Here is a 64506-nt window from a genome sequence, read left to right as displayed (position 1 = left end):
GGTTAAACAAAGGATAAAAATAATTTTGGTTTAGTTTAGGATCTAGAATCTCTCTGACCTGGTCACCTGGCTGCAGCCCCGCCAGGTAGGCACTGCTCCCCTCCTCCACAGACAGGATGTAGCTAGGACCACTTCCTCCCAGCTGGAAGCCAAACTCCTCTGGCCAGCCCTGATTGGATGTCGGCATTGCAATGACTAGATGAGAGAAGAAGAATGACGAAGAGGAGAGGAAGATGAAGAAACCCACAGGGAGTCTGATGAGAAAGATGTTCTGGATTGAGATGCGAATGAGAAGCAGTATGGTGCTCTCAGTGGGGGGTTGAACCCTTGTCGAACCCTTGGGGTCACTGACCTTGTTCACAACTCCAAAGGCATCTCAGAGTATTTGACCTTGAGGAGCATGAAGTGCTCTCTTCCAAAGTTAATCCATTTTACTGTACATGAAAATTCCCTGACTCTCTATCTGACGGAGGGCTCTGATGGAGGGCACTCTATTGCCTGCATGAGAGAGACTCAAGCATAACATTTCTGCCATAACCAAACACAGAAAACACATTTAAATCTAGGAGTGCAGGTTATCCTGCTTGTTGTGGTAATACACTCCAATCCCTCACGCTTAATTTGTGAACCTTCATAACATTCTATAAACTATTACATTTTTTAGAGCCTTAAAACAGGATCAGCATGTATTAACCTCCACGAGTTTGCTTCCAAAAACGGCCCTGATACGACAGGTCACACATGCCAAATATAGAACTATACAAATATCTATTCTGTCTGAACATTTAACATGAACCTTAAAACAGAGCCAGCGTCTGCTGTTCAACCTCCAAAGCCTTGAAACAGTAATGTGTTTCAATAAGTGAATGACATTCAAACAGACAGACTTACAGTCATCTTTAGATGGATAGCAAAGAACAGCAGGCTTGTTCTGGTTCCTGAAAGAGTATCTGCCTTTCTTGTTCTGTAGAAATTTCTTCATCTTGTATCAAACTGCAGGTGGCCTGTCTGTGAGCTAGTATCCAACCTGGCTGTACAGTAAAAAAGCCTCTTGGACCATACCAACAGCCCCCATTCAAACAAGAGGGGTTGTCAATTCAAAATACCCCATCTTAGAGTCCTCCACAGAGTCCTCCACAGAGTCATCCACAGAGTCCTCTACAGAGTCATCCACACTGCCACCGCAACAGAAGAAATTGGTGACAGTACATGAAGACTTGTCACAGAGTTACTCCAGAATCTCCTCCCAGAGTGTGTCCTTGCAGTCCTGCAGGCCGTTTGCACAGTGTTAATGATAAAACTGGGACGCCCTCGCTCTACTCCGCTCCTTAATAAAACCTCTCTCCAAAAAGGGACCCCATTTTCTTCTATAAATACTCCTCTGTCTTTTTTCCTGCTCTCTCTCTCACTGCTAGGTGACGTCCTCCAAGGGACGGAAACTGGCCCAGAATCACTGTGTGTGTCATACAGAAAGGGGTTGATGAACACTAATTGGAGTGTGTGCCTGGGCGCTCTTATGTGTGTGTGTGTGCGTGTGTGTGTGTGTGTGTGTGTGTGTATGTGTGTGTTCCTCAATGCTCAGTCCCATTGAGAAGGAGCAGTGGCAATTTAAGACTTTGCTCTGGATTAGTGGAATTATGGGCTGAATTTTTAAATCCCACTCCACCCCTATCAGGACAGGGACATATGCCCCCCTTTATTAGGGTTAGGGATGTGGAGATATCCACACAGACTCACAGTGGTGCGTATGAATGCCCCTGATCTGGGTTACTTTAAAACAGTGCTGCAGCAACTTGTCCCTGAGGCAATTTACAGTAAGATAGTATTGGGCAACACAGAAGCAATCAGCAGGCTGGTTACTAGTCACATGGCCATCAGTCAATGGTAATTGAGAACTGCCAGTGAGTTGTGGTATATTTGTCAGTGTATGTGCAGAAAAAGGTTAATCACAGGTTAATCACACACACAATATGGATAATGGAATTACAGATCACAGTAGGACATAAAAATAAACCTACTAATAAAAGCAGGTGGTTAATGAGAAGGATTTATTGTAGAGAGAGACGTTTATCGGAGATGATTTAATTTATGGAGCAGGACTACTGTGACAGTAGTTTAGCATTTTTCTTAAAAAGGAAATCAGTAATAATATTGTAATAACATAGTCATATCAAATGGATATAGTAACAGTAATAACATATGGTTTATAATGGCCTAAATACTGCTAAGACTGCTATGACAGCTAAGACTGCTATGACAGCTAAGACTGCTAAAACAGCAATGTAAAGTACTTATTTTCCAACACAGAAAACAGCAAAGGTGAAAAAAGTAGCTCATAGTTGAGTAAAAGTAACAGCTTAGTCCTAGTAATACATACTGGGCCAGGTGAATTATTCAACAGCCATGCTTGTATCTCCAAACAAACACTGTTCCCTTCAATCAAACTCTCATCTTACACCTTGCCCAACCTAAGATGGCCACTTGACTTATATATGGGAATATGGGAGAGCAAGAGAGACCGAGTGACATTATACAGGTCATTGAGCCTGAGGTAAGATGACTGAGCCTGGTCGGTGGGTACCTGACTGTTTTGGCAAGACATCAACCTGTTTAAAGCAGAGACAGACTAGAACTAAATGAAAGCAATATTCATTCCCAGAGGCAAAAATATCAAGTCATTTAGATACTGAAACAAATGACTAGAACTGCTAAAGCTGATAGGACCCATCATCATGTAACTACCGCCTGAATTGAAGCATGTGACTCAGTGTGAAAGTGAATATAATGTGGAGGTTCCCAACAGTAAACAAACTGTGGTGTTTACATCTACAGCCAACAAATTCATGAATATTCAGTCTGCTGATGCTGGAAAAACTTCAATGCAATCCTATTGAATGAAGATACTTATTGTAACTGCCCAGAACGGTTTCAAAGCACGTTCATTTCAGCTCCCATTATGATTTTATAAATAAGATGCAGTCTTACCTTTCAACACCCTGAGACGATGAAGAAATACATAGCCTACAGAGCAAGTGCCTCTGAGTAACACTCCTCTCACTAACTGTATGTGTAACTTGAGAGCAGGGCCTGTTTGAAAACGCAGGCAAAACTTAGGAACCAGATCCAACAGCCTGTGTCATGATGCCTTTGTGTTGTCTGCAACTGAGGAGCAGGTACACAATATTGAAATGGGGTAAAACTGTGAACATTTCTACTTATCCATTCATTTTCAATCTTTGCAAAAAGTTAATGTTAAGTCAAACAAATATATAGCAATTTAGTCTATCTGAATGAATTTAATTAGCTTGACTGTGAATGATTAACAACAAACCTTGTCATGCATGAGATAAAACATCAATAATAAATTACTTATAATATATCCATTTATCCATGTTTACAATTTGTCCGGTAACAGTCCATCATGATGTCGACAAAGGAGCAGTGAAGTGATGCTATAGTTTTTTGACCAGCAACATCAGTGTTACAAAAACAAACAAAAAACACTTAGCAACAGGCTACAGATTTGTCAATGTGTTTTTTTTTTTGGGGGGGGGGGGGGGGGGGTGGATTACGTTCGTTTTCCCTATCACCTATGGGTTTTATTTTTACCTTGTTTGTTTCAACCCCATCCAGTTGGTGGCAGCAATACACCTTTTTAGGTTGTAGTCTGCCATAAAACACACAGAAGAAGAACAAGAACAAAAAAGAAGAACAAGAACAAAAAGAAGAACAAGAACATGCTAACATCCACAGAAGAAGAAGAAGAAGCAAAACAAAGAACAACAACAAGAACAAGAAGAACAAAAAGAAGAAGAACAAGAACATGCTAACATCCACAGAAGAAGAAGAAGCAAAACAAAGAACAACAACAAGAACAAGAAGAACAAAAAGAAGAAGAACAAAAACAACAAAAAGAAGAAGAAGAAGATGAACATGCAATAGAGGTGAAGCCACCCACACCGTGCATGAGAATAGTCAACAGAAGTGAAGCCACCCACACCGTGCATGAGAATAGTCAACAGAAGTGAAGCCACCCACACCGTGCATGAGAATGGTCAACAGAAGTGAAGCCACCCACACCGTGCATGAGAATGGTCAACAGAAGTGAAGCCACCCACACCGCCACCCACACCGTGCATGAGAATGGTCAACAGAAGTGAAACCACCCACACCGCCACCCACACTGTGCATGAGAATGGTCAACAGAGGTGAAGCCACCCACACCGTGCATGAGAATGGTCAACAGAGGTGAAGCCACCCACACCGTGCATGAGAATGGTCAACAGAAGTGAAACCACCCACACCGCCACCCACACCGTGCATGAGAATGGTCAACAGAAGTGAAACCACCCACACCGCCACCCACACTGTGCATGAGAATGGTCAACAGAGGTGAAGCCACCCACACCGTGCATGAGAATGGTCAACAGAGGTGAAGCCACCCACACCGTGCATGAGAATGGTCAACAGAAGTGAAACCACCCACACCGCCACCCACACCGTGCATGAGAATGGTCAACAGAAGTGAAACCACCCACATCGTGCATGAGAATGGTCAACAGAAGTGAAACCACCCACACCGCCACCCACACCGTGCATGAGAATGGTCAACAGAAGTGAGTGGAGTTTACTGCAGCACTAGTTAAGGCACACATTTAAATTATGAATTGTACATCCCACAAATAAGGTAAGTAACAACATGGCTCAATTAAGTCATGTTACGATAAGTAGCTAACTTACTCTCAGCTAGGCTAGCTAGCTATGTCAGTGAAATGTGGAAGGAAGCATCCTGATGTTGCTAACCTGCACCCTTTACAATTACATTAGCCTAGGTAAATTTGTAATGATTATTGTTATGCTAAGCTATTATCTCATAATGTAAGGAGACTAAATTATAAGTTAGCATATCTAGCTAGTTACTGTATTTGTAGTCAGTCAGTGCTTGACAGCCAGGTAGCTACGCTAAGTTTCCTACATGATGTTCCTGACATCTTTCCAACTCAGACAGGTTAACAAATATATTTCCTCACACTATTTGCTATCTATGTGGTGGTCGTGTTGATGTGCACATTGTAATGTGCAATACAATCCCACCATGAATTAAATGAAGAACTCTCTTTCTCTGTAGCTACAGTAACAAAGAAGCGACATGCAGGCCAGCTCCAGGCATACCCATGTGACAAGAGGATGTTCCACCCTGGAGTCTGCTGTCCACCCTGTCAGCTGGTCACATTTTCTCAAAACACTGTAGTACGTAGTACAGGTTGGTCCTTCAGCTTTTAGTCACAGATCTAAGGCTGAATACTGTACCTCTGAATGTCTACTATAGGCATAGTACAGTCTAAACTACACTTCTCAGAACAGCATAAAACATATTAAGATTGTTACAAGATCATGTATAACTGCCACTATTATTGTCTTCAAACTGTATTGAATATCCAATGTTTTCCCTTTGTGTTGTCCAAGAGTCTGCAACAGGTGTGTGACCACCACTGTCTCTGGGTCAACAACTGCATCAGAGCTCAGAATAGTTCTCTACCTGCTGTGTGTATCATGACAGCAGACATGGTACTACTGACGGAGAACATGTTCCTGCACGCTGTGGTGCGGTCAGGCATCCTACGAGGCCGTTATGTAGATGATGATGGGCAGTAACGGCAGGCAGGGATGCTCTTTGTCATACAGGTAAAAGACTGGATATACAGATACGCATGCACACAAGGATGTTGGTGCCTGATGTTTCCATGCTTTCCTGCTCTCAGTATTTCCACAGCAAGTCTGATTTTAAAATGTCATGAATGAAATCCTTTCTAGTTCCATTAACGTGCCACAGAAACCCCCACACACTTTGGTACGGCTTACAGATAGAATACAAATTATTTTTATTCAGTTTTATATCCTAAGTTAAACGCACTTCCCACATATATACAGTGCATTCGGAAAGTATTCAGACCCCTTGACTTTTTCCACATTTTGTTAGGTTACAGCCTTATTCTAAAATGGATTAAATAGTTTTTTCCCCTCATCAATCTACACACAATACCCCTTAAAGACGAAGTGAAAAAAGGTTTTTAGAAATGTTTGCAAATGTATTAAAAATAAAAAACTGAAATACCTTATTTACATAAGTATACAGCCCCTTTGCTATGAGACTTGAAATTGAGCTCTGGTGCATCCTGTTTCCATTGATGTTTCTACAACTTGATTGGAGACCTCCTGTGGTAAATGTAATTGTTTGGTTTTGATTTGGAAAAGCATACACCTGTCTGTATAAGGTCTCTCAGTTGACAGTGTAAGTAAGACCAAAAACCTAGCCATGAGGTTGAAGGAATTGTCTGTAGTGCTCAGAGACAGGATTGTGTCGAAGGCACAAATCTGGGGAAGGGTACCAAAACATGTCTGTAGCATAGAAGGTCCCTAAGAACACAGTGGCTTCCATCAATCTTAATGAAGTTTTTAACCACCAAGACGCTTCATAGAGCTGGCCGCCCGGCCAAACTGAGCAATCGGGGGAGAAGGGCCTTGGTCAGGGGGGTGACCAAGACTCCGATGGTCACTCTGACAGAGTTCCTCTGTGGAGATGGGAGAACGTTCCAGAAGAACAACCATCTCTGCATCTCAAACAGGCCTTTATGGAAAAGTGGCCAGACGGAAGCCACTCCTCAGTAAAAGGCACATGGCAGCCCACTTGGAGTTTGCCAAAAGACACCTAAAGGACTCTCAGACCATGAGAAACAAGATTATTTGGCCCGAATGCCAAGCGTCAAGTGTCTGAAGGAAACCTGGCACCATCCCTACGGTGAAGTATGGTGGTGGCAGCAAGGGATGTTTTTCAGCGGCAGCGACTGGGAGACTAGTCAGGATAGAGGGAAAGATGAACGGAGCAAAGTACAGAGATCCTTTATGAAAACCTGCTCCAGAGCGCTCAGGACCTCAGACTGGGGTGAAGGTTCACCTTCCAACAGGACAACGACCCTAAGCACACAGCCAAGACAATGCAGGTGTGGTTTCAGAACAAGTCTCTAACTGTCCTTGAGTGGCCCAGCTAGAACTCGGACTTGAACCCAATCTAACGTCTCAGGAGAGACCTGGAAATAGCTGTGCAGCAAATCTCCTCATCCAACCTGACATAGCTTGAGAGGATCTGCAGAGAAGAATGGGAGAAACTCCCCAAATACAGGTGTGCTAAGCTTGTAGCGTCATACCGAAGAAGACTCCAGGCTGTAATCGCTGCCAATGGTACTTCAACAAAGTACTGAGTAAAGGGTCTGAATACTTTCCTAATGTGATATAAAAAAATACAAAAATTATACATTTGCAAAAATGTCTAAACCTGTTTTTGCTTTGTCATTATGGGGTATTGTGTGTAGATTGATGATGGAAAAAAATATTTAATCAATTTTAGAATAAGGCTGTAACGTAACAAATTGTGTAAAAAGTCAAGGGGTCTGAATACTTTCCGAATGCACTATATTTCCTCTGTCTCTCCCCAGCACCTGTTCCTGATTTTCCTTAGGATCGTCTTCTTGCTGGGTTTCCTGGTTGTCGTGTTCAAGCTCTTGGCGGGCTATGCCATGTTCTACACCTTCCTAGCTCTGGTCAACCAGACCTCCAACGAGTGGTACAAGGGACGAAGGAATGTCTGCCAGCACTGCCACCCCTCACCTGACCACTTCTGTGGTCCCCCAGCCTCTGACCAGTCCAAAAGGTGGTTCTATAGTAACGGGGTGCTTAGAAACCTGGGGTACTTTTGGTCATGTAGTGTATGTGGACACATGCTCGTCAAACATCTCATTCCAAAATCATAGGAATTAATATGGAGTTGGTCCCCCCTTTGCTGCTATAACAGCCTCCACTCTTCTGGGAAGGCTTTCCACTAGATGTTGGAACATTGCTGCCGGGACTTGCTTCCATTCAGCCACAAGAGCATTAGTGACGTCACTAATGTTGGGCGATTAGGTCTGGCTCGCATTCCAACTCATTCGGCATTCCAACTCATTCCAAAGGTGTTCAATGGGGTTGAGGTCAGGGCTCTGTGCAGGCCAGTGAAGTTCTGCCACACCAATCTCAACAAACCATTTCTGTATGGACCTCAATTCATCACTCCAGAGAACATGTTTCCACTGCTCCAGAGTCCAATGGCGGTGAGCGTTACACCACTCCAGCCAACACTTGGCTTTGTGCATGGTGATCTTAGGCTTGTGTGCAGCTGCTTGGCCATGGAAACCCATTTCATGAAGCTCCCGACAAGCAGTTATTGTGCTGACGTAGCTTTCAGAGCTATTTTGGAACTTGGAAGTGAGTGTTGCAACTGAGGACAGACTATTTTTATGTGATACTTGCTTCAGCACTTGGCGGTCCCGTTCTGTGAGTTTGTGTGGCCTACTACTTGCAGTTGACGGGCAGCTCTAGCAGGGCAGAAATGTGACGAACTGACTTGTTGAAAAGGTGGCATCCTATGACGGTGCCATGTTGAAAGTCACTGAGCTCTTCAGTAAGGCCCTTCTACTGACAATGTTTGTCTATGGATATTGCATGGCTGTGTGCTTGATTTTATACACCTATCAGCAACAGGTGTGGCTGAAATACCCAATCCACTATTTTGAAGGGGTGTCCACATAGTTTTGTGTATATATAGTGTATTTTTCCTTCTTCGTTGTGTGCAGAAAAAAGACAATTGAGTTTGACAGAGGCTGAAATAGGTCTACTACACTACTGAATGTATGTATGTATTATTATTATTTCTAAATATATTGTTGTAGTGTATGTGTTTTGGGGAATTTCTAAATGTCAATAAAGCTTCTCTTGACACTTTTTCCCAGGCTGGTGTCTGTCCCTTGGGATGAATGCATTACAGATGGTGTAAGCCTATCGTTGTATTAGAGGAAGCAAGGATGCATAAATCAGATGTGAAATTGTAGAAATGGGCTGGGGTTAGCCAAAATTATGATTGTGTGGCTGGGTTAACTAGTGACGACCCCATGGACGTTCCTGCCACTTTAAACCGGTGCGTAAATGTGTTACAGTATGGACTTGATGTAATGCTCGAAGTTCAGGAAACGCTTCGCTTAACTTTCAATTGCAAGATCACATGAAATAGTACTCGTTTTAATTGAATGTCATATTTTTGTCGGGGGAGATTGTTCTCGTACATTTTGCGTTATATGTATACAAATCTGTACTTTAATCCACCATCAAAACGAAATCTCAATTTATTTATGACGTTACATGTTGCAGGCTGCGATTCCAACACTGGTCGTCTAATCAAACATTTAAGAATGTTACCATCACGCCAAACTGTAGTAGTGACAAAATTTACCATCAGGTGTATTCTTGTTCTTACATTTACCTCACCATTATTGGTTATCATTAACTAATGTTTGTGGAAGTGACTCAAAATTACACTGAACAAAAATATAAATGCAACATGTAAAGTGTAAGTCCTAAGTTTCATGAGCTGTTATGAAAGATCACAGATATTTTCCAGATGCACAAAACTTAATTCTCTAAAAATGTGCACAAATTTGTTTACATCCCTGTTAGTGAGCATTTTTCCTTTGTCAAGATAATCCATCCACCGGACAGGTGTGGTATATCAAGAAGCTGATTAAAGAGCATGATCATTACACAGTGGCACCTTGTGCTGGGGACAATAAAAGGCCACTCTAAAATGTACCGTTTTGTCACACAATGCCACAAATGTCTGGTATGTCCACCAGAGCTGATGCAAAATAATTTAATATTCTGAAAATGTCCCAGTTCTTCAATGGTCTGCATACTCACCAGACATGTCACCCATTGAGCATGTTTGGGATGCTCTGGATCGACGTGTACGACAGTGTGTTCCATTTCCCGCCAATATCCAGCAACTTCGCACAGCCATTAAAGAGGAGTGGGACAACATTCCACAGGCCACAATCAACAGCCTGATCAACTCTATTTGAAGGAGATGTGTCTCACTGCATGAGACAAATCGTGGTCACACCAGATACTGACTGGTTAGTTTTTAAGGTATCTGTAACTAACAGATGGGGCGGCAGGTAGCCTAGTGGTTAGAGCGTTGGGCCAGTAACCGAAAGGTTGCTAGATTGAATCCCAGGGCTGACAAGGTAAAAATCTGTCGTTCTGCCCCTGAACAAGGCATTTAACCCACTGTTCCAAGGCCGTCATTGTAAATAAGAATTTGCTCTTAACTGACTTGCTTAGTTGAATAAAAAATAAATAAAAGATACATATCAGTCATGTGAAATCCATAGATTAGGGCCTAATTTATTTATTTAAATTAACTGATTTCCTTATGAACTCAGTAAAATATTTGAAATTGTTGCATGTTGCGTTTATATTTTTGTTCAGTATAGATTCAAGTTATTTTAACTACAGTGTGCTATAGATATTCTGAATATATATTCAAGATTTACAGCAGATGTAGCTGACTCTTCCTGGAGCGCTACTGGGTGTGCAAGCCTTTGTTCCAGCCCTGCTGCATTATACCGCATAGATTCAGCAGCAAAAAAAAGGAAACAAATCGCAAGGCTGGAACAAAAACCTGCCCTACACATCCATTAGTTCTCCAGGGCGAGTTAGCCACTCCTGATTTCCAGTGTTGATAAAACATTTTTTCAAATGAGTTGTTCGGGAAATGGCAGAGGTCTGTGCTGTGTGAAGAGGGAAAAGGGCAAGGCCTGTACCTTTGCTCAATATCCCTCTGTAGCAATGATCTCAAGCACAGTCATGGGAAATGTGGATGCACTCCCTCATCTGTGTGCTAACATTTGCAATCACATGTCACTAAATATTGATCTAAGGCAGAGAGCTATGCAGAAATACAGAATACTGGACTGCACTGACAATGAATCAGGAATGATATATCTAATGTTGTCCACTGTCATGTTCCCTGTACCAATGCTGAGTTGTTTATTCCAGTTTACATTACCCATTCATCGGAGGGTGTATACTTAAAAACTGGCTTATACTCTCATATTGTATCCTGATTGTAAATGTTAAGATATAACTACATTTTATTTGTTCCCATTCGATTTGAAGGTTATGGGTTTGCACAATAATCACCTGTCTTGTTAAGTGTGTTTATTGAAATGTAAGTCTTAGTAACTCAGTGTCTATAATACATTAAACACATTGTCTGTACTGCCAATACAATAATCAAACTATTATCCTCTGTCCTTGACAACAGTATTCACCTTGACCCAAGTCAAACCAAAAAATAAACACATACTTTTTCCAAAATCAAAGCCTACCCTGTGGATTGCGCTGGACCCTGGTGTTATTAACACTACAGCTCTTCAAGTCACCTCGACCTTTCATCGACCTGGACCGTTCCTCATATAACCCTGCCCTGGCTGACAGAGCCTGTCCACATACGTGAGTTTGTCTCGCTCCATTGTCTGGGGTGAGGGTAGCCGGCTGAAGGGTTTGGCCTGTCACCCGTGTGTTTCTGTGAGAGGGGAAGGGTAGTTGAGGGAAGGGTGAAGTTAGTGAGAGAGGAGAAGTCACGAGACGCAGGATGGTGAGGTGCTGGAAACGCTCAGAAACTGGCAGGTTGGAGGACTCACAATGTGTGGTAGGAGTGGGATTCATCTGTACCTCAGTGGTGCTTTAAATGATCTGTGGCAAAATTAGGATTTTTTTATTGGACTCAAGTTTGTTTTTTACATATTGCTCTTGGAAAGGTCATTTTCATAGAAACACAAAGTTGTGATATTATTTGTGCTGTACTCAGAGTATAGGTGGGTCATTTCAACTGTAGAAAATGTGTTGTTGAAGTCAACAATATTGTTGAATCCATAAACAGACACCCACCCAGACAAGAATGACTATGTAGATTGTGATAAGCTGTCGTTGTGAATGGTCTCATCCTCAACGGTCCAGCAGTGTCCTACCGGTTCCCACACAAGGCATTCTGGGTGACCCTCGGTGCCACTCTCCTCCTTGTCATCATCGCCCTCAGCGTCATGGGGCATCTATGGCTCAGACATCCGGACGAAGAGGTAGGAGAGACAACTCACATCTGATTCACCTGTCAGAACGCAGTGCTTTGTATCTGGCATTTAAACTATGAGTTGCTGTAGCCCAATCAAGCATAGAAGCACACATGACTGTAGTTGATGGACAAAATATTCGCTCACACTTGTACAATCACAATGTTGATAGTGAGTTTACACTGAGTAAACCTATCCCTCTACTGTAGTCTTTACAGGTTGTTAGAATCACAGTTCCGGATCAGACTGGAACCCTGATCAACCAATCAGCATTGGTGGGCAAGCACAACAACCTGGTGACCTCACAGGCCAACCACACGTCCACCGTGCTCTTTGATGTCAAACATGTAGGAAGACTTTTCTGAGTTGAAAGTTTATTGAACTGAGACCAGCTCCGACCTTTCTATTGGTGTGGCTGTTTCTCAGTATTCAACAACACTTCACTGAACTGACTCATGTTTGTGCAGGGTTTGATATGTTACAAGACTGAGAACCGGGATACTTGCTTCCTGTGTAAGATGGAGAGATCTGATTCTGAAAATGTGCACTCCCTCCTCCAGCAATCAACGCAACATGTATAGATGGTCACTCTTTCAATTTATAACAGCGTATGAAACATACTACTTTGGATTTCACATCATATGAGTCTCAGAGGAACTATGCCGTTTTGGGACTTAAATTGGCATGGCAACAACTAAAGGGTATGCAGAAACAGCTTACTGTGTCAGCCACTCTCCAAACCAACTTTTGTTTTATTGGAGCTGAGGTGAGTCACACTGTTGCTGCTAATGTGTGAAGTGGCAGTAGGGGTGGATCATAGGAAGGGACTCATAGCTTAGTGCCACTTCTGCCTCCCTCTCCATACCCAGCCAGACCCTATTGGATTTAGGGGTGTTGATTTTGGCATCCCTCTCCTCTCCCAGTCCAGAGGGGGGCTTTACATGCTTATAGTGTAGTGAGCCTCTCCAGGACTGAATTCCTCAGGGCATCTGATCCTCCTAGCCCCCTCTCTCCCCTGGATCCCCTTACAGGTTGGGACAGCAGTGAGCCTCTCCAGGACTGAATTACTCAGGGCATCTGATCCTCCTAGCCCCCTCTCTCCCCTGGATCCCCTTACAGGTTGGGACAGCAGTGAGCCTCTCCAGGACTGAATTCCTCAGGGCATCTGATCCTCCTAGCCCCCTCTCTCCCCTGGATCCCCTTACAGGTTGGGACAGCAGTGAGGCTCAGACCTGCACAATGGCCACTCTGTTTGGGGAGTACTTTTTTATTTTTTTTACCTTTATTTAACTAGGCAAGTCAGTTAAGAACAAATTCTTATTTTCAATGACGGCCTAGGAACAGTTAACTGCCTGTTCAGGGGCAGAACGACAGATTTGTACCTTGTCAGCTCAGGGGTTTGAACTTGTAACCTTCCAGTTACTAGTCCAACACTCTAACCACTAGGCTACCCTGGTTTGTTAAGGCTTCGCTGTACTGGAGAAAGAGGAGAAACTATGGTTGGTTAGCGAGGGAAGGGCCAATCTGGCAGAGGACAACTTTTAATGAGGTATGCTTTTTGGTTATGTGTGGTCAATGGTCATTACAGAATGGATGGGGTGCGTTTCTGCTGTGGAACTGTGAATCTACAGGGCCATGATGACATCCAGCTGTGTCCTTGCTGCCTATTCATTAGTTATTTTACTTCATGAGATGATTACTTGCTCATATCAAATTGAATAATGGTTATCTAATTTAGGCCTAGGCTAATTCATCTATTCACAAGAGCTCGTGTATGATGAAGCTACTCATGTCATTACCTCATAGTGAAGGGCCACTGTGCAGCTGGACTCAATCATTCATTGGTTGTATAGACTTTAGTTACTTACATAGAATAGCTCTCTCAAAAGATAAATATGTCAAAATCCTAAGTGTTTCATGCTTTTCTCATGTTATCGGAGTCGTTTGAGATGTGACTCGCATGGTATCAAGTATCTCATAAAACTAGACTTTAGCATCAGACCCACCCACTGATTGTGGTCATTCAGTGTCTGATTTACTGGATAGACTTAATGCTGGGCCTTTCTGGGGTCAATCTCTTCGTTCTGCAGCACAATGCTCTTCAGAGTGGAGGGAAACAGGTTGTTAGAAGGTTTGCTCAGGCATAACGGCATGTTAAGTGGTCCCTATCGGACTCATCAATAGTGTACATGGTGCAATTACTAAATGTTCTTTGTGCCAAATGAGAGAGACCAGAGCTGAGACAATAACCTGGCAGACCACTGAAGTGATCTAATAAAGATACTGCACTATAATTACAACTTGAGTTTGTCTGCAACAGCTATTTTGAACCATTCTGTCATTATATGTTAAATTACACCATTTTTATTTGTCGTTTGAATAACCACTGAGTTCAATCATAACACCTCTGGTGTACATGTTGCTTATTCTCATCATTCCTAATAATCCTGAAATAATGTGCTCCAACAATTACAAATGTGATCATCTGCTGCCAGGAGAGCCAGCTGGTGTTGTTGGGGAATGAGACCCAGAGACAGAGTTTCTGGGGGTGATGGGGGGCAGTCTGGAGGAGCCTCTATAGGCCCTGTGTCAAAACAGCTCCATCCACTGGACCAGGAAACAAAACGGTGAGACCAGGGAGTGGGACTACCCTTCTTCACATCATTAGCTACATGCTAAATACACATTCACTTGCCTTGGCATTTACAATGACATAAGCATTAAAGATGAAACTGTGAGGTATTTTATTTTAAAGTGTGTCAAATGTTATATTCAATTCTGAGAAGTCAAAGCAAAGACCTGAGCTTTTGTTAAAGAAGTGTCTGTGTGCTGGCAGATGTTTCCAGAATAGAGCAGCTCCCTGTCTGTGTGCTGGCAGATGTTTCCAGAATAGAGCAGCTCCCTGTCTGTGTGCTGGCAGATGTTTCCAGAATATAGCAGCTCCCTGTCTGTGTGCTGGCAGATGTTTCCAGAATATAGCAGCTCCCTGTCTGTGTGCTGGCAGATGTTTCCAGAATAGAGCAGCTCCCCGTCTGTGTGCTGGCAGATGTTTCCAGAATAGAGCAGCTCCCTGTCTGTGTGCTGGCAGATGTTTCCAGAATATAGCAGCTCCCTGTCTGTGTGCTGGCAGATGTTTCCAGAATATAGCAGCTCCCTGTCTGTGTGCTGGCAGATGTTTCCAGAATATAGCAGCTCCCTGTCTGTGTGCTGGCAGATGTTTCCAGAATATAGCAGCTCCCTGTCTGTGTGCTGGCAGATGTTTCCAGAATATAGCAGCTCCCTGTCTGTGTGCTGGCAGATGTTTCCAGAATAGAGCAACTCCCTGTCTGTGTGCTGGCAGATGTTTCCAGAACAGTGTGAGAAACATAATCCTGAAAAACAGTGGTGTGTGACCTTTACAAAGTTACAGCAGTAAATAAGAAGAACAACCTTTAGGCTGAACTCACTGCTACCTAACTACAGCAGGTAGATGACCAATACAGTATCTAACTCTCTCTATAGCAGAGAGCACCGATAGCCAACTATTTCAGAGGATGAATTTGCTACTCTGAATCACCAAGTGAGTAAAACTCAATGGATATACGGTTCCATTAGCAGGCAGTAGTTATGACTTGCATACTTTGGGGTTGTTGGTCTTTTCACCCAAACTGCCTGTTCAGTAACAGACCTTCTCTCTCTCGCTCTGTGAAGGTCCAGGTAAACAGCGTCTAGTCTACTTCTGCATAGACATCTGCTTCCCCAGTAACATCTGTGTGTCTGTGCTTCTACTACCTGCCGGAGTGACCTGCCATCATCCGGTCTCAGGCAGCACATACCAGCTCTGATCATGGAAACAAACTGCTACTTCTCATCCCTGCTAAGAAACCAGAGTGTCGCCGGCTCCAAGAAACACTGAATACAACCGGGGAACAGGAGCCGGCTTTCACTCTCAATAGTGCAGCCCCTGCCACCTTAGTACCTCCTATGCCTCCGCTCCAGTCCTTTCCCTTCTGAGAGATAAGCGACGGTAACAAGCTGTGAAGTTTATCTGCAGACTACCCTCGTCACCTTTCCTAAATGTTTCATACGTTTCCTTGTGGCAGACTTGTCCGTTTTTTTGTCCTTGTTATTTCCTGTACAGTAACCCACAGCAGATGAGTCATCATGTATGTAACCATTCTGGTTTGCTGGAATGTCTTAAAATGACTTGATCCCTTCAATAAACCAAGTTGTGTACAGATTCTCTTTTTTAGGGTACTAAAAAGAAAGAAAGTGGAAAGATGCTAACACTTCGCACAAAAAAAAAAAACAAGAGTATCAAGACAAAAGCACCAGAGTGTGGCACACCAGTTAGTCTCGTTACTGGAATTCATCATATCCTGTACGATCACACATGGGATACAGCCCTCTTATATCCTGAACAGTCACTGGTGGGATGCAGCCCTGTTATATCCTGAACAGTCACTGGTGGGATACAGCCCTCTTATATCCTGAACAGTCACTGGTGGGATACAGCCCTGTTATATCCTGAACAGTCACTGGTGGGATGCAGCCCTGTTATATCCTGAACAGTCACTGGTGGGATGCAGCCCTCTTATATCCTGAACAGTCACTGGTGGGATGCAGCCCTGTTATATCCTGTACAGACACTGGTGGGATACAGCCCTCTTATATCCTGAACAGTCACTGGTGGGATGCAGCCCTGTTATATCCTGAACAGTCACTGGTGGGATGCAGCCCTCTTATATCCTGTACAGACACTGGTGGGATACAGCCCTCTTATATCCTGTACAGACACTGGTGGGATGCAGCCCTGTTATATCCTGAACAGTCACTGGTGGGATGCAGCCCTGTTATATCCTGTACAGTCACTGGTGGGATACAGCCCTGTTATATCCTGTACAGTCACTGGTGGGATGCAGCCCTGTTATATCCGAGAACAGTCACTGGTGGGATGCAGCCCTCTTATATCCTGAACAGTCACTGGTGGGATACAGCCCTCTTATATCCTGAACAGTCACTGGTGGGATGCAGCCCTGTTATATCCTGAACAGTCACTGGTGGGATGCAGCCCTCTTATATCCTGTACAGACACTGGTGGGATACAGCCCTCTTATATCCTGTACAGACATTGGTGGGATGCAGCCCTGTTATATCCTGAACAGTCACTGGTGGGATGCATCCCTCATATCCTGAACAGTCACTGGTGGGATGCAGCCCTCTTACATCCTGAACAGTCACTGGTGGGATGCAGCCCTCTTATATCCTGAACAGACACTGGTGGGATACAGCCCTCTTATATCCTGAACAGTCACTGGTGGGATACAGCCCTCTTATATCCTGAACAGTCACTGGTGGGATGCAGCCCTGTTATATCCTGTACAGACACTGGTGGGATACAGCCCTCTTATATCCTGAACAGTCACTGGTGGGATGCAGCCCTCTTATATCCTGAACAGTCACTGGTGGGATGCTGCCCTGTTATATCCTGAACAGTCACTGGTGGGATACAGCCCTCTTATATCCTGTACAGACACTGGTGGGATGCAGCCCTCTTATATCCTGAACAGTCACTGGTGGGATGCAGCCCTGTTATATCCTGAACAGTCACTGGCGGGATGCAGCCCTCATATCCTGAACAGTCACTGGCGGGATGCAGCCCTCTTATATCCTGAACAGTCACTGGTGGGATGCAGCCCTGTTATATCCTGAACAGTCACTGGTGGGATGCAGCCCTGTTATATCCTGAACAGTCACTGGTGGGATACAGCCCTCTTATATCCTGAACAGTCACTGGTGGGATGCAGCACTGTTATATCCTGAACAGTCACAGGTGGGATGCAGCCCTCTAATATCCTGTACAGACACTGGTGGGATACAGCCTTCTTATATCCTGTACAGACACTGGTGGGATGCAGCCCTGTTATATCCTGAACAGTCACTGGTGGGATGCAGCCCTGTTATATCCTGTACAGTCACTGGTGGGATACAGCCCTGTTATATCCTGTACAGTCACTGGTGGGATGCAGCCCTGTTATATCCTGAACAGTCACTGGTGGGATGCAGCCCTGTTATATCCTGTACAGTCACTGGTGGGATACAGCCCTGTTATATCCTGTACAGTCACTGGTGGGATGCAGCCCTGTTATATCCTGTACAGTCACTGGTGGGATACAGCCCTCTTATATCCTGAACAGTCACTGGTGGGATACAGCCCTCTTATATCCTGAACAGTCACTGGTGGGATGCAGCCCTGTTATATCCTGTACAGACACTGGTGGGATACAGCCCTGTTATATCCTGTACAGTCACTGGTGGGATGCAGCCCTGTTATATCCTGTACAGTCACTGGTGGGATACAGCCCTCTTATATCCTGAACAGTCACTGGTGGGATACAGCCCTCTTATATCCTGAACAGTCACTGGTGGGATGCAGCCCTGTTATATCCTGTACAGACACTGGTGGGATACAGCCCTCTTATATCCTGAACAGTCACTGGTGGGATGCAGCCCTCTTATATCCTGAACAGTCACTGGTGGGATGCTGCCCTGTTATATCCTGAACAGTCACTGGTGGGATACAGCCCTCTTATATCCTGTACAGACACTGGTGGGATGCAGCCCTCTTATATCCTGAACAGTCACTGGTGGGATGCAGCCCTGTTATATCCTGAACAGTCACTGGCGGGATGCAGCCCTCATATCCTGAACAGTCACTGGTGGGATGCAGCCCTGTTATATCCTGAACAGTCACTGGTGGGATGCAGCCCTGTTATATCCTGAACAGTCACTGGTGGGATACAGCCCTCTTATATCCTGAACAGTCACTGGTGGGATGCAGCACTGTTATATCCTGAACAGTCACAGGTGGGATGCAGCCCTCTAATATCCTGTACAGACACTGGTGGGATACAGCCTTCTTATATCCTGTACAGACACTGGTGGGATGCAGCCCTGTTATATCCTGAACAGTCACTGGTGGGATGCAGCCCTGTTATATCCTGTACAGTCACTGGTGGGATACAGCCCTGTTATATCCTGTACAGTCACTGGTGGGATGCAGCCCTGTTATATCCTGAACAGTCACTGGTGGGATGCAGCCCTGTTATATCCTGTACAGTCACTGGTGGGATACAGCCCTGTTATATCCTGTACAGTCACTGGTGGGATGCAGCCCTGTTATATCCTGTACAGTCACTGGTGGGATACAGCCCTCTTATATCCTGAACAGTCACTGGTGGGATACAGCCCTCTTATATCCTGAACAGTCACTGGTGGGATGCAGCCCTGTTATATCCTGTACAGACACTGGTGGGATACAGCCCTCTTATATCCTGAACAGTCACTGGTGGGATGCAGCCCTCTTATATCCTGAACAGTCACTGGTGGGATGCTGCCCTGTTATATCCTGAACAGTCACTGGTGGGATACAGCCCTCTTATATCCTGTACAGACATTGGTGGGATGCAGACCCGTTATATCCTGAACAGACACTGGTGGGATGCAGCCCTGTTATATCCTGTACAGACACTGGTGGGATGCAGCCCTCTTATATCCTGAACAGTCACTGGTGGGATACAGCCCTGTTATATCCTGTACAGTCACTGGTGGGATGCAGCCCTCATATCCTGAACAGACACTGGTGGGATGCAGCCCTGTTATATCCTGAACAGACACTGCTGGGATGCAGCCCTGTTATATCCTGAACAGACACTGCTGGGATGCAGCCCTCTTATATCCTGAACAGACACTGGTGGGATACAGCCCTCTTATATCCTGAACAGACACTGGTGGGATACAGCCCTCTTATATCCTGAACAGTCACTGGTGGGATGCAGCCCTGTTATATCCTGAACAGTCACTGGTGGGATGCAGCCCTCTTATATCCTGAACAGTCACTGGTGGGATGCAGCCCTGTTATATCCTGTACAGTCACTGGTGGGATGCAGCCCTCATATCCTGAACAGTCACTGGCGGGATGCAGCCCTCTTATATCCTGAACAGTCACTGGTGGGATGCAGCCCTGTTATATCCTGAACAGTCACTGGTGGGATACAGCCCTCTTATATCCTGAACAGTCACTGGTGGGATACAGCCCTGTTATATCCTGAACAGTCACTGGTGGGATGCAGCCCTGTTATATCCTGAACAGACACTGGTGGGATGCAGCCCTGTTATATCCTGAACAGTCACTGGCGGGATGCAGCCCTCATATCCTGAACAGTCACTGGCGGGATGCAGCCCTCTTATATCCTGAACAGTCACTGGTGGGATGCAGCCCTGTTATATCCTGAACAGTCACTGGTGGGATACAGCCCTCTTATATCCTGAACAGTCACTGGTGGGATACAGCCCTCTTATATCCTGAACAGTCACTGGTGGGATGCAGCCCTGTTATATCCTGAACAGTCACTGGTGGTATGCAGCCCTCTTATATCCTGTACAGACACTGGTGGGATACAGCCCTCTTATATACTGTACAGACACTGGCGGGATGCAGCCCTGTTATATCCTGAACAGTCACTGGTGGGATGCAGCCCCCTTATATCCTGTACAGTCACTGGTGGGATACAGCCCTGTTATATCCCGTACAGTCACTGGTGGGATGCAGCCCTGTTATATCCTGAACAGTCACTGGTGGGATGCAGCCCTGTTATATCCTGTACAGTCACTGGTGGGATACAGCCCTGTTATATCCTGTACAGTCACTGGTGGGATGCAGCCCTGTTATATCCTGTACAGTCACTGGTGGGATACAGCCCTCTTATATCTTGAACAGTCACTGGTGGGATACAGCCCTCTTATATCCTGAACAGTCACTGGTGGGATGCAGCCCTCTTATATCCTGAACAGTCACTGGTGGGATGCAGTCCTCTTTCCAGATATCCATCAGATTTTATAAAGACTTAACTTTTCAGACCTTTCACCTTTGATTAAGTTCGTGAATTTAAATACATTCTTCAAGCTGTGGCCCATCACAAAACTCCTTGCCCAAGCTATAAGACAAACAAGGCCATGACACTCTCTCCCTGAATGTAGTCCCTTTGACAAATATAACCCCCCCCCCCCCCCCCCCCCCCCCTCATAAATAATCAACTTTTGTGCAAGCAGAAGCTGTGAGACAAACATAGACAGGTGGATATTTATCTACTATTCGCTATAGAGTAGCTCCTCCTCATCAGCCCAGACACACCACTGCCTTCTGATGGCCGCTGTATTCCCTCTTAATCTCCCCAGTCTCCACACACCACAGCCTTCTGATGGCCGCTGTATTCCCTCTTAATCTCCCCAGTCTCCACACACCACTGTCTTCTGATGGCCGCTGTATTCCCTCAATCTCCCCAGTCTCCACACACCACTGCCGTGCCGGGTTGTCAGAAGAGGCTGTAACACATACATCACACATTTATTGATCGTTACGTCAGAACTGCCCAAAGTCAGTTAAGTCAATCTAGCCACGCTAGGAAGGAAGTCAGTCACTTTCAACCGCAAAACGATCATTCACTCTAGATTAGGTCTCTCCAACCCTGTCCCTAGACAGCTACCCTCCTGTGGGTTTTCACTTCAACCCTGTCCCTAGAGAGCTACTCTCCTGTGGGTTTTCACTTCAACCCTGTCCCTAGAGAGCTACCCTCCTGTGGGTCTTCACTTCAACCCTGTCCCTAGAGAGCTACCCTCCTGTGGGTTTCCACTTCAACCCTGTCCCTAGAGAGCTACCCTCCTGTGGGTTTTCACTTCAACCCTGTCCCTAGAGAGCTACCCTCCTGTGGGTTTTCACTTCAACCCTGTCCCTAGAGAGCTACCCTCCTGTGGGTTTTCACTTCAACCCTGTCCCTAGAGAGCTACCCTCCTGTGGGTTTTCACTTCAACCCTGTCCCTAGAGAGCTACCCTCCTGTGGGTTTTCACTTGAACCCTGTCCTTGGAGAGCTACCCTCCTGTATGTTTTTCCTGTCCCTAGAGAGCTACCCTCCTGTACGTTTTTTGCTCAAACCCCAGTTGTAACTAATCTGATTAAGTTTATCAACTAGCTAATAATTAGAATCAGATGCGCTAGATTAGGGTTGGAGTGAAAACCTCCAGGATGGTAGCTTTCCAGGAACAGAGCTAGATCGTGTCAATACACAACTCATTTAGTAATGATCATAGTATTACCATAATACAACTTAGCACTGACCTATCACAACGTACCGTGAGTCTCCAGAGAAAACACAGTCCCACATCCAGCCTCGAGACGTCTGACCAGGGTTGTTACTCCATGCTCAACTCCGTCAGAGAGTAGTTAGACATCCTCCTCTTACACGTCTGGTCTGCCGAGCAGGTCGCCGGCAGCCTGTTGGGAAAAACACAGTTAAGTCACATTAAAGAAAACGTACTATACAAGACGTGCAATCAAATCTGACTACTACAGATTAGTATAGGATGCATTATGCACACATTCCTTAAGAGGTCTGTGTGTTGTACTCACGTAGAATCACGTCTGAATTTGCAGCGGCCGGAGTAGTGCTTATTAGCAGGGATCTTGGTTTTGGGGACGAGCTGTGTCACCTCGTCACCCATCCCTCCTGCCAGGTTCCACACGTAACAGTTTCCCTGTGAGGTGGAGCAAGATCACAATTACTACACTGAACAAAAATAGAAACATTTCAAAGATTTTACTGACTTACAGTTCATGTAAGGAAATCAGCCAATTGAAATACATTCATTAGGCCCTAATCTATGGATGTCACATGACTGGGAATATAGACATGCATCTGTTGGTCAGATATACCTTTAGAAAAAAAGTAGGGCAGTGGATCAGAAAACCAGTCAATATCTGGTGTGACCATCATTTGCCTCGTGTAGCGTGACACATCTCCTTCACAGAGTTGATCAGGCTGTTGATTGTGGCCTGTGGAATTTTGTCCCACTCCTCTTCAATGGCTGTGTGAAGTTGCTGGATATTGGCGGGAACTGGAACACGTTGTCGTACATGTCGATCCAGAGAATCCCAAACATGCTAATTGGGTGACATGTATGGTGAGTATGCAGGCCATGGAAGAACTGGGACATTTTCAGCTTCCGGGAATTGTGTCCAGATCCTTGCAACATGGGGCCGTGCATTATCATGCTGAAACATGAGGTGGAGGCAGATGAATGTCATGAATATGGGCCTCGGGATCTCGTCACGGTATCTCTGAATTTAAATTGCCTGTGATAAAATGCAATTGTGTTCTTGTCCGTAGTTTATGCCTGCTCATACTATAACCCCACTGCCAACATGGGGCACTCTTTTCACAACGTTGACATCAGCAAACCGCTTTCCCACACAACGCCATACACGCTGTCTGCCATCTGCCCGATACTGTTGAAACCGGGATTCATCCATGAAGAGCACACTTCTCCAGCATGCCAGTGGACATCGAAGGTGAGCATTTTCTCACTGAAGTTGGTTACGACGCCAATCTGCAGTCAGGTCAAGACACTGGTAAGGATTATGACAATGCAGATGAGACGGTTTCGGACAGTTTGTGCAAACCCACAGTTTCATCAGCTGTCTGGGTGGCTGGTCTCAGATGATCCCGCAGATGAAGAAGCCTGGCGTGGAGGTCCTGGGCTGGTGTGGTTACACATGGTCTGCGGTTGTTAGGCTGGTTGGATGTACTGCCAAATTCTCTACAACGATGTTGGAGGCAGCTTATGATAGAGGAATGAATATTCAATTCTCTGACAACAGCTCTGGTGGATATTCCTGCAGTCAGAATGCCAATTGCATGCTCCCTCAACTTGAGACATTTGTAGCATTGTGTTGTGTGACAAAACTGCACATTTTAGAGTGGCCTTTTATTGTCCCCCAGCACAAGGTGCACCTGTGTAATGATTATGCTGTTTAATCAGCTTCTTGATATGACACAACAGGGATGTAAACATAATTGGGCACAACATTTGAGAGAAATAAGCTTTTTGTGCATATGGATTTTTTTTTAAATTTCAGCTCATGAAACCAACACCTTGCATATATATTTATGTTCAGTGTATATTATGTATTAGAGTGTAGAGTCCAGTATAACATAATTCACTTGTAAAGCATACTGACCGAGCTATTGACTGCTGCCATGTAGGTGGCGTCAGGGTCGATGTGGACCGAGTTGATGGACACTTCTGGTTTAGGAATAAGCTGCTCATTGTGATCGGTCTTCAGATCCCAGATAAGGATCACACCGCTCTGGTCCCCCACGATCAAGTCAGCCTGGAAAATGCACAAGCCCGATTGAGAATCAATTAGATACAATAGACAGAGTTTAAAGAAAGTTAGGATTAGCCTAGGTGTTTATCAACAGTTAACAGTACAACACTGACAGTCCAGTAACAGTGCTCCCTCTAGTGGTGGCATATATCAAATCACTTTTGCAGTCCAAAAGACACACCCAGGCTAACGTTAGTTAGCTAATTAATTTGCTAGCTATCATACAGTAGGCATGTATTAATAATTATATATTTAATATAAGTAGACATGCACTCATAATTGAATGTGGAGCATATAAAGCACCCACAAGCCACCGGTGGCTGAAAACACAATCATCGCAGGTTGAACGAGTGACGGGATAGGGTGTGTCTTTTATGTGTTTGGACCGCAGCCACTGACTTACCTGGTTGGGATGAAGACACACACACAGTTGATGGGAGCATTGACCTGATCCGCTGGCATTGCAGGTTCCTTGACCTTGGACCAAAGCAATGTTCAGCTTGGTGAGAATGCCATAACATGCCCCACAGGCAGGCAGACAGTATTATCAACAATTCCTCAGGTCCCAGATACGAGCCATGCAGTCCTCTCCTCCTGTGTACATCCAGCAATCCAGCCCACTGACGCAGTCATAGTTTATGACCGGTGACCGAGTTATTTAAATCACACATACGGATGTGTTGGTAACCTTCGGAACAGAACAAAAGACACAGTCAAGCCCACATTAATTATGATAATTATATGTATGGTTTTGCATATTTTATTTCTGAACAAACCTGCAGCTGCAATCATACTTCTGTCGGGAGTAACTGACGGAGTTCACTTGCTGAAAGTACTGGTTAAGAATATAATTAAAGGTTGCTAGTTATAATCATTGTGCAACAACATACATATTAAAAGGTAGCTAGCTATAGTCATTGTGAAACAACATCCCTATGAGCAAAATACATATTTTAAAAGTATTGTGCTCACTGGGATGTTCACAAAAAATTATCCAAGAGTTGGAGACTTTGGAGCACTTTCTAAGTTGTTACAACAACAGCTGGTCTAGAAACGAAATGAAGGCTTAATCTGCAAGAAAGGTCTTGATAAATTCGCGTGAAGCAAGTGAAGGTAAGGATACCGAGTCTTGGTGCTGGACTGTCCTGGTGCAGATGCCGCTGTGGGCCTGCCAGAACCGCACTGTGTGGTCATATCCAGCGGTTCCCAGAATTAACGGGTCGCTACCCACTGTCCCCTGGCTCACATTCATGCTTGAGTGCAGGTATGTTGTCACTGTAAAACGAGCGGTAAACAGCATAAAATATTAGAGGCATTGAAGAGAAATAATGCTAGCGAACAATAACTCTATCACTGTTACTTAACGTTAGCTAACAGGTATTTATAATGTCAACAACTCGCCAGCCTAGCTAGCTTTTTTAGCTCTGGTCCATGCGCACGCGTTGGATATTGCGCGTCAACGAGAGCTACATTTAGTTTTTCTCCAGCACAGTAGTAAAATCTTTACCTTGATGAATTTCTAAAGTATATTAAAGCAAATCATTTACAATTTAAAGTACAAGAGCGCGATGGACCACAGAAAAGTTAGCTATGCTAGCTAGTCGCCTTGTCAATTTAGTTTAAACCATTTGGTGGCATGGTCCAGATGACAGTCACACAAATCGTGTCCAAATAGCACCAATGAAAATATAGTATCTTACCTCCAAGATGTGTAGTATTTTAATGACAAACGTTATGTAAAGATTACCCTTGCATGTGTTATTTCCGGAAATACTTAAGGGCGTCAAATAGATCCCCACTACAACAAGTACTTTATTTTTTTTATTTTTTTATATTTTTGGGGGTACCGGCTGGGTTCTTTCGTCACTGGTGGTGGCAAATATGTTCTACTGTGGTGGCGTTTTTTTTTCTTCCTCTTCGTCTATGGTATTATTGCAGTCCGCAAACAAACTGTAACGTCCCTGGGTGGAAATCGACTCTACAGCACGAGAATACTTTTGCGGCACTGTCGATAGCGCGCCGGACCTCGGGCTAGAAGGTCGAGGGTTCAAGACCTGCTCCCTGCCTATTTCATTACACTGGTGTCAGAAGTGATCGGACCTTGCATCCACGACAGTGCGTGTGCCTGGCCGGTGAGCGCGTTCCTGTACGACGTAGAGCCGCAAGCTAGCGCGAGAACGTGCTCTTTCAAAGGAGGGAGTAGTGTAACGACCCTGGGTTTATAACCGCTGAAATCGACCCTGGCGCACGAGCATGTTTTTGCGGCACAATCGATTGCGCGCCGGACCTCGGGCGCGAAGGTCGAGGGTTGGAGACCTGCTCCCTGCTGTTTCATTACAATACGTTATAGGTGCAATGCAGCCACCTTCCATGTGGGGTGAAAACGGAGGAACTTAAAGGCATTTGCACGCAGTGGTTGAAAAGGTACCCAATTGTCATAATTGAGTAAAAGTACCTTTATAGAAAATGACTCAAGTAAAAGTGAAAATCACCCAGTAAAATACTACGTGAGTAACTGTCTAAAAGTATTTGGTTTGAAATATACTTCAGTATTAAAAGTATAAATAATTTCACACGCCTTCTTGATTTTTACATTTTTTACAAATAGCCAGGGCACACTCCAACACTCAGACATGATTTACAAACAAAACATTAGTATTTAGTGAGTCTAGCAGATCAGAAGCAGTAGGGATGTTCTCTCGATAAGTGTGTGAATTGGCCAATTGCCCTGTTCTACTAAGCATTTGAGGTACTTTTGGGTGTCAGGGAAAATGTATGGAGTAAAAAGTACATTCTTTTCTTTAAGAATGTAGTGGACGAAAAGTTGTCAAAAATATAAATAGTAAAGTACAGACACCCGAAAAAACTACTTAAGCAGTATTTTAAAGTATTTTTACTTAAATACTTTACACCACTGTTTGCACTTGCTTCCACAATTTACACTGCCTATGCATAGGAGACCTGGTGGACAGCCCGGATTCTTGCTACTTCATTCAACTACCTTCACCCTTACATGGCACTCCTGGAACTCGGGAACGTGGTTCCCACCACAATTGCAGCACAGTGTATCCACTGACTCTTCCACAACATATTTATTCCATCTGCACACACTTGCCACTTTTTACATTTAAGAGACTGCAACGGTCTGTTCACATAAGCTCTCACCACGTATCTCATATGCCCCAGCTTTACATGTTTAGGAAGAGAATCTTCATAAATTAGCAATAGCACCCATAGGCTTTCATCTTTCCTTCCCAGTGGCGATTTTAGCATGTAAATCTTGGTGGGGCAAACTCCCAAAAGATTTTTGGGGATGCATGCCAGCAAAGCTACTACACAACACAACACTAAAGAATACATTAATTGCACTATAACGGTGACAAAAGGTGCCTACATAAAGCTGTCCCAATAGCAGAGCTTTCTTTTCAGCAGTATGGAGTGAATCCTTACCACCGCTACACCTGGCTATCAGGGGTACCTTGTCTGACAGCGAAACAGTTTATTCAGCCTCATTTACTGCCTTTAAAAAAACATAGCTAATATGGCTGACTTGCTTAAACAAATGTGGTTTCTATTGACAATTGAGATGTACAAACTATGGCATAAGGGAACGATGAGCACATAAGAGGCAAACCGTAATTTTGAAAAAGACACTAATGAGCGAGCTAAGACTGACATAGTCAATATAACTATTTGTTCATCATTTTTGAAATGTACAGCGACATAATTCATAACATGAGCCGTTCTTACAGTATTCTCCCTGTACACCAAGTCAGAACCGTAGGATAAATAAAGGGGGCATATAAGCAGACAATGAAAGCTCTTACAGTATTCAATGATGACATTTCTCTAAAAAAGGCTATAGGCTACATGTGCACCGCCAAGTCAGAACAGTAGGCTAAGTTATGAGAGGGAAAGGGACCAAATTATTAGGGTGAGGCACATGGGCTACTAAAAGCTTACAACACAACATACACTTAGTATTACTTTCTTAGCTACAGTATACAAATCTCCCTTGAACATTACATAATTTATGCAGCAGCATACAAGACATTTTTGGACTCACCGTTGTGCTGTGCTCACTTGAACAGGAAGGTGGCGCAGCATTCCTTCTTATGGAAAAATTTTGTCATGAAACTTTGTCATCAAAGTTTGGCATTCTCTGGATTAATGGTGCTTTGAAGACAACTGTGAACTCTGGAAAAAAACAAGGTCAAATCATGACGTCAGTGATCTTCAGGTCGGAGCTCTAGAAAGAGGCCCATGTTCCCGACGTGGAATTCCGAGTTGGATGACCGTTGAAAATGTATTTTCCCAGCTGGAGATAAGTTCCCAGTTGTCTTGTACTCACTGAAGTCTGACATTTCCCAGTTCTGACTTTCCAGTTGTTTTGAACGCGGCAGAAGTCATGCTGGATTGACAGCATGGCCAATGTATTCAACCTTTTCTGGCCCACAGTGTTGAGTGTGAATGTTTATCCTTTTAAGCTTGGAAAAGAGACCCTTAAAACCCAGACTTGGACTACACACACTCTCCACCGAATAACAGGGGAAGCAAAATAGTGATTGCTTTGCAACGCTTGCCGTTGGCCACTGATTCCTTTCAAACCACTCATTGTTGAATTTGCGATTTCCAACTTGTTGTGTAATGTTTAGATCCAATGGCCAATGAGCACCGATACGTTTGGTCTATAATTTCTCTTCATATGACAAGGATTAAAAAGGTTTTGCTAGTAGATTGTCAACGTGATTCATGATGATGACTGCTTGTCTAGCTTGCTAGCTAAGATTTTGAAAGTATAATGTTGACATGATCAGTCCAATGAAAGCTACGGTAGATATAATGTGATTTGAAGTAATTTTATCTGTGGACAATGACCTTGAGCCTTCTTGGATGGGCACTTCTAATGTAAATAAAATCAACAAAAAAAGAAGCATCCTCAAACTGTGAACTGTGTTTATTTTCAGCAAATTTAACATGTGTAAATATTTGTATGAACATAAGATTCAACTGAGACATAAACTGAACAAGTTCCACAAACATGTGACTAACATAAATGTAATAATGTGTCCCTGAATAAAGGGGAGGTCAAAATCAAAAGTAACAGTCAGGATCTGGTGTGGCCACCAGCTGCATTAAGTACTGCAGTGCATCTCCTCCTCATGGACTGCACCAGATTTGCCAATTCTTGCTGTAAGATGTGACCCCACTCTTCCACCAAGGCACCTGCAAGTTCCCAGACATTTCTGGGGGGTATGGCCCTAGCCCTCACCCTCCGATCCAACAGGTCCCAGGCGTGCTCAATGGGATTGAGATCCGGATCTTCGCTGGCCATGGCAGAACACTGACATTCCTGTCTTGCAGGAAATCACGCACAGAACGAGAAGTATGGCTGGTGGCATTGTCATGCTGGAGGGTCATGTCAGGATGAGCCTGCAGGAAGGGTACCACATGAGGGAGGAGGATGTCTTCTCTGTAACGCACAGCGTTGAGATTGCCTGCAATGACAACAAGCTCAGTCCGATGATGCTGTAACACACCGCCCCAGACCATGACGGACCCTCCACCTCCAAATTGATCCCGCTCCAGAGTACAGGCCTCGGTGTAACGCATTCCTTCGACGATAAACGTGAATCCGACTATCTTCTCTGGTGAGACAAAACCGCGACTCGTCAGTGAAGAGCACTTTTTGCCAGTCCTGTCTGGTCCAGCGACGGTGGGTTTGTGCCCATAGGCAACGTTGTTGCTGGTGATGTCTGGTGAGGACCTGCCTTAAAACAAGCCTATAAGCCCTGAGTCCAGTCTCTCTCAGCATATTGCGGACATGATGGAAGGATTGTGCGTTCCTGGTGTAACTCAGGCTATTGTTGTTGCCATCCTGTACCTGTCCCGCAGGTGAGATGTTCAGATGTACCGATCCTGTGCAGGTGTTGTTACACGTGGTCTGCCACTGCGAGAACAATCTCCCTGTAGCGCTGTCTTAGGCGTCTCACAGTATGGACATTGCAATTTATTGCCCTGGCCACGTCTGCAGTCCTCATGCCTCCTTGCAGCATGCCTAAGGCACGTTCACACAGATGAGCAGGAACCCTGGGGGCATCTTCCTTTTGGTGTTTTTCAGAGTCAGTAGAAAGGTCTCTTTAGTGTTCTAAATGTTCATAACTGTGACCTTAATTGCATACTGTCTGTAAGCTGTTAGTGTCTTAACAACCGTTCCACAGGTGCATGTTCATTAATTGTTTATGGTTCATTGAACAAGCATGGGAAACAGTGTTTAAACCCTTTACAATGAAGATCTGTCAAGTTATTTAGATTTTTACGAATTATCTTTGAAAAACAGGGTCCTGAAAAAGGGATGTTTTTTTGCTGGGTTTATATGGCAGCACTTGAACTTTCTAGCTCTCCCTGTAGATTATGCTGTGACATAGTGTTCTGTCACTCATGGGGACACTAAGCCAATCACAGCGCAACTAGAGAAGATTACCAACCCCTACACTCTGTATTTTCCACTGGCTGCCCCTCCACTGCAGAAAGCACTGAGCTAGGCTGAAACACCTGTATTTCGGAGCTACCTTAAGAAAGCTTGCATTAACTTTATTAACTCAATACATGTATTTTACATTGTTTTAAAAATTATTTGTGACACGTATTAATGCCAAAATAACATGCAAAACAGGCAGAAAATTAAATGACAGGTCGCCATAAGGTTCAATGGACTTGCATCCACTACTCCTGGTACGTGGAACGTGGTGCTTTAGATTTTCAGCCTTAATTTCCACCACAACGCCAGAGATGACACCCTGTTCAAAAAAATCAAAGCTTTCTACATCATACTCTGATAACTCCCAGAGACAGTTTATTTTTGTTCTTGTGATATACAATAAATCAATACCATACCACTCCTGGTCAGTTTGATTGACTCCACCTTTCCCAGTACACCCTCCACTCTCTCCTTGACCGCAAATGGATCTCCCAAAATCACATTTTCATCTATGAAAAATGACTCCAACAAGAACGAGGCATTATCAAACCGAGTCTTATCTTTATGAACAACTTTAACCCGTTTTGCGCCATTCTTCAATGCTACAGTTTTACACTAATTTCCATAAACTTTACTCAACGCACCATCCGACCTCTGCCTTCTTCTTATTTGATATTATGGTGGTCCGCAAACAAATGTTATAGATGCATGCAGCCACCTATTGTAGTATGAATTCATTACACTTTATGAAAAAAAACTGTCCTTCCAACTAACCCTACACCACTATTCCACTACTTTGGCTGATCCGACACAAGGCCAGCAGCCTGGAAGGACGGGACACTATCGTTCAAAACACCTTGTAACTCTTCTTCAGTAAAATCTCGTACACCCAAGTACATCTCTGCAGCTGCCACCGCAACATCTATCCTCTGTGATCCATGATCCGTTCCTGCGGTAAAGTTGACAGCAATGGCAATGAACGCAAAAACAAACAAAAAACTTACAGAAGCACGTTATTCCTATCACTCTCTATTGGCCTACTCACAGGGATCCTCTTAGGATCCCTTACCTTGGACCCATCTTCCTCTACTACTCTCTTCACTGCCTCAGCATATGACACCTTCTGCACTACTCTGATCCTGGCAACCTCAACCTGCCTTTCGCTCACCAGACACCTCTGATCTCCAGCACCATGGTTACCCCTACAGTTTATACACAACTTTTTCCACAGAAACTACACATTCCTGTCTCATTTCCTCCTGCACACTTCTCACATCTAGGAATCTCCCTCCTACAACATGACTATAACCTTGACACCTACAACACTGTAATGGGTTTGGGACAAAAGCTCTCATTGGATAACGGGCATCATTACTTGACTTTATTTGGTAAAAACTCTGCATAAAAACTCAGTAGTGCAGACAGTGTCTTCTCAGTTTCACCACTCTCCACCGGGTCGGCGTCACACCAAACGGCGGGCGTCACAGACACTGAGAATCTTTAACTTCATTTGATCCTCCTCAACACTTAACGGCACTCCAGTTATCACTCCTTTCAGCGGCGCCCTGCTCCAGAGCGGAAAGCAAGTCACAGTTCTTGTCCTCAGTCATGTGACGCGGAGTGCATATTCCCTCTGGATGACAGAAACGCAAAAAATGGAAATGATTCCACTTCAAGTCACTTTCACCGACCTAACATTCCCAAACCTCTTCTCCACCCAACCTGACATCACATATGCATCTGCCAGAAGGCAAGGATCCATTATCTCCAAAAATCTCATCCCCACTGGGCTAGAATCATCTTTATCATCATGATGAGGCTCAAACTCTGCGGTCTTCACCGCACCTGCCACCACAGTTAATTCATCCCAACTCTGGTCACGTTCAATTTGCTTCTGTAGCTCTTCCAAATGTTCTGTGTGATCCACCAATCCATATTCACTGAAAACATGTTCCAATTTTCTCATTTTTTTCCAGTCCACCATCTTACCCCCACCTCATGGCCACACCGGCAGCCATCATTAGGTGGCCTGGTGGTTCCCCTCCGTGGTATTACCGTCATCTACTGGTTTTATACACAAAAGATTGTTTGATAGGTAGCCCAAGATGTTTGTTTTTTAAATGAACAATAAAATATAGAAACAGTCCGGCAAGATCACATACAAAACATCACCATATACAAAAAATAAACATGTAGAGAAATACAAGAAAGGTGTATACTACCTGTATACTGCTTTTACAAAAACACTACGGTATTCAAAAGTTATTGTAACCTGAACATAAAAATCTGGTGCATTTTGGTAAATTAAAGGGGCAATCAGCTGTTGCAACATCCACTTTTGGACTTATAATTGAATGATATTAACCCCTTATTTTTTGACAAATATAACACAAATGCCTCACGAGTTTAGTTCAATAGTTAAAATGTCGTACCCCATTAGAACCCAACATATAAGCTTATTTTACTCCAATGTGTGTAAACAAAGTAAATGTAAACAAACCCCTTTTAGCCTAAAAACATAGTTAAAACTATACATTTATATCATGGATGGTCAGTCGCTGCGTCCAGTTTTTTTTTTTTTTTACCTAAACAGGGGCTTGATAATGCTTTGTTATTGTTTCAACTGCTGATTGCGGCTTTAAGGTCTGTGGCATATGAACATAGAATAAGAGGTGATGGTCCATGACATTGATATAATGCAAAAGCCATCCAGGAGAAAGCATTTCGCTCAATGGCCGCAGCACAAGCCAATATGCATCACATTATCCAAAATAATTAAAGCATCTGAATTTCCTGTGTGCACTTGTGAGTTCTAGTCCTTATTTTTGTCCTTGACCTCCTCGTCATCAGTGTACTCAGAGGGTTCCTCTCCAGGTTTCAGAAGTTTGCCAACATAGTCATACTTTTCTGTAAAAGGCAGGAAGTAGAAGAAAAGAACATTGAGTTCCTGAGAGACATTCGCTACACACAACACCACAGCTGAGCTCTAGGACATTGTAATTACTAGCCTTAGCCTACAAAGACTGCCTCCCATGTCTGGGTTTCAATTCACAGCACAACTCAATGTAATTGATTGAAGGTGTTCATTTGATGCGAAGTAGTGTTCACGACATTATGCCCAGGTATGGTGCCATACTGAATGTGCTGTAGCTAACTCTTCTATCATAGTCAAGTAAAACAACAGACCAAAGAGGTGTTGGCTGAAGCAGAAACAGACTGCAGAAACAGACGAGGTGCATCAACAGTTTGCACTACATTCTGTTGAGTGGAGTGTGTGCATGTGATGCTGACTGCAAGAGGTCCATTTCGCTTGAGGTAGAAGTTGAAAATACAGTATCTAAAGTGTTTTGTACCAACTTGTCCATTAACTCACGGGTGAACTGGGTCTCCCATTCGTTGAGGCTCTCCTGTTGCATGGCATTGAGGTCCGAGAGGTCATCGTGGGTGTCTTTCAGGGCCTCCTTCTCCAGACAGAAAGTGGCTAGGCCCCTGGAGGCATCTTTACCAGCCAACAATCCATATGGACCCACTGCAGAACAACACAGACAAAGAGATTCATTTTAAATGTGATTGTGAATAGACAAACTATTTGTCAAGGTTTATACATTTGCTGATGACTACCATTTAAAGCGGCAATCAGCCATTGGAAACAAAAGCATACGCCCACCCAGCCCGTTTTGGTAAAAATGAGAAGGACGAGGCTGGAGAAATGTAACCCCACTCAAATTCATAGACAGAGCTATGGATGCAAATACTGACCATCCATGATGTTAAAACTATATAAAACTGTTTTAACCATGTTTACTTACTTTGTCAACAAACATTGGAGTAAAACAAGCTTCTATTTGGGGTTCTGATGGGTACAACTAAGCACATGAGGCATTTATCAATTATATTCTTCAAGAACCAAACTTTTATCTCAATCAATGGATTTATATAATGCATTTAAAAGTCCAAAATTTGAGGTAGCAATTGCAAATTGCCCCGTTAATGAAACAAGTATGCACTGTTTCTTAAATTTGGTGAAAATAAAGTTAAACTTCCACCCTCCAACAGACATACCTTGCTCTATTCTAAGATCAGATGGCTTCAAAAATAGCCCAACAACAAGCCCTCTATTCTCGATGTTGAGACTGAAAGATAAGAATTCTTGGAATGAGAGTCAGCCAGTAGGCCTATTATTGCTCTTCAATAGGCCTCAACAAGCCTTACTTTGTGCAACTATCTGGTCTGGCTGAATTGAACATTACACCTCAAGCTATTTGTTCTGAATTGACATGAAGAGAACTGAGGCACACCTCAAAAGCGAGGAACATCAATAAGATAAATAGTTTACCCTATTATACAGACTGAGAATATATGCAACTTCTACATATTTTCAGTGAGGGCATGATTAATCAACTCCGTGAGAGGTTAGCACATGCCAACTCGGTTGAACACTCCAGTTGCAGCTTGAGTAGCCGCACCTCCGCCAGAGGGCTCCGTTGTTCCGTTTCTGATTACCCGGAATAACGACGTCAGGAAGAACTACGCCCGTCAGCGGTCTCTCGAGGCTGCAGCTCGCGTGTTGTGAAATTCGATCGCGGGCAATGATTAAGGAAGAAGAAGGGGGTGTGGCGTTTTAGAATGGTCGTACTAGTTATACACATACTCAATAGACACAAAGTAAGACACGTATGTATTAAGTTTACTGGGCAAGCCACTTGGCTACAGTTGCGCCAACCATTCCTTTGAGCAGAAATAACCAATGTAAATAGCCTACAACTTATTTTACCTGGCCCGTATAATTTCTTTCCTGTGGTTACATCAAACACCTTTGAATTGACAGCCATGAGAATTCTTCGATTTTGAAGCCCATCGTACGGTTGCAGCTCCGCTAAAGTGAAATCTCTGTTCTTGAGTTTAGGCAGAGGTTCCTCAACCTCGCCCATATCTGCAGGCTTGTCTCCGCAGAAGATTCTGAGTAAAATAAATATGCAGAGGCCAAGCAGACTCAAATTCAACGGGGACGTGAACATTTCTTGCAAAATTCCTGAAGAAGATTCCTCGGCTGTCTCTGTATCAGCCATGTTTGGGTGGGACTGTAGGCTACGTACCAAAGAGTACTTATTATAAGGTTCCCTCTTCCATCTGTGGTTGACTGGTGACTGTACTGGGACATGAGACTTATCGAGGGTGTGTGTCAATGCACCAATCACAGACGCCAAAAATGAACTCTTATGCCGTTTTGACCAATGGGCTTTGTGTTTTGAAAAATGTATTACATCAATTTGATGCCTTTAACAATCCTATATATTTTAATCAATATAAAATGTTCTGCGCATACATTAATTCAGATCAGAATTTTGGTAGCAAATATGACCGTATAATTAATTGAATACTGACAATCTTGTATTGCATGGTGGGTAGGGCATGTATTTGATGTTTTATTAACAAACAATTAAACTGTTATTAAATTATTTGAATCAAAAGACTAAAAAAAATGGGACATTGATAACGACGTTGTCGTCATTCTGAATAATGACATCACATACTGTAGCTAGCTACTCGTTTTAACGTCCAAAATCCAATACAGTACAGGATCAAGATAGGCAGAAACTGCTTCTCCAGTAGAAATCCCTGATCACACGAGTAGGCCATTTCATGGCAACGTTGTCAAGCTAAACTCGTGTCAGAAACATGTCATCGGGTTTAACGGGAGTCACTCGTCAAAACTGCGCATGTGCGGCCGTCAAATCAGTCACTCATTTCGTTATTTGACGAACATTAAAAAACGCGTCAGTTTGTCACTTTCACGGGGTTGGAGTAATAACATATTCAAATACATAAAATATTGGCTCGAATTTAGGTTGTGCCTTTAAAATTTGAGAAAATGTACAACTAGAGAATATTTTTTTCACCCCGGCCAGGTCTGCTTGGTCTGTTTGCAAGCGTTCATGGAATTCTCACGATGTTGCTCCTCTGGGTTTAGAAACTCTGTGTCCTTTTGTTGGTTGAGTTCATGCCGACTAGAAGGGCAGGCGTTGCATTGCATCAACCAATGGTTTAGTGTCACGTCATTGACTGTGCAGTCGGGAATCAGATTGCTGTGGCATATGATTTGGTTAGCTGATATGTTAAATACCTGTCCAGGCGTTCTAAAATTTGGTATGCATCTGCAATGTAGTTGGCAGAGGTAATCTCAGACACCCACAATTAAAAAGTCACATCATATGCTCGATGGAATTCTGGGGGCATATGTAGTTATAAAATGCACCAAGGACACTAGGAGGTCTCCACCTCTCTAAACGGAAACTCAACCAGTTTCGGACAAGTGGTCGAAAATGTACCCACCGCTTCCGAAATTCGAAAGACGCGAGCGCCTGCGAAATCGTGATTTAACCAAATGATCAGTGATGAAAAATAAGCATACTAGAATAAGTTCCTCGTTAGTCGTAGCATCCCACAGTCCTTCGTCAGATGCTACTACCATGTGTTTGTGCATCTGTCCACAAGAGATTGTTCAGAGAGAGGTAAACTGTCTCTGGCAGCCAAAACAGCCGGATACTCCATCTAAACGTGATTTGATTCTCAATCGCGGTTCTAGAAACATAAGGCCCGCTACTTACATATCACATAAAAATAATTTCACAAATGCAAAATATCCACTTACTGTACACTGTTTTACCACAGTTGCAGCCAATAGTATTTTTCAGTTACAACACTTTTCTGACGTCCTTCTTCCGTTACACACAGGTATTCGGGGACGCTATATATCTAATTAGAACAGGTGATCTCTCTCTCTTTCGATAAACAAGAAGAGCGATGCCTTGTCACCCCAAAAATATTTATTTTTGATTTGAAAGTAATGTTCCAAAACGTTTGTAAACCGTATCGCAAGTAACATGTTTTTATATGTGGGCAGAGCGTCAGGACTTTCGTACGCTGGTCGCACGGTTGTCAACGCTTGGTGTGGGAACACAAGGCCAGAATGGACCCTTGGATTCGCAAGAGCTAGTCTGATAGGCACCTGACTGTAATGTATTAATCTTGGACACGCAGAACTAATATCTTGCATAATTGCATAAGATCCTCGGTTAATGCTACTACCTTTTTATGTTATGTGCATCTGTCCAAGATAGATTAGTAGTGTATAATCATTTTTAGTCACATAAATGTGCTTCACATCAAACATGACTGTTTTCTAGAATCTTGTCTCATCGTTATTTCGTATATACAGTTGAAGTCGGAAGTTCACATACACCTTAGCCAAATACATTTAAACTCAGTTTTCACAATTCCGGACATTTAATCCTAGTAAAAATTCCATGTTTTAGATCAGTTAGGATCACCACTTTATTTTAAGAATGTGAAATGTCAAAATGGTAGAGAATGATTTATTTAACCTTTTATTTATTTATTTAAGTTTACATGCACTCAATTAGTATTTGGTAGCATTACCTTTAAATTGTTTAACTTAGGTCAAAAGTTTCAGGTAGCCTTCCACAAGTTTCCCACAACAAGTTGGGTGAATTATGGCCCATTCCTCCTGACAGAGCTGGTGTAACTGAGTCAGGTTTGTAGGCCTCCTTGCTCCCATACACTTTTTCAATTCTGCCCACAAATCTTCTATAGGACTGAGGTCAGGGCTTTGTGATGGCCACTCCAATACCTTGACTTTGTTGTCCTTAACCCATTTTGCCATAAATTTGGAAGTATGCTTGGGGTCATTGTCAATTTGGAAGACCCATTTGAGACCAAGCTTTACTTTCTGACTGATGTCTTGAAATGTTTCTTCAATATATCCACATATTTTCCCGCCTCATGATGCCATCTATTTTGTGAAGTGCACCAGTCACGCCTGCAGCAAAGCACCTCCACAACATGATGCTGCCACCCCTGTGCTTCACGGATGGGATGGTGTTCTTCGGCTTGCAAGCATCCCCATTTTTTTCCACCAAACATAACAATGGTCATTATGGCCAAACCATTATATTTTTGTTTCATCAGACCAGAGGACATTTCTCCAAAAAGGACAATATTTGTCCCCATGTGCAGTTGCAAACCGTAGTCTGCCTTTTTTTATGACGGTTTTGGAGCAGTGGCTTCTTCCTTGCTGAGCGGCCTTTCAGGTTATGTCGATATAGGACTTGTTTTACTGTGGATATAGATACTTTTGTACCTGTTTCCTCCAGCATCTTCATAAGGTTCTTTGCTGTTTTTCTGGGATTGAATGATACTTTTCGCACCAAAGTACGTTCATCTCTAGGAGACAGAACGCATCTCCTTCCTGAGTGGTATGACGGCTGTGTGGTCCCATAGTGTTTATACTTGCATACTATTGTTTGTACAGATGAACGTGGTACCTTCAGGCGTTTGGAAATTGCTCCCAAGGATGAACCACACTTGTGAAGGTCTACAATTTTAATTCTGAGGTCTTGGCTGATTTCTTTTGATTTTCCCATGATGTCAAGCAAAGAGGCACTGAGTTTGAAGGTAGGCCTTGAAATGCATCCACAGGTACACCTCCAATTGACTCAAATGATGTCAATTAGCCTATCAGAAGCTTATAAAGCCATCAGATAATTTTCTGGCATTTTCCAAGCTGTTTAAAGGCAGTCAACTTAGTGTATGTAAACTTCTGACCCACTGGAATTGTGATACAGTGAATTATAAGTGAAATAATCTGTCTGTAAATAATTGTTGGAAAAATTACTTGTGTCATGCAGAAAGTATATGTCCTAACCAACTTGCCAAAACTATAGTTTGTTAACAAGAAATTAGTGGAGTGGTTGAAAAACGAGTTTTAATGACTCCAACCTAAGTGTATGTAAACTTCCGACTTCAACTCTATCTGCACAGTAAACTGGATAGGCCTCCAAGCTCATTAGAGAATAATGCAATGGTTTCAAAAATATTTTTATTCAAATATATATATATATATTTATCACTATACACATAAATAAAGTACATTACAGCACATATACAATACCAAATAAATAAAGGGAAATAAATATGAAAAATGTGTACATTCTATCTAGGCCTAGCTACAGAACCCTCAAGCCATGTCAAAGGTGCATCTCAACCATTATTCACCTAATATGAGAAAGCTACTGAAGGACTCGCCACACTTGGACCCAACCACACAACTGGTAAACGTGATTACTGCAGGGCAGACATGTTCTGCTTCACTTCTCCTGGATCAGCGAGGGAACACTGCAGGACATTGCCTCTCATTCCACTTCTGCTTTTGGGAGAGGGAGTGATCTGAAAGATACAGTAGAATGACACTTTTTTATGTTCCTCACCTCAAAATTCTGAGAAAAATACTTGACAAGGCTGCCACTGACAGGTTCATTCAAAACTTTTTCAAAGCTAATCAGTACCAATGACATAAGGATTTTACACACCTTGATATATAATTTGCATCTTTCTAAGAGAATCTTCCATTTCATCGCCGTTCGCTCATCCTCTGTTAAACTCACAAACTCCTCGGGCTGCAACAAAAGAAGGCAGAGCTGTCAACCATGGTTGCACATTAGGGCAACTGCACAAATCCAGCATAAGCCCACTTATTATATATTGTATTTCCCCCCACATTGCATCCCAGAGTCTTCTCTGCGACAGTGCCGTTCAGGGAGCAGGACTGCAGGGTTCCTGTGTGGTCTGTCACATCCACCAGAAGATCAAACCCTGTGGTCACAGTCAGAGGCTGGTCTCCCCCAGGGCAGGCTGTGTTGGAGCAGCTCTGAATCTCCTCATTCACCTGGTACCTGCACTTGGAACTGAGCAGGGAGGAGACCAGCACCAATATGTAAATCAGGAAAAAGAAAGGGTGCTAATGTAGTTACGTTTCAATGAGATGAAATGTGTAGTCAGAAAATGTGGGATTTGCTGAGAAATGGTGAATTCAATAATCATGTGTCAAAGTGTATCCACTGTTTAAACTTACCACCTGCTTCTGATGACTTTGGAGACAGAGGTGTCTAGATCTAGTTTGGAGATGAAGCTGTAGGTGATTCCACAGAACACCTCCGGGTTCTCCTGGGCTTTGAGTTTGAGCTGGCTCACTGTATACACATCACTGATAGAATCCACTGGAGAGAGGAGAACAGTGGCATCAATAACAGAGAATCATACATGTAGGCCTAACCAAAGATGACCTATTATTGAGACTCTTGTCCCCCTTGCCCATTTTAAATATTTATTGGAGCATTTTTATTTTTGTATTGCTTCTAACTGTTTCGGGTAATGCAAGTTATTGTGCTGTTAGGGGAATAACCTGTGTGTAAATGTAATCTGTTGCTGTATTTTTTTGTGTTATCTGTGATCGATTTGTTTGTCTTGTGTAGTTTCTTAATCATTGTACCTCAACTGTATGTGTAAACATGTATACGCAGGGCCCAGCTGTGAAAGAGACCTTGGTCTCAGTCTGTGTTCCTTGTTGAAATAAAGGTATAATAAGAAGAAGAAAAAGTATATTGACATGATAGTCGAGTGACTGCTCTATATGCAAAATTCGGGGAACTTTCAATAAATTCCATGGTTTTCCAGAAATCCGGGATGGGGGATACCAGCCCTTCTGCTTATTCCCTCCTGATATCTGCGATTGATCCAACTGGGATTTTGGGAAAACCAGGGAATTTATTGGACGTTCCTGGAATTTTGCAACCCTACCGCTCTAACAATGGAAACACATGTCCTCAAAGATAGAAGGCAGGTGGTAGGAAGCGAGATCAGGTGGGGCCATTCTAGCCAATGAGAGGGCAGACATGCGTGTGAACAACAGGCAACACTCCGATATAAAGTTGTTTCTTTCAGAAGTTGCCAAAATTCCACGTGCATCCACCTATATCAGTGTGCATTCGTACCAACCTAACCATTACCAAACTTCTATTAGATCAAATAAACCTTATGTAGCAAATTAGCAATTCCATTTTTTGTTGGACCAAATTTGACATTCTTTTATTGAAAATTCCTCACTTCACGGTCTTATTTTCATTAACAGATTTTGGGTGGAGTTAACCTTCTTGCTTTGCCTCTTCTTCTCTGGCCTAACTCATTAGGGTTCCTGAGTGGTGCAGCGGTCTAAGGCACTGCATCTCAGTGCAAGAGGTGTCTCTACAGTCCCGGGTTCAATTCCAGGCTGCATCATATCTGACCGTGATTGGGAGTCCCATAGGACAGCGCACAATTGGTCCAGGTTTGGCTGGGGTAGGCAGTCATTGTAAATAAGAATTTGTTCTTAACTGACTTGCCTAGTTAAAAAAAAAACATGTGCAAAGTCTCAATTGTATGATAATACTACAGTGGTTGTTACCTACCAGGCACATCTCCAGGCCTGTCATCCTCATGCAACACACCAGACTCAGAGACCTCTTTGGCATAGCTGAACAGAAGGCTGGCTTCCTTTGTATCTTATGTATCTCAAAACAGAATCACATTAATTACAGCATAAGGTACTGGAAAATTTAAATATTCTATTTGAAAACAATTGTCTACTGTGTCTCAATGGAGAATGTGTTGTAAACAGATGTGATCAATCCAAATAAAGTGATATCCTTACCCGGGTTGACAGTGATTATGGTTTTAGAATTGACTGTAGCTGTCATGCAGTTCCGGAAGCTGTCAAAACCAATCCTGGCATCCGAGATAAAGAGCACTTAAAGTACACAACAAAGTCTTATTCAGTCAATGACATTTTAAAACAAACACAAAATCTCACATTTCCATTTCACAAAGAATTAGTGTCCACTGTATACCAACCTGTTTCTCTTGGTATCAGAGTCTGAACTAGCTGAATGGCCTCTCTGTCCCAGCTGTGTGATACAAAGGTTATGTTAACTCAGGGGAGAGGATGGGGATATTGAAGACATGTGGGGTACAGTGGTACAATTCCTACCATACTAAGGGAAAAGATGTGACAGAATCATCAAAGAGCTTCACTTCTAGCCTCTGCCCTTTGCGTCCGTCCGCCGTGGTGAAAAACTTTGGCTCTGCAATCTGGAGGGCAGAAATAGTGGTTTGGAAACGCTTTTAGCTTTTCCAATACATATGGTACTTATGCCACTGGACATGTGAAAATAGGGCCTAGTTTGTGGCTCCTATATTAATAGATACAACTATATAATGATAGTCTAAAGTCACACTAGTGTACCGGATACTACCCTCCTCAAGACCTACTTTACTCAATGCACTCTCAGATCTTACCGACCGAACGGCGGCGAGTATGTTAATGACGGTCCTGTCCAGGCTCTGTCCGTTGGCCACGATGTCTCCCAAAGAGTAGAAGTCCCGGGAGTCCTTCACAGGCAGGTGGAGCAGAGGCAGCAGCCTGTTCATCATCTCTATGTCAGAGCCAATTGATAGCTGGGAGTGAGCTTCACTCACCAGCAACCTGTAGAAGCTGAAACAGAGAAATTGGTTTTGTTACTTGTATTACTAGAGTATAGTCATGTTTAAGTATAGTCATGTACACTGCACCTGGGAGTTGAGGGGCAGAATCTATCCTCTTTCTCAGGATCTTTGGTAGCAACTAAAGGATTTTCTATAATAACTGAAGGGGGTAAAATACAGATACATTAGTGTAATTATCAAAAAGACGAACACATTGTTTCTACATTATGTATTATTTTACATCTTCATAGAATTGAATGCATAATATTACCACAGTCTCCTATGCGGAAGCTGTTAGAGAGTCCATTGATGTATCCATCGTTGCCCCACAAAGATACATTAATGAAATAGTCTGGCGAGTCCTTGATTGTGAAGCCGAAAGTGAATCTGTCAAAACCAATACCTGAAAAGCCAGAGATCAGTTCAGAAAACTGCCAGTAGAGTGTTCTAGTGAGCAAGCCATAAACTTGAGCACAGTAGGCTACAGCGTAGGCATGCCTTGGGGATAAGTCTATGTTTTGGGAGGACAAAAGCAGGAGGCCTCAGTGGACAGCAGGCTATCACTGAATTTGATAGCAGTGATACTACATGAATACTTGGAAGTTGTATTTAGACTATTTGATGCCAGTATGCACCAATATTAAATGATGGGGGAAATATAATGAAATTGAATCCTCAACTTTTCCTGTCTGGAAAGCTTTTGACATCAGTTTTTCCAATGATGACTCCAGCCACTCTCTGAAAAACAGAATAGATATTTCAACATGTTGTATGCTTCAAACCAATTTAGCCTAATCAATACAACAGTCACAATTCAAAATGATTGTTGTAGTCTTGACAGTTTATTTCACTTCAAGATATCAAATTAGTTGAATAATTTTTTTCAAGGCGGTGTATCCACCTACAAGTTAGGTTACTGTAACAATTGTATCATATCACATGACTCACCGGATGTGTTGTATTTGGATGTAAATCAGAAATGGCAACAAAGTCCTTAGCTTGCCTGCTGTATGCCATTTTCCAAGTGTTTATCCAGTTCTAAGGTCTAAGTTGCTGAAATAAAATGAATAGAAAACACACATGTCAGATATTCTACCTGTGTGAGTTAGTAAATGGGTCATTCCACCAATTCACTGCCTTTTGAGAAGTGTAACTTGGGCAAAACAAACTTTTGATTTTACCTAATTTTAACATTGTCATAAAGACAAAATGTTAAACTTAATAAAAAACATGTTTTCCCATCTCAAGAGGATAAATAAAAAAATAGTAAAACTACAGTAAGTGCCAAATAAAGTAACACGGTTGACCATAACAGGGTTGACCGTAACAGGGTTGATCATAACAGGATTGTCAATTGAATGCAAGCTTTAAAAAATTATAATTGTTAAAACATTTCTAGCCTGTCTATGGGTAACAGGTTGTTATGCTCAACCCGCTCAGTTTTCCACCACAAAACACCCAACATTTGACATAGAATAGAACCAGCTTCTACTCTATGATTTAACTATTAGATGTTCAATGTTTCTTTAAAAAATACTTTAAAAGTACTAGTTTCATGAGTGTTCAGTTCATGAAACAGAGTTGACCTTAAAATGAGGGACCGACGTAAATTAATCACTAATCACATTAACTAAATAATGATCTTCAGAAATGACTTTGTCAAAGCAACAAAATAACTAGGGCTTTACAATGGTGGTGTAATTTGGGAGAAATGTTGGGATTAAATGGTTTAAAATCTTTCTAGAAGGAACAGTGTTGATAGAGGGCATGTCAAAATCCTGAATTTGGGCATTTTATCAAGCCCTTATTCATATTAATCTAATTGATTGAATTGTACATGTGGTCTATTTTAAATGGCACTTAAATTTATATAACAGGCTTTTAAAATTCAATATTGGTGCACAATTTCTAATTAAAATATCACCAGACGCAAGAGGTACTCTTTTAGTGGAACAATAAACATTGGCAACGTTACATTTTTGGGCTAGCTAAATTAGCTAACTACTCTGGCGACCCTCTGCTTCCTGCCAGACTATCTGCCACGAACCACATTGCAAGCTAAAAGCCAGGTAAGGCAAACCTATTTTCTCTAAAGTCAGAATAACAAACGATATCAGATAAAATGCCGGTAATAGATACAAAGCAAATGGGGCCTACTGTTAGTGTTTGTTAGAAAAGCCATTGAGATTACCTGGTTCCGTTTGCCTCAGGAGTTAGTTCAGTGAATTTCGCGGGTGTTCACCCGTTCACCGCACGCGGCCCTTGTGGATGGACGATAGACTAGAAGCAGTTCGAAGTGGTACAGTAGCCTTGTTGTTTTTGCAGCGCTGTTTACGGTTAAAGTGTCCGTTTTGGTGGTGGGGGGTGAATAATACTTTATAGTCTAAGAGGCTAATATTCTTGTCTCATCTGCATTGAGAGAGCCTTGTTTTGGATTTCCCCTTGTTCGTTAAAACAGTTAGCCTAACCGTAAGAGCGTTGGGCCAGTAACCCGAAAGTGCACTGGTTCGAATACCGAGCCGACAGTAAAACATATGTTGATGTACCCTTGAGCAAGGCTCTTAACCTTAATTTGCTCCAGGCCCCTTATTACAATGGCTGACACCGTAAAACACCTATCCGGTGTGTATGTGACAATAAAAAGATACACTAGTACAGCGTACTCAGTAATAGTCCAACATTACATTACACTATCATAGAGGAGGCCAATGAAGACCTATCCAAAGCATATTTATTACAAGGTAAATATACTGTATCTTAATCACTGACCTGTCTTTTGCATGTAAAGACAAAGAGGTGTGATTTACAAGCAGGCAAATCCGTGTGGACTATGGGCAAACAAAATATGTAAAGGCTATGCCTCTCCACCTTTGAGTTACTCAGTTTGAGATTTTACTCTAACTTTTATACTGTAAATCTATCCACCCTAATATTTTGGCTAGACTTAACCTTTACCTTTCAGATACAACAACGTTCAATACACTTTCCAAAGAACAGTCAAGTCAGGCAGCTGTGCAAACACGTAAAACCGGCAGGAACAATGACGAACTGCCAATGATGCACAGGTGCATTCTACAAGTAGAATATCAAAGCATTATTTGGCATGGCCTGTCTGTTCTGTTCCGTAGCGTTGACGTTCTAGATGTTTCCATTACAAAGAGGGGATAGCCGCAGTGCCTCAGGCTACGGTATTGTCCCTATTCTGAGGCCTAAAATGATCCAACCTACCTGTCAGTCGTTGGTGTGTGTATTTGATGAGACGGCTATGACAGCTTCACCCTTCACCAGATGCTGGGAGCTGCTTTGATACACTAAGCCGGAGCTGGAACACGATACAGTGTGTTACACAGCTGAATGGTTATCAAAAGGTGGAACTGGAAACCGCATTCAGGTTATCGTCAGTCAAGTTCTTTACTCTAATCCTTTTCGCTGTGTGTTGTGTTTTTGGATCAGATCCTGATGGTGTTGGTGTTGGTGTTCATAGGTTGGACTATGTTTTCTGTTTTTAGCTTAGCCTTACACTGAATGTTATAAATGGTAAATATAGTTATTCTTTGACAACGTTAAAGTAATGATCAACATTAAAATTCCATACAAAGGTGTGTAGGCTGACATACGAGAGTAAAGTACGGATTTGTCATTTAGGTAGGCCTATTAAATTATCACATTACAAATTCAAATTTCATCAGGCATTTCCTAACAGGGTTTGTGATTCCATTGATCGCACCGAAAATGTATCATGTGAAATCTACTTTTTTTATTGCATGGTTTATTCATAATGAATACAGTATGCTAATTTACTTGGATTTTATATTCAACATAATGGAAAATCAATGTTTACTCGGCCCCTACAATTGATCATTTGTGTTAATTTAGAAATCACATTTTTCACCTATTGGATGTTTTGGAATGCCACTTGTGACATTTGCTTTCATTACTCATTCTGAGTGGAGCAGGTAAGGCACAAGTTTCCAAACAGAGTCACTGATGAACTGCTCTGTGATTGGCCAGCCCTTCGTCTGAGGGTCGGCTTCCATGAGTCCACACCAGGGAGGGCCGGAGGGGTCTGCTGACCCCTGACACTTGACCCTCCTGAACTATTAATCAAACCAGTTTATGTATTTCAGTTGTCTAGAGGGCAGCCATGTTACACCTGACTCTGACTCGCCCAAAGCCAGGTCCATATTGTCACTGGGACTGTAACACTCTCTATGGTAACACTATTATCAGAGTTGTTCTCACCCGACCCTCCAGTGAAAGGATTTTACGGAAAGTATAATCTGAAACTGTATTATATCAGTTGATTTTTGAACAATTGTTTAAGGCAGTTTTTATCTTGGTTATATGAGTAATACCGTTATCTGTCACTCCATATTCCCAAACAGAGGAGAGAGAAGCAAATTTGTTTTACAGTTATGTGCCATTTGGAAACTGGAGGGAGAGCAGGACTTCTTAACATTCTCAGGTGTTGGGTTACAGGTGGAACAAAGAGCTAGAATCCACATACCAACAATGGAACTATTGTCAAGAGTCAAATCAGTTGTGCAAAATGGTAATACAGTGATGCTGAAGAGATCAAATCGAAGCAATCATGATAGTTTTTTTTATATGAGAAAAACGTACATTTGCCGAATGCAGAGTCTAATGAACGAATGGTGACAAAACGTAACAACCAGAAAATATAGCATTTTACAAGCATTGGCCAAGGAGCATGGTGGTGCATGTATGGGTGTGTGTTTCCAAAGTGGAACAAGTTTAAAGTACTGTAGAGGTAGGCTACTATGTGTGCACTTCTCTCGAGTATTCCTACCACCTGTCCAACTGCTGTTCTTTAGGCCTAGTCCAGCTGGGAGCTTTAGTAGAACTATGCTCTCTGTCTGTTGTCCATCAGGTCCAATTGACCTGGTATTACTCTGACTGAGGTCTGAAATAGTCTTAATAAGGTGCTGATGAAACCAGCGCAGAGGGAGAGAGCAGTTACATTTCACTGCATGATGTCAGCAGTCAGCACATCAATGCTGAGACTTTAGCTGGTGTAATTATAGGTTTCAGTGTGTGTGTGTGTGTGTGTGTGTGTGTGTGTGTGTGTGTGTGCGCGCGAGCGAGCAGACGAGCGTGTGTGCTTGTGACCATGTGAGCGTGTGTGTTAGCGAGCATGCCTGTGTGTGCTTGTGACCATGTGAGCATGTGTGTTAGCGAGCATGCCTGTGTATGCTTGTGAGCATGTGTGTTAGCGAGCATGCCTGTGTGTGCTTGTGACCATGTGAGCGTGTGTGTTAGCGAGCATGCCTGTGTGTGCTTGTGACCATGTGAGCGTGTGTGTTAGCGAGCATGCCTGTGTGTGCTTGTGACCATGTGAGTGTGTGTGTTAGCGAGCATGCCTGTGTGTTCTTGTGAGCGTGTGTGTTAGCGAGCATGCCTGTGTGTGCTTGTGAGCGTGTGTGTTAGCGAGCATGCCTGTGTGTTCTTGTGACCATGTGAGCATGTGTGTTAGCGAGCATGCCTGTGTGTTCTTGTGACCATGTGAGCGTGTGTGTTACCGAGCATGCCTGTGTGTGCTTGTGAGCGTGTGTGTTAGCGAGCATGCCTGTGTGTGCTTGTGAGCGTGTGTGTTAGCGAGCATGCCTGTGTGTGCTTGTGAGCGTGTGTGTTAGCGAGCATGCCTGTGTGTGCTTGTGAGCGTGTGTGTTAGCGAGCATGCCTGTGTGTGCTTGTGACCATGTGAGCGTGTGTGTTAGCGAGCATGCCTGTGTGTGCTTGTGACCATGTGAGCGTGTGTGTTAGCGAGCATGCCTGTGTGTGCTTGTGACCATGTGAGCGTGTGTGTTAGCGAGCATGCCTGTGTGTTCTTGTGAGCGTGTGTGTTAGCGAGCATGCCTGTGTGTGCTTGTGAGCGTGTGTGTTAGCGAGCATGCCTGTGTGTTCTTGTGACCATGTGAGCATGTGTGTTAGCGAGCATGCCTGTGTGTTCTTGTGACCATGTGAGCGTGTGTGTTACCGAGCATGCCTGTGTGTGCTTGTGAGCGTGTGTGTTAGCGAGCGTGCCTGTGTGTGCTTGTGAGCGTGTGTGTTAGCGAGCATGCCTGTGTGTTCTTGTGAGCGTGTGTGTTAGCGAGCATGCCTGTGTGTGCTTGTGAGCGTGTGTGTTAGCGAGCATGCCTGTGTGTTCTTGTGACCATGTGAGCATGTGTGTTAGCGAGCATGCCTGTGTGTTCTTGTGACCATGTGAGCGTGTGTGTTAGCGAGCATGCCTGTGTGTGCTTGTGAGCGTGTGTGTTAGCGAGCATGCCTGTGTGTTCTTGTGAGCGTGTGTGTTAGCGAGCATGCCTGTGTGTGCTTGTGAGCGTGTGTGTTAGCGAGCATGCCTGTGTGTTCTTGTGAGCGTGTGTGTTAGCGAGCATGCCTGTGTGTTCTTGTGAGCGTGTGTGTTAGCGAGCATGCCTGTGTGTGCTTGTGAGCGTGTGTGTTAGCGAGCATGCCTGTGTGTTCTTGTGAGCGTGTGTGTTAGCGAGCATGCCTGTGTGTTCTTGTGAGCGTGTGTGTTAGCGAGCATGCCTGTGTGTTCTTGTGAGCGTGTGTGTTAGCGAGCATGCCTGTGTGTTCTTGTGAGCGTGTGTGTTAGCGAGCATGCCTATGTGTTCTTGTGAGCGTGTGTGTTAGCGAGCATGCCTGTGTGTTCTTGTGAGCGTGTGTGTTAGCGAGCATGCCCGTGTGTGCTTGTGAGCGTGTGTGTTAGCGAGCATGCCTGTGTGTTCTTGTGAGCGTGTGTGTTAGCGAGCATGCCTGTGTGTTCTTGTGAGCGTGTGTGTTAGCGAGCATGCCTGTGTGTTCTTGTGAGCGTGTGTGTTAGCGAGCATGCCTGTGTGTTCTTGTGAGCGTGTGTGTTAGCGAGCATGCCTGTGTGTTCTTGTGAGCGTGTGTGTTAGCGAGCATGCCTGTGTGTTCTTGTGAGCGTGTGTGTTAGCGAGCATGCCTGTGTGTTCTTGTGAGCGTGTGTGTTAGCGAGCATGCCTGTGTGTTCTTGTGAGCGTGTGTGTTAGCGAGCATGCCTGTGTGTTCTTGTGAGCGTGTGTGTTAGCGAGCATGCCTGTGTGTTCTTGTGAGCGTGTGTGTTAGCGAGCATGCCTGTGTGTTCTTGTGAGCGTGTGTGTTAGCGAGCATGCCTGTGTGTTCTTGTGAGCGTGTGTGTTAGCGAGCATGCCTGTGTGTTCTTGTGAGCGTGTGTGTTAGCGAGCATGCCTGTGTGTTCTTGTGAGCGTGTGTGTTAGCGAGCATGCCTGTGTGTTCTTGTGAGCGTGTGTGTTAGCGAGCATGCCTGTGTGTGCTTGTGAGCGTGTGTGTTAGCGAGCATGCCTGTGTGTTCTTGTGAGCGTGTGTGTTAGCGAGCATGCCTGTGTGTTCTTGTGAGCGTGTGTGTTAGCGAGCATGCCTGTGTGTGCTTGTGAGCGTGTGTGTTAGCGAGCATGCCTGTGTGTGCTTGTGAGCGTGTGTGTTAGCGAGCATGCCTGTGTGTGCTTGTGAGCGTGTGTGTTAGCGAGCATGCCTGTGTGTGCTTGTGAGCGTGTGTGTTAGCGAGCATGCCTGTGTGTGCTTGTGAGCGTGTGTGTTAGCGAGCATGCCTGTGTGTGCTTGTGAGCGTGTGTGTTAGCGAGCATGCCTGTGTGTGCTTGTGAGCGTGTGTGTTAGCGAGCATGCCTGTGTGTTCTTGTGAGCGTGTGTGTTAGCGAGCATGCCTGTGTGTGCTTGTGAGCGTGTGTGTTAGCGAGCATGCCTGTGTGTGCTTGTGAGCGTGTGTGTTAGCGAGCATGCCTGTGTGTTCTTGTGAGCGTGTGTGTTAGCGAGCATGCCTGTGTGTGCTTGTGAGCGTGTGTGTTAGCGAGCATGCCTGTGTGTTCTTGTGAGCGTGTGTGTTAGCGAGCATGCCTGTGTGTGCTTGTGAGCGTGTGTGTTAGCGAGCATGCCTGTGTGTGCTTGTGAGCGTGTGTGTTAGCGAGCATGCCTGTGTGTTCTTGTGAGCGTGTGTGTTAGCGAGCATGCCTGTGTGTTCTTGTGAGCGTGTGTGTTAGCGAGCATGCCTGTGTGTGCTTGTGAGCGTGTGTGTTAGCGAGCATGCCTGTGTGTGCTTGCTTGCATGATGCATTGTTTTATACCTGTATAAACAGCATCAACTTTACTCAATTCTCACTTTTTATCCACTCAAAATAAAACTCCAGCTTGAAATGCAGTGACTGTCTGTTAGTATGACATTGCCCAGAGAGCTTTCTTTCCATTTGTCATCTTTACTGTGGAAAGACCAGTGCAGTATTTCAGGAACATCAAAGGTCCAGCCTGTTTCTATCTGAGATGCATTCAGAATCCGAACAAAGAATGTGTAGGTTTGTTCTCCACAGATCGGCCTTGACAGACAGAAATGTCTCTCTCCGAGTTTGACCCCACAGTTTTTTTCATTTTCTCAGTTAAACAAGCCTTTGAAGTTCCAAATAAGAGGGAACACACATTTGTTCAATTATATTTGGGAGAACATATGAAACAGAAGCTTTCATTTCTCTTTGCTGCTTGTGTTCTGCTGAACAATGAGTCCATTTAGTTCTGGAACACAAGAAGGATGGAATGAAATGGGACAAGGTGAGTTAGTGTACTTACAATAATGTCATTCAATAACAGGATGTGGAATTATTACACTGTTTATGAGCAGATTTGATATGGTTGCTTAAGTATGTAACATGTTTGATTTTTTTTTTTTTTTACATTAATCACCAATTATATTAGTGTTTTCAGTGCATTAAGTTGCATAAGAAAAATAGTGCTTAGCTATAAAGCCACTAAGCTGAGGCAAGCATAGACACACGTGAGGTGGTACCTGGACCAAAACACTGTGTTGATGCTGACAATGGGTTAAATACATAGTGCTCGGACGATCCCTTAACCTATCGATATTCAGTATTTCTAGCATAATCCGTCATCCACTTGAGCAACGCTATGGAGGGTTTTTCTCAGTATTTAGTGTAGATCTCCTCTGCCTGTCACCCCCAGTAGCTCCTCAGGGAGTTGGTTAGGGGAGTCATTAAGTTTCACTGTAGCTCATGTTGATGTATCACACCAGCCCAAACATCATTCATCTCCTGCCCTGAGGACATCTCCTCAGGTTATCCATCCAGGTGGCTCATTAAAGGTGGACCGTATAAGTCTCTGTGTTAAAATTGAAATAATATTGAGAGGGCATCTGTGAGTCTCTTATTGGTGAGGTTGTGAAAATGATGTTAAAATATGAAAACCTGTAGTAGTATCGACATGTCCATCCTCCAAGAACTAAATGTCTTACTAATTTTACCTTTTCAATGACACATTGGCTTCTTTCAAATCCAACTCTGGTATTAGAAGGAAAGGGTCGGTCGCAACTGTCTTTTCCAGTTCCTCTCCTGCTGGATGGTATGCTGGGACTGGTCGTCATGCCCCATATGGTAGGGATCACATTCTGTTATAGGCAACCCTTCATGAAGCATTAATACCAATGTGGCTTGGGTTTTAATAAAAAAGCATGGAACAGATTATGGACTTATCCCAGTCATGTAGAGCAGAAGTGTGGCCAAAAGCCATTCCAGGGATTGGAGAGATGACAGAGTGCAGGAATTTGACTGGTGAGGCTTCCCAGTAATTACCGACCAGGCCCTTGGGATTGATACAGTGGTTACGGAGGAGAACACACAGCAAGCCTACAGACATCACAGACACAGACCCTTGGCAGGCTCATCAGAATATAGTGCAAGAGCTAAGCAGTGCCAGTGAAACCGTCTTAGTGGGTGGGCAGAGAAGCCTTACCCCTGCCCCTAGAGGGAGTGACATCTCTGTCTTTCATTCAGCCCCTACCCACACACAAACCACACAAACTGTGCCAGTGAAAATGAGGCTCTTAGTGGGTGGGAAAAGAAGCCCTCACCCCTGCCCCTACAGGGAGTGACATCTCTGTCGTTAAATCAGCATCCATTCTGTGAGGTGACAGGTTAGACCTACAGCATGGGAGGGAGGGGCCCTGGCTCCACTCTCCCTCATAGATTGTCTGTGTGACTTTATAATAAGTTCCTAAATGTAGTCTATGTCTTGCTGAGTGTCACATTATATTTGGTCTCCAAATTGGGCTTAATGCCACCCTGGCTGAATGGCCAGTCTCTTTCTGCTTTAGACAACTTCTAGTTTCCTTTCCAAATAAGGCAAACATATGTTGCTCATGTTATTGTCATGTTATTAGATGTCATGTTACGAAATGTAATAACTCATCACCAGGCTTGTAATTACATTAAAATCTATTGTAGTAAAGGTCCACAGTAGAGAATCTATTGTGAGTCATGTACTGTTATTGTTGACTTCCATCATATGCATTGTAATGACTGTATTCAGCAATCCTGATGAGCTATCCCATTAATCAGATGGGGGTGTGGCTACTCTTCAGTCTGGTTTAGCTTGAGTAAGTGGAAATGCAATGCTCTTATTAACAGCACGCTCTCTGTCTCATTGATTTCCATTAGTCTGAACACACCAATACGTCAGCTTGATCAACTCAGGCAAGATGGAACTGAGCAAGTGGCAGTTAGAAATGCATTGGAATGTCATCCTGTGTGAAGATACATTTACATTGTTAAAATACACATTAAGTTAAACACACACACACACCAACCCTTCTCCTTATCCCCTTATCATCGGGAGCCCATCAATATCATATTACCTGTTCTTTTAGTTGTGTATTGATCACAGCAGGCCTGGTTATGTGTGGAACGACGTGAGCTAATACCTCAGCCTGACTGTCACTGTGTCAGATAATGGCCTGGACACTGCACAGCATTATGGTCATCAGGCCATCCTGACTAGCTACAGATCGATCCCTGGGAGTGTGAAAGGTCTCTGATTGCAGTGTGTCTTGTCTCCATGGTATAGATGGTTACCTGTTCTCTCTGGAGGAGTTCTTTCTGTTTAACCCGTTGGTACTAGGATCATTTCCATGTAAAAGGACCCATGAGCACCAACATGTGAAGGTCATAGGAGCATGTCAAATTGGGCGTCAAATGAAAGCTAAGAGTCTATATGTTTGAGAAATTAAGGTATATAATTTTTTTAACCATTTTCCATCCTACAAATTAGGCATGAGCAAAGGCTTTGATTTCTGGTCAAGCAGATAGAAAAGGGGTCTTAGACAACATCTAGCAGAAAATGTCTTACAAGGTATTAGAAATACATCAAAGCACATTAATGTTGAAGTAAAGACCCCTGCCAACTGATATCAACACTTAGATGTAGTTTTGAAGCCTTCTGTAAGTTTAAGAAACATTGCCTTGTGCTTTGAAATGACCAAATCGGTAACAGAATTTCTGAAAAATCTAATTGGCTACAATGGGAAATCATAGTAGCCACACACAACAGTTGGGTTCGCAAGTTTGGACAGTACAGTTCAATATAATTCAGTACAGTAGTGTTCAGTACAGTAAACAGTAGAGCACACTAGAGTTGAGTACACTATAATGTATTGTAGTGATCTGTGCTCTACTATACTCTACTGTACTGCACTATACTCTACTATGTTTTACTGTACTGTGCTCTACTGCATTCTACTGTACTGTACTGAACTATACTGTACTGAACCATACTCTACTGTACTCTACTGAACTCTACTGTACTATACAAAATTATAGCATACTGTACTCTACTGTTATGTGCTGTGCTGTACTGTACTCTGTTGTACTCTACTGTACTGTTCTCTACTTAACTGTACTGTACTAAATTATAATGTACTGTACTCTACTGTTATGTGCTGTACTGTACCTTACTGAACTCTACTGTACTCTACTGTGCTGTACTGTACTCTACTGTGCTGAACTGTACTGTACTCTATTGTGCTGTACTGTACTCTATTGTGCTATACTGTACTGTACTATACTCTACTGTAATATACTGAGCTCTGCTGTGCTGGTCTTTGATGTCCAAACTTGTGAAACATAGACATCTATGATTGGTTCAGATTTGGTCTGGTCCTGACCAACCAAATTTGGTCTTGTTTGGGGGCAGAGCTTATTAAAATAATAGCCCGTGTGTAGAATAAAAACTAAATATGCAAATGAGGAAATTGCATATTTTTACCTTTGTGTACCTATTTAGGATACATCCCCATGAAGAGAATGACATTTGCAGTATATCTATAATTATGTATTTATGTATAGTACAGATCAGGAACCCATGATAATATTCTGTTACCGCAATACCGTTACCGGTTGCAAATCCCCTTCACTTACTGTAGTTCAATACCCCCCCCCCCCCCCCCCCCCCCCAAAATGTCAAAGTCAATGTGTCATGTCATAGCTGACGCCCATTCTTTCTGCAGACATCTTTGAATCTCGGAGCAGATACATAACAGACGCATAAAACATTTAACCGAAATTCTGTTAACAAACTTTGCGTCTGTACAGTTCTTCCAGTAAATGTGTTTTAATAAAATGTTCAGTGTAAATTGTTAAAAGTAGTCCTTGTGAATAGAGTTGTCGCTCATCCATATTTATATGTAGATATTCTCATTCACCCCTTTAGATTTGTGTGTATTAGGTAGTTGTTGTGGAATTATTAGATTACTTGGTAGATATTGCTGCACTGTCAGAACTAGAAGCACAAGCATTTCGCTACACTCGAATTAACATCTGCTAACCATGTGTATGTGACCAATAACATTTGATTTGATGTATGGTTTGTTAAGCTTTGAAATCGGGTTTTGTTTGACATACATTTTAAGTGAACAAACTGAGTCTCAGTGAAATTCCATTACTGTTGAATTACCCATAGTCAGTGTGTTACAGTGGACTGATGTAGTTTTAAGATACTTCATAAGGGGCCTAGGTACACTATATATACAAAAGTATGTGGACACCCCTTCAAATTAGTGGATTAGGCTATTTCAGCCACCCCTGCTGCGATGCAATATCCATTGACAAACATTGGCAGTAGATTGTCCTTACTGAAGAGCTCAGTGACTTTCAACATGGCACCATTATAGTCAGTTCATCAAATTTTTGCCCTGCTAGAGCTGCCCTGGTAAGTGCGGTTATTGTGAAGTGGAAATGTCTAAGAGCAACTATGACACAAGCTCACAGAACGGGACCGCAGAGTGCTGAAGCAGGTAGCGCATAAAAATCGTCTGTCCTCGCTTGCAGCACTCACTACTGAGTTCCAAACTGCCTCTGGAAGCAACGTCAGCACAATACTTGTTCGTCGGAAGCTTCATGAAATGGGTTTCCATGGCCGAACAGCTGCACACAAGCCTAAGATCACCATGTGCAATGCCAAACATCGGCTGGAGGGGTGTAAAGCTAACCGCCATTGGACTCTGGAGCAATTGGAAACGCTCTCTGAAAATTCTGGGTTTGGCGGATGCCAGGAGAACGCTACCTGCCCCAATGCATAGAGCCAACTGTAAAGTTTGGTGGAGGAGGTATAATGGTCTGGGGCTGTTTTTCATGGTTCAGGCAAGGCCCCTTAGTTCCATTGAATGGAAATCTTAATGCTACAGCATACAATGACATTCTAGACAATTCTGTGCTCCCAACTTTGTGGCAACAGTTTGTGGAAGGCCATTTCCTGTTTCAGCATGACAATGTCCCCGTGCACAAAGTGATGTCCATACAGAAATGACTGGCTTGCTCAAAGCCCTGAGCTCAACTCCACCGAACACTTTTGGGATGAATTGGAACACCGACTGCTAGCCAGGCCTAATTGCCCAACATCAGTGTCCGACCTCACTAATGCTCTTGTGGCTGAATGGAAGCAAGTTCCCGTTGCAATGTTCCAACATCTAGTGGAAAGCCTTCCCAGAAGCATGGCAACTGTTATAGCAGCAAAGGGGGCACCAACTCCATGTTAATGCCCATGGTTTTGGAATGAGATGTTTGACGAGCAGGTGTCCACATACTACTTATGGTCATATAGTGTAGCTAGCCAAAATATGCATGTTGCAAATGCGACCATTGATCAATGCCTGAGCTTAATGTCAGTTTACAGTCTGTTTACTATTTTGTGTCATTGTCATTGCAATTGTCTGTCTTTGGACATCTAGAGTGACAGTTAAAGTCGTGGGCAATAGTAGTATTCATATATTTAGTTTTTTGTCTTTATCAATGTCAGATTTTTATCATCCCTCAAATCACAGAATGTCAGCGTGATGTATTGTCTTTAGGGGGACATTTGCCCTCGGCATGACTTCTTTTCCAAAGTACGACCATGGCAGACAGAATGGAAGACAGAAAGACATGGCTAAAACTTTAAGTAGTAGTGATAAATTAGCCTTGATTGTCTTGTCTCTCTTGACATCACAAACTATTTAATGGTGAAGCAAATTTTCTGAACATGATGTTTTCTCATGATGGTCCTGTATATGAACATTATCATTAGGCTTGTGTGTGTGGTGTGTGTGTGTGTGTGTGTGCGTGCGGGTGCGTGTGTGTGTGTGTGTGTGTGTGTGTGTGTGTGAGAGAGAGAGGGAGGGAGGGAGAAAGACTGATAGAGAGAATATGAATGAGATTCAGCGTGTGTGGTACAAATCCATTCCGTCTATTTTTCTCAATCCAGTGTTCCCCTCTCTAGAGATGATGATCTCCTCACACACACACACACACACACACACACAGCAAATTCACACTGAAAATCCAGTGCTCCAAGGCTGTATGTGACATGGGTCTTATTGAATATCATCATAAATCTCTGACCCCCAAACAGCCTCTCAGAGAATATTAAATAATGAGAGTTGGGGAGGTGATCTCTGCTATATTTCAGGCCCTGGGGGCTAGATGTGAGATATTTTGCCTGTATTTTTCTTGACCTAGAGATGTGGGAATAAACCGAAGTCTAGTCTCCCACCAGTTCACAGGAAGTGGACATTGTCTCAGATTTGGTCACTAATCACTGGAGAAAATACTTATTCAATGTAAGCAGAGTGTCAGCATTTTGTTTGGGTCGCTGGTGATGTGAGGATGAATCTTTAATACCTCAAAATACATGATCAAATACACACACAAAGGAAGTCGTTTTGAATGAATAATCTAGTCAATTGAAATTGCTCATGTTTATATAACCGGCACTAGAAGTGACTGTGTTTTGAATTTCTTGAAACATGCCCCTGTGTCTGGTCCCCTGTGCCATGTCCCCTGTGTCAGTCCCCGATGTCATGTCCATTGTGTCAGGTCCCCTGTGCCAGTCCCCTGTGTCAGTCCCCTGTGTCAGTCTCTGTGTCAGATCCACAGTGTCAGGTCCTATGTGTTCGGCTTCATCCACTGGCTGACATAGATTCCCTCTCTCCTTTCCTCCTCTCTTCATTCCTCCTCTCTCCTTTTGTCCTCTCTCCTCTCTTAGATGGAAATGAATAGACTGGAAGCTAATCAGGCGCCATGTCTCCTCCTCAGATAGAAATAGTCCCCATCTCATCTAGACCATAGAACATCAGTGTGAGACATCCATCCACCAGACCAGAGGAGACATGGCCTTCCATCCACCAGACCAGAGGAGACATGGCCTTCCATCCACCAGACCAGAGGAGACATGGCGCTCCATCCACCAGACCAGAGGAGACATGGCCTTCCATCCACCATACCAGAGGAGACATGGCCCTCCATCCACCAGACCAGAGGAGACATGGCCTTCCATCCACCAGACCAGAGGAGACATGGCCTTTCATCCACCAGACCAGAGGAGATCTGACTCCTTCTCCAATACACACTGGACATCTATTAAGTGGCATGGCATCTGATTGACCTTTTTTTGGAGAGTGACCGGTTTTGAAATGGGTGAGGGTGTTGCTTGTCCCTTCTTGAGGATTGTGGGGGATTTGCAGTGAGTAAGTGATCAGAGTACAAGACAGGTGGTGAATGTAGGCTTTGGAAACAGCTGTATAATCACAGGCTGAACACAGAGACAGAGGATAGTAATAATAGGTACTATAAGGAAGTGAAGCCACTCAACCGTGCTGTTGAACAGGTCATGTCCTTCTACCTTCCACACACACACACACACACACACACACACACACACACACACACACACACACACACACACACACACACACACACACACACACACACACACACACACACACACACACACACACACACACACACACAAAGTGGCCATTCACCACTTCCATGAATACAGCTACTTGACCTCCACTGAAAGGGTCAACAATTGCTTTGATCTGAGGTGATCTGAGGGGTGACTTCCAGGCTTATTCCCTGCCTGCATGAGCCTTAATTGATATTTTCCACTGACTATGGCTACACAGTGGTCAGGCCTTCACAGGAACCTCCAGGGAGATGTATGGGGTGTGATGTCTGAGAAGAGGTTTCAGGACCCGCTCTACAGACCTCGTTTTGAGCCCGCCTGGTTGTTTGCAAATCATTATGTTCGAGTATCAATGCAATGCATCCAGTCAGCTGGTGAAAAGAGAGCTATCTACTTTGAGGGATCTAGTACTGAAACATAAAGGATCTAGTACTGAAACATAAAGGCTCTAGTACTGAAATATAAAGGATCTAGTACTGAAACATAAAGGATTTAGTACTGAAACATAAAGGATCTAGTACTGAAACATAAAGGATCTAGTACCAAAACATAAAGGGAACTTTTAGCTCGGGGAACTCTCAAAGTCAATCCCTTCCCTCTCTCTCTCCTCTTCAATGAATGGAATCCTCTGACTTTCAACATGCTATACCCAAAGAGCAACAAGACACTATTGTTGCTGTTCTCTGTGGGGGTTTTCTTGTTCTCCACTTGTATAGTCCCCCTCTTCTTCCCCCAGTTCTACATTATTGAACCTTGACCTGTCCATTCTAATCACCAGTCTCTCTTCTCTAGTACAACCAATGATTACATCTTAAAACACACCTTTTTAGGTTTGCTTTTCCTTAGGGTGCTTTTTAGTCTTACAGTTTTTATTGTTCTACTTTTGTTTGTTTTATCCTCTTATGTTTGTTGTGTAGTACATATAAATATTTTTATTTGTTTTTTCCCTGTAAACCACATTGCGTTGCATTCCATATCTGAAATGTGCTGCGTAAATAAAGCTTCATTGGATTTGATGATTGAAAATGTGATTATCAGGGCAATTTTATTATGTATCAGCTTCCTTAAATCCAGTATATCCATATTGTTACGAGACACCTGGTGTTCTATCCTGGTGTTCATATAGTGGTAGTCAGTAGTTTCTAACCTGGATCTAGCATGGTGTTCATATAGTGTAGTCAGTAGTTTCTATCCTGGTGTTCATATAGTTGTAGTCAGTAGTTTCTAACCTGGTTCTAGCATGGTGTTCAAATAGTGTAGTCAGTAGCTTCTAACCTGGTTCTAGCCTGGTGTTCATATAGTGTAGTCAGTAGTTTCTAGCCTGGTTATAGCCTGGTGTTCACATAGTGTAGTCAGTAGTTTTTAGCCTGGTGCCGGAGAAGAATACAGATGTTTTACATGGCCCCAACCGATTGTGTTTTTTTGTTCATTTATTTGCGTTGTTTGTAACTTATTTTTTGTGTTGCCGCTACCTTCTCTTATGACAGAAAATAACTTCTGGACATCAGGACTGCAATTACTCACCACGGACTGGCAGAATCCGAGTCTGACCAGCCCGATGCGAACAATATACTGCTTTCTCGGGAACAGGCCCAGATCCCCGTGATTGCTTGATGAGGAGGTGGAGAAAAACGGACCAGAGGGCGGGCTGCCTTCTGAGAATTCGTAGGCGATCGAATAAACCCCCACTTCTTTCCATTCTGCTGGCAAACGTGCAATCTTTGGAGAATAAAATAGATGACCTACGCGGAAGATTAAACTACCAACGGGACATTCAAAACTGTAATATCTTATGCTTCACAGAGTCGTGGCTGAATGACGACACTATCATCATACAGCTGGCTGGTTATACGCTGTACCGGCAGGATTGAACAGCCGTGTCTGGTAAGAGAAGGAGTGGTGGACTATGTATTTTTGTAAATAACAGCTGGTGCATGATATCTAAGGAAGTCATGAGCTATTGCTCGCCTGAGGTAGAGTATCTCATGATACGCTGTAGACCACGCTATCTACCTAGAATGTTTTCATCTGTATTTTTCATAGCTGTTTACACACCACCACAGTCAGAGGCTGGCACAAAGACAGCATTGAATGAGCTGTATTCTGCCATAAGCAAAGGAATCCAAAGGTATTGGATTCCCCAGAGGCAGCGCTCCTAGTTAATGCAGGGAAACTTAAATCCGTTTTACCAATGTGGCAGGGCTTGCAAACCATTACAGACTACAAAGGGAAGCAGAGCCGAGAGCTGCCCAGTGACACGAGCCTGCCAGACAAGCTAAACTACTTCGATGCTCGCTTCGAGGCAAATAACACTGAAACATGCATGAGAGCACCAGCTGTTCCAGGAGGACTGTGTGATCACGCTCTCCGTAGCCGATATGAGTAAGATATTTAAACAGGTCAACATTCACAAGGCCGCAGGGCCAGAATGATTACCAGGACGTGTACTGCGCGCATGCGCTGACCAACTGGCAAGTGTCTTCACTGACATTTTCAACCTCTCCCTGTCCGAGTCTGTAATACTAACATGTTTTAAGCAGACCACCATAGTGCCTGTGCCCAAGAACACTAAGGTAACCTGCCTAAATGACTACCAACCCGTAGCACTCACATCTGTAGTCATGAAGTGCTTTGAAAGGCTGGTCATGGCTCACATCAACACCATTATCCCAGAACCCTAGACCCACTCCAATTTGCATACCGCCCCAACAGATCCACAGATGATGCAATCTCTATTGCACTCCACACTGCCCTTTCCCACCTGTGCAAAAGGAACACTTATTTGATAATGCTATTCATTGATTACAGCTCAGCGTTCAACGCCATAGTGCCCTCAAAGCTCATCAATAAGCTAAGGACCCTGGGAATAAACACCTCCCTCTGTAACTGGATCCTGATCTTCCTGACGGGCCGCCCCCAGGTGGTAAGGGTAGGTAACAACACATCTTCCACGCTGATCCTCAACACAGGGGCCCCTCAGGGGTGCGTGCTCAGTTCCCTCCTGTACTCACTGTTCACTCATGACTCCATGGCCGGCCAGGCACGACTCCAACATCGTCATTAAGTTTGCCTATGACACAACAGTGGTAGGTCTGATCACCGGCAACGACGAGACAGCCTATAGGGAGGAGGTCAGAGACCTGGCCGTGTGGTGCCAGGACAACAACCTCTCCATGATCAAGACAAAGGAGATGATTGTGGACTACAGGAAAAAGAGGACAGAGCACGCCCCCATTCTCATCAATGGGGCTGCAGTGGAGCAGGTTGAGAGCTTCAAGTTCCTTGGTGTCCACATCACTAACAAAATAACATGGTCCAAGCACACCAAGACAGTCGTGAAGAGGGCACAACAAAACCTATTCCCCCTCAGGAGACTTAAAAGATTTGGCATGGGTCCTCAGATCCTAAAAAGGTTCTACAGCTGCACCATCGAGAGCATCCTGACTGGTTGCATCACTGTCTGGTATGGCAACTGTTTGGCCTCCGACCTCAAGGCACTACAGAGGGTAGTGCGAACGGCCCAGTACATCACTGGGGCCATGCTTTCTGCCATCCAGGACCTCTATACCAGGCGCTGTCATAGGAAGGCCCTAAAAATTGTCAAAGACTCCAGCCACCCTAGTCATAAACCGTACCTTATTCTTATCCGTATTTTTAGACTGCATTGTTGGTTAGAGGCTCATAAGTTAATATTTCACTGTAAGGTCTACATCTGTTGTATTCAGCGCATGTGACTAATAAATCATTTGATTTGATTTGATATAGTGTAGTCAATTGTTTCTAGCCTGGTTCTAACCTTGTGTTCATATAGTGTAGTCAGTAGTACTAATAAATCATTTGATTTGATTTGATATAGTGTAGTCAATTGTTTCTAGCCTGGTTCTAACCTTGTGTTCATATAGTGTAGTCAGTAGTTTCTAGCCTGGTGTTCATCGTGGACATACTGGGTGTGAGTTGTGTAAATTCCACATCTATATATCTATTCTGTTTATTGTGGCAGCACCATTTCACTGTGTCAAATTCCTTTACATGAAAATGTAAAGGAAGGGGATTCTGATTCTGATTAAATAAGAACTTTGACGTCTACATACTGTAAATGAGACACCAAATATACATGAGGTACAAACCAAAAACAGTAAGTACAGTGCCAGTCAAAAGTTTGGACACATCACCTCATTCAAGAGTTTTTCTTTATTTGAACTTTTTCCTACATTGTAGAATAATAGTGAATACATCAAAACTATGAAAAAACACATATGGAATCATGTAGTAACCAAGAAAGTGTTAAACAAATCAAAATATATTTGAGATTTGAGGTTCTTCTAAGTAACCACCCATGTCCTTGATAACAGCTTTGCACACTCTTGGCATTCTCTGAACCATCTTCACCTGGAATGTGAGTTCACACAAATGCTGAGCACTTGTTGACTGCTTTTCCTTCACTCTGTGGCCAAACCATCTCAATTGGGTTGAGGTCAGGTGATTGTGGAGGCCAGGTTATTTGATGCAGCACTCCCTCAACCTCCTTGGTCAAATAAACCCTTACACAGCCTGGAGGTGTGCTGGGTCATTGTCCTGTTGGTGTATCGCTGCAGAATGCTGTGGGAGTCATGCTGGTTAAGTGTGCCTTGAATTCTAAATAAATCACTGACTGTGTCACCAGCAAAGCATCCCCACACCATCACACCTCCTCCTCCATGCTTCACGGTGGGAACCACACATGTGGAGATCATCTGTTCATCTACTCTGCGTCTCACAAAGACATGTCGGTTGGAACCAAAAATCTCAAATTGGGACTCAGACCAAAGGACAGATTTCCACCGGTCTAATGTCCATTGCTCATGTTTCTTGGCCTAAGCAATATTTTCTTCTTATTGGTGTCCTTTGGTAGTGGTTTCAATGCAGCAATTCGACCATGAAGGCCTGATTCACGCAGTCTCCTCTGAACTTGTCACACCCTGACCATAGTTTGCTTTGTATGTTCTATGTTTTGTTTGGTCAGGGTGTGATCTGAGTGGACATTCTATGTTGGATGTCTTGTTTGTCTGTTTCTGTGTTTGGGCCTGATATGGTTCTCAATCAGAGGCAGGTGTTAGTCATTGTCTCTGATTGGGAGCCATATTTAGGTAGCCTGTTCTGTGTTGGGTTTTGTGGGTGATTGTTCCTGTCTTTGTGTTGGTTACACCAGATAGGGCCGTTTTTTTTTTTTTTTTCACGGTTTTTGTATATTGTTCTATTTTCATCTTGATTAAAGATGTATCAAAATAACCACGCTGCGTTTTGGTCCGCCTCTCCTTCAACAGAAGAAAGCGGTGACAGAACTGTTGGTGTTGAGATGTGTCTGTTACTTTAACTCTGAAGCATTTATTTG

The 64506-nt window shown here is 43.5% G+C and overlaps 3 protein-coding genes, 1 long non-coding RNA gene and 3 pseudogenes across 4 annotated transcripts in view; 3 read left to right on the top strand and 4 right to left on the bottom strand.

The window, feature by feature from the left end:
• The window catches only part of LOC116376362 (delphilin-like), a 1962-nt gene extending 1775 nt beyond the window's left edge, over nt 1-187 (bottom strand). The window contains exon 1 of the mRNA XM_031836452.1: nt 59-187. Coding sequence (XP_031692312.1) covers nt 59-187 — 129 coding nt within the window. The remainder of the gene's footprint in view (nt 1-58) is intronic.
• A 4416-nt stretch (nt 188-4603) lies between these two features.
• LOC109898938 (probable palmitoyltransferase ZDHHC4) lies at nt 4604-8681 on the top strand (annotated as a pseudogene).
• Nucleotides 8682-11849: 3168 nt separating this feature from the next.
• LOC109898939 (BRICHOS domain-containing protein 5-like) lies at nt 11850-16207 on the top strand (annotated as a pseudogene).
• Nucleotides 16208-21349: 5142 nt separating this feature from the next.
• LOC109898940 (target of rapamycin complex subunit lst8-like) lies at nt 21350-26338 on the bottom strand (annotated as a pseudogene).
• A 4694-nt stretch (nt 26339-31032) lies between these two features.
• LOC109900016 (membrane-associated progesterone receptor component 1-like) lies at nt 31033-35825 on the bottom strand. The gene is made up of 3 exons (XM_020495729.2): nt 35455-35825; nt 34054-34209; nt 31033-33587 (listed from the first exon to the last, which is right to left on the bottom strand). The coding sequence occupies exons 1-3, from the start codon at nt 35747-35749 to the stop codon at nt 33493-33495; spliced, it is 546 nt and encodes a 181-aa protein (XP_020351318.1). The 5' UTR covers nt 35750-35825; the 3' UTR covers nt 31033-33492.
• A 3771-nt stretch (nt 35826-39596) lies between these two features.
• meiob (meiosis specific with OB-fold) lies at nt 39597-44111 on the bottom strand. Its single transcript, XM_031835287.1, has 13 exons — nt 44004-44111; nt 43736-43793; nt 43327-43458; nt 43143-43215; nt 42870-43065; nt 42562-42662; nt 42426-42478; nt 42226-42321; nt 41984-42076; nt 40612-40756; nt 40258-40444; nt 40070-40156; nt 39597-39926 (listed from the first exon to the last, which is right to left on the bottom strand). The coding sequence occupies exons 1-13, from the start codon at nt 44070-44072 to the stop codon at nt 39822-39824; spliced, it is 1395 nt and encodes a 464-aa protein (XP_031691147.1). The 5' UTR covers nt 44073-44111; the 3' UTR covers nt 39597-39821.
• A 901-nt stretch (nt 44112-45012) lies between these two features.
• Nucleotides 45013-59960, top strand: LOC116376169 (uncharacterized). Its single transcript, XR_004211562.1, has 2 exons — nt 45013-45124; nt 58434-59960. It is a non-coding gene; the product is annotated as an uncharacterized LOC116376169 (long non-coding RNA).
• The last annotated feature ends 4546 nt before the right edge of the window (nt 59961-64506 follow it).

Source organism: Oncorhynchus kisutch, linkage group LG11 (genome assembly GCF_002021735.2).
Source record: "Oncorhynchus kisutch isolate 150728-3 linkage group LG11, Okis_V2, whole genome shotgun sequence".
NCBI lineage: Eukaryota > Metazoa > Chordata > Actinopteri > Salmoniformes > Salmonidae > Oncorhynchus > Oncorhynchus kisutch.
This window is presented reverse-complemented; position numbering and strand designations above follow the sequence as displayed.

Excerpts from the sequence above, each read along its gene's own strand:
- meiob (XM_031835287.1), bottom strand. The coding sequence starts at position 44,072 with ATGGCATACAGCAGGCAAGCTAAGGACTTTGTTGCCATTTCTGATTTA. Across the intron at positions 42,077-42,225 it reads CATAATCACTGTCAACCCGG|ATACAAAGGAAGCCAGCCTT; the intron begins GTAAGGATATCA and ends GAGATACATAAG. Across the intron at positions 40,445-40,611 it reads AAAGTCATCAGAAGCAGGTG|TTCCAAGTGCAGGTACCAGG; the intron begins GTAAGTTTAAAC and ends CTCCCTGCTCAG.
- LOC109900016 (XM_020495729.2), bottom strand. The coding sequence starts at position 35,749 with ATGGCTGATACAGAGACAGCCGAGGAATCTTCTTCAGGAATTTTGCAA. Across the intron at positions 34,210-35,454 it reads AAAGAAATTATACGGGCCAG|TGGGTCCATATGGATTGTTG; the intron begins GTAAAATAAGTT and ends GTTGTTCTGCAG. Across the intron at positions 33,588-34,053 it reads ATGGGAGACCCAGTTCACCC|AAAAGTATGACTATGTTGGC; the intron begins GTGAGTTAATGG and ends TGCCTTTTACAG.